This window comes from Lagenorhynchus albirostris, chromosome 16 (genome assembly GCF_949774975.1).
Source record: "Lagenorhynchus albirostris chromosome 16, mLagAlb1.1, whole genome shotgun sequence".
Lineage (NCBI taxonomy): Eukaryota > Metazoa > Chordata > Mammalia > Artiodactyla > Delphinidae > Lagenorhynchus > Lagenorhynchus albirostris.
Genome location: NC_083110.1, coordinates 66,600,240 through 66,671,409, shown reverse-complemented (window position 1 = coordinate 66,671,409; position 71,170 = coordinate 66,600,240). Strand labels below are relative to the sequence as shown.

The window sequence follows — 71,170 nt, the reverse complement described above, 5'->3', positions numbered from 1 at the left end:
CAAAATGGGGGTAATGACACTCCTCTGCGGGTCTCTCACGCTTCTACATGCCTTGCTGGGCATGCCAAGAATGCAAGGTCCTGACCACTGATTCCCAGGCAGGGAACAATGTTGGGGTAAGAAACAATGTGTCCCTCGGGGCAAAGAGCAGGCTTACTTACAGGCTGTTGTAAAGCAGTATGTTCCCCAGGCTCCATGCTCCTCTCCTATAAGATAATCTGCTGTATGTGCAGGCACTCTTCTAGGCAAACATGCATCAGCCTTGTGGGAACTGGGCCTCAGGGAACTGATGCAAGCCTGCTGCAACTTTGGCGGCTGCTTTTGCTGTGACTAATAAAAGCCTTTGGTCTCTGACCTAGGAATCTCATGTCTTCTGTCAGCATCCATGAGACTGTGGCAGGCTCACTTATTGGTGAGCAAGCAGGGGAAAATCTCGATCCTTAACAATTTTTACAAATAGGTACAAAATAGTACCTATCTCACAGGCTTTTGGTGAAAATCAAAATTAAAAAGCAAGTAATATGCTTAACCCAGTGTCTAGTACCCAGGATGCCTTTAACAAGTGTTAGCTAGTTATAACCATTACGAAAAGTATTATGAAGGAATAAAAATTCGAGGTGGACATTTAATGAATCACCTTTACTAAGAAGAATAAAATCCCAAGAAGTGATTAAATTATCTTCCATCTAAAAACTGATGAATTCTGAATCATGAACTGCTAATCAGTAATGTTTCACATTTCTACAATGAATAAAAGAGACTTAGAGGAAGGCATCAGATTAAACGGCTCTGGGTGTGTTTTAAATATGTTACCAAGTCTACACATACCAGTTCTTTCGCTTCTTCGAGCTGTTTCTCCACATTTGCAACCACCTGCTTCTTCTCATCTGAAACAAATAATAACATCAAGGAATTGCTAAGGATACAGATAAATTTAATATTTAAAAACTTCTGTTTTTATGTACCTTTTTTCCTTTCTGGTCAGAGTAGAGAATTACCATTATCAGTCAAACGGCCATATCATTCTTTAGTGGGTTAGGAACTACTATAAGCCACTGATTCTAGGCTATCTGGAAATACATAATCCTATGGAGCACTGAATTAAGAGATGCCATAACATTTTTAAGAGAAACCAAAAATTATTTTGGCCTTTAGAAGAAACTGTGTCAACAATAGCAGATTTAGTGGTGGCATGAGGAGTCCGCAAAGTCATGACTTTAATAAATTGGGAATAGTGGATTTATGAATACAATTTAAAAGTCACATATAACAACAATTCCTAAAACTGGACAAGTTCTTACAATCCTTTAAAAAAAATTATGCTTTCATTAAGAGTTGAGTGTAATGGAAGAAATATTTGAAGGCAGAAGTACTGATTCTAACCCCAAAGCCATTACCTCATGGTTATGGGATCCTGGGTAAGAAAGAGTTTCTACTGAGACTCAGTCTAAACTGTCTAAAATGGAAATTTAAAGCATCTACTGGATTCTTTTTAGCTCAAATAAGCTGATGCAAGAGAATTTACTTTTAATTTGTGAAGTGCTAAGTGTCTGTATGTGATTTTTTTCAAACTCAACCACAATCAAGTTATAACTCAACTATAATTCCTCATTCTGGGAGAGACATGTTCTAGCAGATACTTTCAGAAAAATTTTCCCTACTCCCATTCCAAATCAATCAGCCCATTTATTTAGAAATGGCACCTGAGTTTTGTGCTAACCTAATTTATTGACCATTTATATTTTTGTCTACCTAACATCCTTCTCTTCTCAGGCAATAAGCCTCACTTCTTTCAAGGCTCTCCTCTTCACCAAGTAGGTCAATGGGAGATACTATGTCCTTCTATGACCCTGCCTCTCTGGTCACAGTGACTTGCCAAAGGATGGCCTTCTCTTTCCAGCTGGACTAATACTAGTAGCTCAATCCCTCTGGCTACATTGGTCTGGGGGGTGAGGGTGGGATGCATATAGGATCCAATCAGACTAATCAAAGTCCTGTAGTAACAGGAAAGTCTTTTCCTCTCTCTTGGTAGAGTTATGACAGTGTGAGTCTAGAAGCTGTTGGCATCCATTGCTCTAGCTACAAGGAGCAAGCCAATTTCCAGTGGTTGAGAATGAAAGCCTACATTTACAAAGAAGCAAAGCTGATAGATAGATAGATACATAGAAAGACAGATAAAGATGAAATAGATTTTGTTAGTTAGCTTCTTGTTCCAGATAACTCTGGAACAGGTTTTACTTGACTTTATCATGGTTTGGTTTTTTGAAACAACACATTTCTTTTTCTTTATTTAAGTTGGCTTTCTGTGACTTGAAACCCAATGACTAATACAACAGACGAGAAAAGTCAGGAAGCTTGAATGGGTACAATACGTAGCAGCTGACTAACTTTTCAGAAGGATAGTTAATATACCAAGTGGGGAATCTTTAATAGAAGTTATTATTTTACTAGAATAATAACTAGGTTCTGATAACCTCAACTCCTTCCCTTTGATCACCACCCCCCCCAAACTAGGGGGTAGCTATCACAGAAAGTGTTTTGTGTGTACTCGAAGAATTTCTCCCTAAGAAAAGTGCACATTTAGAATTAAAATTCAGCTTGATTTTCCCTCTTTGAGAAAGTTAAGCCTACATACGGCCAGATTAAAAATTTAGTATACGACCCCAAATTTATATGCTTCTGGTACATGTCAATCCATCTAACATCTCCACAAATTATAGTAGAACCACACTGTATTTTTGCAATAGTGCAGAATATGAAACAAGACAAGCCTATCCTGGACCAAACCTTTACCTCTAACCCTGATATATTTCCAGGACTCCAGATCTTTAATCCCTATAATTCTGCCCATCTCCACTGTGACTACCTGGCAAACTGCTATTCAAAACTCTCTTCAGAAATCACTACCTCTTTGAAGCTTTTTCTAACCCAACAGAAGAATTAACTACTCACTCTTGCAGAAAACCCCTAGAACCCTTACCTAATCCTCATGATTTATCTCTCACACTTACAGGTCTGATTTATCTTCTACCTTGGAGGCCCTGGGAAGACAGGAACCATGTCTTAGTCCTAAAATTTAGCACTGAGCCTGGCACATAATCAGTTCTCGAAAACTGATGGTAAACTGAATAAATAGTGTAGTCAGTGCAAGACTTTATAAAAGAAGCTATGCTACCAACCACCCTGGTTTCCCTTTTTCCCTACCTGACCCCTTCCCCCACTTAATCTTTCTAAAATGTGGCTCTGATTGGATCACTTGAGCCTAACAGTCAAGGCCCTCCACATTCCAGACCCAAGAGACCTTTCCAACTTTATTTCCAACTACTAGCTCTCTTGTATGTGCTCTGCATACTAACCAGACAGACTATCCTTTACTACCCAAGCACATCTACCCCCCTCCCCCCAACTCTAAGCTGTTGTTCAAGCTACCATTTACGTTCTTTGGTTGAACAGAACAGATCTGATTCTGGCTAACCTAAGCCAAAAAGGGAATTTATTAGAGTAATTCAGGGTGGATCACAGAATCAATGGAAAAGATGAGTTCCCAAGCTCAGGGAAGACAGTACCCAGGGTGGCTCAGGAAACCAAGGGAGCAGGAAGTCACCGACAGTCTCTGCAGAAGGAGAGTTAAAATTCCAATTCCTGGCAAAAATTCACTTAATGTCCTCGCTTGGGTAAAGTGTTCACCTCTTGACCTGGACAGGGCATGGCAGCCTGTCAGTTCCACCAAGACTGGGTTTAGGGAGTTCCTCAACGGAAAATTGAGGCGCTGCTCTCATAAGATAGAATGGGGGATTCGGGGCCTTCCGAAACAACAGAAACCCATTGCTTGCAACTCTTACACTCTTTCCCTGTTTTTGTCGGCTAAATCCCGCCATCCTTCCAGGTGACCTCCTGGAACGTGATCTTATCTCCTCTGAATTCCTAGACCTGTGTCCTCTGCCCTAGCATCCCTGATGATTATTAGAAATTGGTTCCTGTAGTTTTCCCTTCAGCCTCATTTCCAGCTCCTTGAAGGCAGGGACCACTCTTGACACATGTTTGTCATAATTTTGTATTTAGCATAGAGAGCTGTACACAGTACGTGCTCACTAAGTGTTTACTGAATGAATCAGTCTTAGCATTCAGCAACACATTTGTTATTCACAGAGAAACAGAAAAAGAAAAAATGTATCAGTGAGGACTGGGGCAAATCTTCCCACTTAGAATGGCAAGTTTCCCTTTATGAATAAAATAATGTTAAAACAAAGCCATTCTAGAATGATCCTTGTGATAAAGGACTAGAGTTGGGGATTCCGTGGAGAAATGACTGGTGATTCTAGGACTGGTATAGGAAAAATACAAGATGATCCTACAGTACCTCATAATATCAGAAAGTATGAAAGTGTTAAAAAGGGGGGAAAAAGCCCCACAATGATGGGAGTATAGCAAAAGGACACAAAAGCCAGCTGGAAGGGCTTCCAATGGTCAAAGCTGGCATAATCTGAGCAACAAAATAAAGTGGTATTAGAATATAACATGAAGTATTTAATAAACGAGTCCATGGATATAAATGACTGAATTAATAAGTGGAGAAGAATAGACAAATCTTTCCTGTATAGAAGAATTCCAAATAATTTACCTAAATACTCAGCCTTCAAGGAGGTGGAGCACGACTCCCTACTCCTTAAGTGTCGGCTGTGCCTATGGTTTCCTTCCAAACAGTATGGAAAGGAGGAAAAGAGTAACTTTATAGTGGAGAAACCTGACAAATAATACCTCAGCCAGGTGATCAAAGTTAACATCAGGAGTGCTAAGTTACCTTACAGTGTGTACTCCTGATGTGATGTGATGTGATGAAAATGGTGCTTAACCTCCGTGGTCCTCCTCTCAAAAACCTATAACCCGAGTCTGATGATGAGAAAAACATCAGGCCAATTCCAACTGAGGAACATTCTATAAAATATCTGATCAGTACTCCTCTAAACTGTAAAGTCATCAAAAATAAGGAAAGGGCTGTGAAACTGTCACAACTAAGAGGAACCTGAGGAGCCATGACTACTAAATGTTCCGTAATACCCTGAATTGGGTCCTAGAATAGTAAAAGGACATTTGGTAAAAAACTAAAGAAATTTGAATAAAGTATGGACTTCAGTTAATAATAAGTATCAATATGGGTTCACTGGCTGCAACAAATGTATCATATTAATGTAAGATGTTAACAATAGAGGAAACTGGGCATGGAGTATATAGGGATTCTCTGTATTATCTTTGTGATTTTCCTGTAAATCTAAACCTGTTCTAAAATTAAAAGTTTTTTTTTTAATCAATGAAGTTATTACTTAGGTTGAGTGTGGGTATGTGTGCGTGTGTGCATATGCCTAACTCAAGTCCTACCCACTCTACTTCAGCTCACTCTGTACCTGAGTTCCTGAATTAGGTCTGGAACCATCTCTTCAACTCTAATTTTATAGAACAATAGAAATGTAATGCATGCGAGTCACATAACGTAATTTAAAATTTTCTACTAGCCACATTTCAAAAAGTAAAAAGGAACAAGAGAAATTCATTTTAATATATACATTTTTTTAGTTTTAATAATATTTAACTCAATATATCCAAAACACTATCATTTCACTATGTGGCAACAGCCGCATTTCAAGCACTCAGTAGCTACACATCAACATTACAGCTCCAGAGCCACATACGTTTTAAGCAAACCACAGTGTTCATAAATAAAAGCAGATTTTTCTGAATCCTCTGACTACAACCACTCTGCAAAGGCAAGAGAGAATCATGGAACAATGCTATGGCTTCTTCCATACATGGCCATGTCTAGATGGTGTCCAAAAGCCTTCAGGGCTTGGCATAACCAATCAGTTAGGCTGAAGCATTTCCTTCCAGAAAGGACACCTGTCTTGCCCCACCACTTCCAGTTCTCTCCCTGACTCTCTCTTTGATATCCTGAATTCAAAGCCCCATTCCACGTGCACATCCCCAAGTCCCTAATCACTCATCTCCCCGCAAATGTAGGTGTTCATCAAGAGAGATTCACCCAACTCTAGTCTAGCACAGAAAGGAAGCAAAATTGAGGTCCAAGGTTCCTTTAAGAGTTCAACTAACATCACAAAGTCTGAGAAGCTGGGTCCTGACTAACCCTACAGCTGTTGTCTTCACCAGCAGCAGTATCACTAGTGGCTAATTTATCATGTACTTTCTCTGGGGAGAAAAAAAGTGTGATAGGGTGTTATATGCTTTGTTTCATTTGATTTTTACAACACTGTAAGGTTGAAACTATTATCCCCTACCCCCGATTTTCCAGGTAGAGGAGACAGGCTTAGAGAGGCTAGGCAACTGGCTCAAGACTGCACATCTAGTAAGCAGCACAGCTGGGATTCTAAACAGATCTGATGCCATGTGTGAACTGTAATCAATTTGCCATAATGCCTTTCTTGGTATTTCTGACTATATCTACAAAATGATAAGCTTCACAACAGACCATTTATCTCTCTGTTCATGGTGAGGTAAGCAACTAATTGCAAAGGAACATTTTGTTTAAGATCCTTCAGGAAGCCTGCCTGAGTAACAGAACCTCTGCCCCTACGAAGTATCCCCCCACTTAGGATTCATCATCAGAGGAAAAGGAGTGTCACAATTAGTATTAGCAATGGTTTCCACTCATCCATTGTCCTGACTTTACCACAGAATACTAATCATTAAAATCAAAGTTTGAATACAGTGCCATAAGAATATTACTTAAGAAGGGACTGATCTATCTCATTAGTCCAATTACTAAAACTACATAAAATTCAAACACTTTAGTCTAACAGGAAAGTTTTTTTTATTGTTTAAAATGTATCACAGAATAATCGAATTTCTTTTCTAAAATAAAGTTTTAAAATTTCAATCTTTTCTATTCTCTTTGGAAGTAACACTTTAATACACTGTACATGCACAGCAGAGGTAGCACATTGTATATTGCACACACTTAGTTGCAATTAATCCTACCTACTCCACTTCCATTTCAGTAAGTTAATATTTGGGGGAACAAACTGCTTTGGCTGAAAATTTTGCTCCAATTTTTAACCTTCTTAACTCAGGTAATTTCTGGGTCAACTACCAAAGATGCCAGGAAGAGATTATAATTACTTTTATTCATACTGGTTTTTGCCAAGGTTGTACATATTAATTTGTTAGTCCACAGATATACATCTGAAATTCATAACTACACAGATATATTTTTCATCTTTCTCTATTTATCAACTAGAAACATTATAAAATGAGCAAGTACGAGTAATTATTAAGAGGGAAACCACAGCATTTTCAAGAATCACTAGCATTTAATTATTCAAGTCAGTAAGCATTTTTCCAGTGCCAGTTATACAGTCTCCTCTCAATTCTCATGTAGCTGCTGTGTTTGGGCATTACATTATACTGTACCTACGGAGAGTCAAGACTTTTATTTTTAAGGTACTTAATTCAAAGGTTTCCTTCTATGTGGTAAGAATGGTTACATTAAAATATAAAGGTAAGAAAAAAAATCGATTGTAACAAATCTGTTTTCTTGGAATTGGCTGTTACAACTTTGCACCCAGGAATGATTTTGTTACTTTATAGAATAGCTTCCCAGTACAAAACCTATTAGCCCAAACAAAAAAATGTTTCCTCAGCTAAAACTATCACAATTAAAAATGAGCAAAAATCCCACGGAAACCACAAATCCTGATATTCTGAGGCTCTGGGACTGACGTCAAAGGAAGTAGTCTCCAACAACGACAACAAAAATCAAGATGATATTGGGCAGTGGAGGAAAGCAGAACTGAAGAGTTGAGGCGAGGTGATGTATCATGAAATGATGAGGCCATCAGCCAATTCGCCACAAAAATCTCCAAGGCAGCAAAGCCTGGTGGTATATGCTACCTTGGTTCTCTCCCCTTGTTCCCTCACTTGGACTCGTACACCTCTATAAGACACCATCCTCCACCTCCTCCAGAACTAACTGGGACTTCAGGAGATGAGTGGGGTGTAAATTCAGAGAACCTGGCTTGAAGCAAATGTCCCTATTAATAGAAAATAGGTGGGGGTAAGAAAAACAAAGAGGGGACTTCCCTGGTGGCGCAGTGGTTAAGAATCTGCCTGCCAATGCAGGGGACACGGGTTCGATCCCTGGTCCGGGAAGATCCCACATGCTGTGGAGCAACTACGCCCGTGCGCCACAGCTACTGAGCCCACGTGCCACAACTACTGAAGCTCACGTGCCTAGAGCCAGTACTCCGCAATGAGAAGCCAGCGTACCGCAATGAAGAGCAGCCCCCGCTCACCGCAACTAGAGAAAGCCCGCGTGCAGCAACGAAGACCCAACGGAGCCATAACTAACTAACTAAATAAATAAATTTATATATTAAAAAAAAGAAAAACAAAGAAAGGAAGAAAATTATTTACAAACACAAAAGTTTGGGGGGAGGTAGGGAAAGGGAAAGAGGAATGACAACTTCAGTCCAGGAGAAATTACTGCTGGCATCAAGCATTGACTAACAAGGTGGAGGAAGGAAGTTGCCCACCAGTTCACAGATCAATGAGCACTCCTTTTCCTATACTTTACACCATAGAGCGAAGGTAGATGGTTCAATTTCACTAACAAAACTGAGCACCAAAGCCACAATCTTTTCTGCAAGTAAATACTCAAATTAAATCTGTATTGAGAGAAGAATAAATCCTAAAACAATGTCCTACAGACAAAAATCACAAGACATCATATTTATGTATCTGTTCATTCACTTAAAACATTTTCCTGAGCCCGTTCTAAGTAAATGCCAAGCAAATCAAACACAGCTCCCACCTTCACATAACTGACAGCCCAGTATCGAAAATGAGTTGTGCTAAAACACAAAAACAAAACTCTTCTGGATGAAAATTGTGGAATTTTAAAAGTGAGAAAAATTATCCTGTACCAAGTTTTACACAACACTGGGTTATGGATCCCCAGGAAAGATGAAAAATAATAAATGGGGATGGGGTATGAAAGATACTAATGATTACAGCAGCTAACACCAAGAAAGGGCTTTACATATGTTAAGTCATTTAATCTTCACAAAAACCCTATGAGAGACGCACAATTCTCTCCATTTTACCAAGAAGGAAAGTTGAGAGAGATTAAGAAACTTGCCTAAATACAACAACTTCTAAGTGGCAGAGCAGGGATTTGAATCCGGGTACTACGGCTCTTAACACTGCTTTGCTGCCTATAATAATAACATCATTACTAACAAGACAACGTTACTGTATGATGCACACTCATGATCTGGCTACGTTCACTGATTCTCTTTGGATACTCTCACATCTCTATATTTCACAAACAAAACCCAGCCAAAACTAAGACTCAGAGAAACGTTCCCAAGGTTATACGAGTCACAAGGCAGCGGAGTCCAGATTAGAGCCCAGATGGCTCAGAAGCCAAAGGCTCTTTACACTGCACCCCACAACCCAGCTTAGATTCTCCCCTTACCCTCAACCAACCTCAAGCATCCCTCTGGGAGGCCCCAACACCACCTGCCTCCAGGCTCGCTCCCCAGAGACACATTTATTCAGGTGTCGTTCCATCGCCCACTGCCCAAGCCTCCTGGCTCTCCGGGCCACCCCCGCCCAGCCTGGGCAGGGCTCTTACCAGGCGGGAGTCGGGGGACCCTCGCAATCTTATTGGTGATCTCTGCAGTGAGCACCGCGAAGTCCTGCTCGTAGCCTTCGAAGTCGGACGACATGGCGGCTCCGGAGTGGCCGACCCGGGCCGGAGCCTAGGTCAGGGCTGGGGCTACGCGGGGCAGGAAAAGACGGTGTAGGAACGCGGGAAGCTCCCTAGAGAGCGGAGCGGAGAAGCCGGGATAGCTCCCAGCCAGGCCGCTTCCTGGTTGTTCTTCGCGATCTTGGTCCTCCGGAAGTTGGGCTGGGTGCGCTTTTTATTTTCCGTTCGGGCTTCAAGATTAAGAAATTCGCTAAGGAAAAGCCCTTCAGTTAGTGCCCCCAAAAGCTTAAAAAATATGCGGGTTCTCAGGAATCACCGAAAGCATTTTTTGCCTCTCCACGTTTTGGAAAGCGGCTCCGGCTCCCCAAGCTACAAGTCAGAGGGGCTTGTTTCCAGGGGGGAAGTTTGATGCGGCGAACCTCCCGGAAGTGGCTGTCACGGAGTCTGCGCACTGAGCCTGAGCGGGAGAGCTGCGGCGAGGCTGATGGCGGAGCAATGCGAGGGTGGAGGCTGGTGCGGAACTCCGGCCTCTAGCACACAGGATTTACTTTCTACTTGCGCTCGGCTGGGGTACCCATGACGGAGTTATCCGAGCCTGAGAAAACCTGCTCCGGGTGAGCCCGAGCCGCCCCGGAAATGCGATGGCCAAAGAGCGGGCACTGAGGACCAGACCGAGGTGGGAGTCAAAGCACGGGACGTAACCATGATTTTGGCGGTCTTCGCTCCACCTGAGTGAGGATTTCTAAGCGCTCTGCTCCATGACACGGGCGGGAAATTGAGGCACAAGGCAGCGGCATCTGTTGCATGGAAGTCTTTGTTACTCTGTTCCTCTGGTCTTCTTCCCTTGACTCACTCCAGTCCAGTCCGAAATACCCTTCTACAGATCTTCCCGGCGCTCGCCGTCCTGACTTCCCCGTCCCTCGCTCCGGGAGACACTTCTTCTTTTTTTTTTCCTCAAATATTCTCATCATGTTCCTTCTCATATACACCTCCGATCCTGAGTTCACACACACTTATCTCTCCCCTCCCTTCCTTGCAGTCTCTTTGCTTTCACCCTCCCGCTTCTTTACTTTGACACAAATAGACCCTTAAGTTAGTGTTTGGGGGGCAACCGCAGGCAAATGGTGTAGACCATGTCTGGATCATACTTTATGTAATTCGAGACTGGGTAAGAGGCAGTTTAGAACTCCATAGAGGGAGTTTGATGACTTGGCTTCTGTTGAGTTACCGCCGTGGTTTACTCACTCAGCCTCTCCGAGCCATTTTCTTTTCTATGACGAAGGAAGCTGGATTAGGCCAACCCTAAGGCCCTCCTTCGCAGCTCTGAAATTCTTCGTCTCCTCAAACCATTTACTAAACGGTTGCATAGACACAGTCCTCTGACAAGTTGGGAACAAAAGAATAAAAACAACCATTTTACAATCACGTGTCCAGTTTAGGTGCTATTCAGACATGAGGAAAGTTTGGATGCGACGAAAATAGTCTTTTTGACGTTTGATGAGGTACTCATTCCATAGTAAAGTACTTGTGAGCTGCTTTTGTTTAGGTGATTATTGGAATTAACAAATACAGTACATAGTAAAATGTCTTACCGAACTTTCTCATTTTGTTTCTTTAGATTGGATTTCAAACCAAGGTACTGGATTCTCCTAGAAAACATAAAGAGTGTGTAACAGTGAACATGGCGTAATCTGCATTAACATCCCACAATGTGAAGGCATGACAATTAAGGAACACACGTGGACTTGTGGCACATGGAAATGTATGCACAGAAAAAGGAAATCTATAGTTCTTTAAAAACAGGAACGAGTTCTTCCTCACCAAAATGGGTACATTCTGCTCAGTTATCAAGTTTGAAAATCTACAAGAAGTAAAGAGACTTTGTCACTGGGGTCCCATTATAGCCCTTGGTGTTATAGCAATATGTTCTACCATGGCCATGATTGACTCTGTGTTGTGGTATTGGCCCTTACATACCACTGGAGGAAGCATGAACTTCATCATGTTGATAAATTGGACTGTCATGATTCTTTATAATTACTTCAATGCCATGTTTGTTGGTCCTGGCTTCGTCCCTCTGGGGTGGAAACCGGTAAGAAAAAGATTCCTTAAGATGGCGAACCCTCATGATAATCATATATTTAGTTTTTGCCTTATCTGCCAACCAATAAAATCAAACACAGCCTGCTCTTTGCTTTGGTAGAGACTAAGTGTATTATTCTAATCACCGATTATTTAGAGCTCAAAGAATTTATTTTATACTGGTTTGAAAGTATGGATCTAAATTAGTATTTCCCAAAGCAATTTCATTAAATACTTCTGCTTTAAAAAAAAAAAAAATGGAAGGGTGGTGATGAGCGCATAAGTTTCTAGGAAACACTGCATATCATTCACCTCATAATTCTACAGTGTGGTTTGGCTCTAGGATCTTTTTTCATGTAACATATTAACATCCCTTATAACTGAGAAAAACTCTTTAGAAACTACTGTTTTAAACCATAAAGTATTCAGAAATAACAGACAGCCTGGTAATAACAAGTCACGCCTTATGAATAAATACTATGGTTTGATTTTCTTTTATGGGAGATGGGGAAAGGATGGAATTTGAATTTTAACTTGCATTTCCAGCCATTATATTTGAGTTAAAATATTTTTAAATAGTGAATTTCTGGTAACAGCAACATCACTTTTCCAATTACCCAGAAGTTTATGTTTTGTTTCTATTTTGCTGCCAAGGAAAATTCTCAGGATAGCATGTACCTCCAATATTGTAAAGTCTGCCAAGCATACAAGGCACCACGGTCACATCATTGCAGAAAGTGTAACAGGTACTGTCTTTGCTATTCATTGGGGATTGATCAACTTGATTACTGGTCTTTTGTTGTTATTCTTTATACCACATCAATCCTAGTTTTATTTTCTGCAAGGTGGCTACTTTATAAAGTCGAAATAATTAAGTGTCATAATCTTCATTTTACTTTTAAATTGTCAATTCTGATAAGTATTACTCTTTTTTATTATAAGTGAAAAGATTTTTCTAGAAAAGTACAGGTTTACTTTGCTTCTTGCCTTGCCAAGAGCAGGGTAAAAAGTTACACCGTTAGGTTGTTTTCATAAATCAGGATTAATTCTCGACTAGTCATCTTGACTAGCCTTAGAATTGTTCTGAGTCTAAATTATAAATGAGACCTGCTTTTTCCATTATTTAGTTGATTAACATTTACACTTTATACAGATCTAATAAATGAATCCAGGTGCCTATTATCACAGGTGTTTTATATACAAAACTTAATTGGAAGAAAACAGAATCACTATGAAAAATGTGAATTAAGCTAGAACCTTTTTTAATGAACACCTATGTCCAGTGATAAATAAGAAATTTATGATGAGAATGCTGAGGTTTAGGGGGACCATTGGAGGGGCAAATAAAGTTTAGTTTGAGGCAAGAAAATTTTCTTCTAGCAGCCTCAAGGAAGGGAAACAGAGTAAGACTTTGCTTATTAAACCACATCTTATATTCCGGAGTTAGCTTGCTTAGCTTAGAGACTCCACATCTAAAGAATACGAGCAGGAAGGAAGGAAGTTACAAGCGCCTGCTAGGTCCCATCAACCCCAGTGGAGATTTATAAGTAATTTTGTTCAGTCTCTGTTGTTTTCCACTTCAGTCACTGCATTTCAGAGCTAGAGGAAAACCAGGAACTATGCTCATTTCTTTATAATGAACCTCTCAGCGGGCCTCCAGACTTCTTCAAACAAAGTCACTTGTAGCAGACATCTTTTCCTCAGATGCTGTTACAAAGCCTGCCCTTTCTTGTGTTGTTTAAAATTTAAAAGAAGTCACTGTTTAAAAACTCATAAAGATTTTTCTTTGTGTTCCATGAAGTATAATTTCTCTGTGACCATGCATGGACATGCTAGATTCCGATGTGCTTGATCTTTTGAAGACCAAAGTTATTTAAAGTAGACAGGATTTTCTGCCTCACGTTTTATGTAAATTTTTCTTGTTAGGTGTGTGATGAAGATGGACCATCACTGTCCTTGGATCAACAACTGCTGTGGTTATCAAAATCATGCTTCGTTCACACTGTTTCTCCTTTTAGCACCACTGGGTTGTATTCATGCTGCCTTTATTTTTGTTATGACAATGTATACACAGCTTTATAATCGGGTAAGAAAATGTTATAAAATCATGCCAGCTTAAATAGTAGTTATTAAGATTATTTAAGAAGTTCCTTTTGGAAATATGCTTTCTACAATTTAGGTGGGGAAATAGAACTTTGTAACTTTATAATCCTCAATAAGGACTCCTTTTAAAAAAGCAGTAAAACAGTTTTTAAGATGAGGAAAGATCATTTTGTTCTGGAAACTCACCTTATATGCTCTAGTTGAAGTTGACAATTATTTTAGTACTATGTATAACTTACTGGACTTCAAACTTGGTAGCTGTGGTAAAGAATAGTTAGAGGAAAAGGCAGAAGAGGGAGAAAAAAGGCAATACTAGTGCTTTCTGTTTCCATTCGATCCTGTGGCCAGTTGTAGTTCTTTTGTTCATTTCTAAATCCAGTGTCCTGGAACGTGGCTCACAGAGCAGGTGCACGTTCTAAGATACGGTGCAACTGATTGAGTTGATTTATGGGCAAGTAGTCATGAGATAAAGTTCAGTCGTCACAAATTGAGGCCCCTAAAGAGGCCTGGAGGGTCAGTGAGGGAAACAGGCCTGGTGGGATGTGGTAAGCTGGAAAACACAGGTCCTTCACACAGGGAACAGCCCATGTTTGACTTCAGCCAGTTCTTGATGTTTGGAAATCCAGCCTGGTGATGTCAGATCATCCAGTTTTTCAAGAAAAATCTGAAAATCTGGACTTTTTATGTGAAATCTGATTTCTAAATCACTAAATTTCTAAATGTTGGTACCTAACTGAATATTTTAAAACATTTTGTAGGCCAGGCAGTACACATCGGCAGGCCATATTTGGCCTACATTTTGCTAGTTTTTAAACCTCTCGTTGTGGAACATGAGGGAAGAAACCACTGAATGCTAGGCTATGTTTGTCGCTGTGGAAATCACTGTAAATAGAGGAAAACAAGGAGAGGATGGGAGACGCAGTTACAGCTTAGATTGGTGGTGTTCATGCGTAGTAATGTTTGTGTGGTCTACCTAACACTTTCTGAGGGAACAATAACAAACAAACAAAAAACGTTTTAGAATACTGAAGAATGATATCGTGCATATCAGTATGAGTTCAAACCACAGTATTGATTAGAAACAGCTCTGTTTGCTTTGGCCACAGTGTCAAGTTGTCATTTGTTGATCTTTTTGACCAAGTTCTTTTAAATGGTAGAGTATGACTGTGTGTTGTTGTTATTGTTTATAGCTCTCCTTTGGGTGGAACACGGTAAAGATTGATATGAGTGCAGCCCGGAGAGATCCTCTTCCGATTATTCCGTTCGGATTAGCTGCATTTGCTGCCACCTTGTTTGCCTTGGGATTAGCTTTAGGAACAACCATAGCTGTTGGGATGTTGTTTTTTATCCAGGTAGGTTCCTCTATTACCTCTAGCTAAAGTTGTCAAGTTATTGGGGCCACTTGTAAAGAGAAAGAGATAAAGCTTCCATTTAAGTATGCAGTGTGAAATGGAGATTATTGTTATGTATTCCATCTAGGTGATTAATTTAATCTTCTACTAGTCAGATAATTTTGAAGTGACTTTGCCAGAATTTCTAGGTTATTGATTTAATTTTAAAAATACTAACTTAGAGTTATATAGCATTTTATACTTGAGAAAGCTCTTCTCACCGTCTCTCTTGATCTTCACATCAACCCCAAAAGAGGTTGAAGAGGAGTATTATTTTCCCTTCCTTACAGATTAGTAATTAAGTCACAGGAAGGTTAAGTGACATAGCCAAGATCATCCATTCATGTATTCAGTAAACATATATTCAATGAACATAATTGTTATTATTTTATAGTAGCATATATTAAATCAAAATCATAACATAGCTAACATTTATTGAGTGCTGTTTTAGGCTTTTTACATGTGTCAGCTCATTTAATCTCCATAACAACCCTGTAATATAGGTGCTATTTAATGTCTACTCTGTGATGAATCACTTTGCTAATTACTGAGGCTACAAGAATGAAAATGAAGGGTTCCTGCCATTAGGGAACTCACAATGAGTGGTGAAGAGTTAACTAATACAGGGTCATGTGTATAGCATAGATTTATGTACAGAGTGCAGTGAGAACACAGAGAAGGAGGATGTGGCCCTGAACGGATCAAAAAATAGTTCTTATGACTCATTTCATTTGCTTAATTAGTTTATTCATTCATTGAAGGCCCATTGTGGACCAGGTATTGTGCTAGGCCCTTGGAATATGATAAGGACTCCCAGTCCAGGTTTGTTCTTACTGTGTCACACTGTCTCCATGAAGGCACATCGAGACTTCAAAGAATTGCAGGACATATAGAATTAGAAACGCTGGGCTTGAGGGCCCTGATGCATCACCCAACCCTTTTTGAACTCTTGGTTTTAAAATAACCTGGTTTTGGTTATAGTTCACATTTTCTACTAGCCTGGGATCAAATTCTTTGAAAAATTTTCCCCGATCCCTAGAATTAAGAATCATATTAGAAATAAACTAAAATCCTGTGGTGTAAAAACCTACATAAATGGAATTGCCATAGCTAGGAAGATCAAAAAATAGAATCGGGACTGAAAATATTCAGTTTTTACAGCAAGCAAAATATCTAGGTTGACTGAAATGAGTCACTGTTACTTGTAATAAATAGATTAATCATGTATTTAAGATTAAAAATAGTGGTAAAAGATTTCAATAGCATAATCTATGTAATACTGATTGAATGGATTATATCAATATTTTATTAATACTCTGAAAAACCTATTCAGAAGATAGTACATAAAACATGATTTTTTATTTAAACAGTAGATTCAGATTTGACTGTGGATCGATGTAGTCATTCATGTGAAGATGTACAGTGGTTAAGAGTCAGATGGACCACACTCTGTTACTTAATCTCTGTTATCCTGATATCTTCATCTATGGAGTGGAACAATAAAAACTACCTCGTAGGGTTAGTGTAAAGATTATAATCTTAAATGAACCAGTCACATTATGAAATTTTACTATTTATCATTTAATTTCCAGATGAAAATAATTCTCAGAAACAAAACTTCTATTGAATCATGGATTGAAGAGAAGGTAAATTTTATAATTGTTCCTCAATATCGATAAAGTACTAATAGACCAGATTAACTAATAAATGCCCCAAAATGAAAACTTGGCTACCAAATGGCTTCCTTACGTCATTTGCATGCCATGTAAAAGGCGATCATGGGAACCGTTTGATTTATTCCTGGTTTAATATGACTCCCACAGAGCTCTCTCACACACTGAGTTGTTGAAGAGGCCTAAGCCACACATGAAACCATTTTGGCTCCTCTCAGACTAGAGGAGAAGGGAACCCATTGGGAAAGGAACTTCTGTCCTACCAAGGTGCCATCACATAGGCTTTAGACATCAGATGGGCTTATAACATTTAGCTTGTTACAAACCTCACAACCTCCAGTACATACTTCACGCTGTCCATTGTGATTCTGATATAAAAAGTACATCTGACTACCCCACTCCCTATTTAAAACTTCTCAGAGCCTCACTATCACTGTAGCAGGGGTTGTAAACCCAAATGCACTAGGGCCCAGGCAGATAACCTAGATGCGGGGAGCCAGTCTGTGGGCCAGAGCTGCCCGGCAGACGAAGCTGATTGGTGCCACAGGGAAATCCTCACCCAGTATTGTGAGATCGTATATATTTTTTTTTTCCAAGAAAAGTCAGAGATCTGGATTTCTGTGTTACCTCCTTTCTATTTTTAAGCATTGGCAAGCAATTCAGATTAAAAACAAACAAAAAGCCTTTGTGGGACAAATAAAACACCTATAGGACATATTTAGCCTCCCGGCAGCCAGCTGGTGAGCTTTCATTTACAGCAGCAGTTCTCAAACTTTTTGGTCTCAGGACCTTTTACATTCTCAAAAATTGTTAAGGACACTAAAGAGCTTTTGTTAATGTGTATTATATCTATTGACATTTGCCATATTTTCTAACTGAGAAAATCTTTGAATATTTATTATTTCACTTTAAAATAACAATAAATCCATTATATGTTAATAAAAATAACATGTTTTTGGGAAAAATAATTAAATTTTCCAAAATAAAATAGGAAGTGGTATTTTTTTTTTATAAATCTCTAATATCTGACTTAACAGAAGACAGTTGGATTCTCACATCTACTTCTGCATTCAATCTGTTGAGATATGTTGCTTTGATTGAAGTATATGAAGAAAATTCAGCCTCAGATAAGTAGGTAGAAAAGGGTGGAGTATTTTAACATGTCTTTTAGATAATAGTGGATATTCCTTGATAATACATTAAAGCTTGACAAGTGCTAGTTCTTGAGAGGTTAGCTGCATGTGAGATCTGAAACTACATCAGTAAACTCTTTGTATTCTTTTGTATTTAAATCCATCAATCTATCTTGCTCTTTGAATGGACCTGGTACCCACATAGGGCATCAGGCATCGGTCATTTGGAAAATAGTAGTTTACAGCATTACACAGATTTTTTAAATGTTGACACATTTCATTATACAGTATCTAAAAGCCGCATTCATTTATATCACTACCAATTTTATGGGGAAAATCTTTAAATATTGGAAAGCTGTCAAGCTCATAGTTGTGGCTATAAATTTTCCAAATTCCAATTTTCACTTGAAAGCCTTATTTTTTCCACTGGCAACAAATACTCAGTTGTTTATATGAAGTAACAGCCTGACTTTGTTCATTTTCGAGAAGACATCCACTAAATACCAAGGTCTGAATAACCTTGGTTTTTCTGTTACATTACTCATTCTTTCATGTAAAAATACCATTATATGAAAAAAGCTGGCTACACAGCTTTTGTTAGCTCACAACTCAAACAAGTGTTTTTCTTGAGATAAGCACTTTGGCAAGCTTTATGTGTACTTCCCATTTTGTCACACAGAATATTAAAAAGACATCTACTTTAAAAAAAAAGACATCTACTTGAGGGCTGAGATTTAATAAAAATAATTTTTATTTCTTCATCAAGAAATTTTTATGTACAACTGGGCTTTTTGTTGGTTTGGTTTTGTTTGAATTATGAGTGTGTAGCAGTGAAGAGTATAGCACCTATTAATACAGTTTGGTGCCACTGTCTTGATTCCTGCCTAAGGTGCCAGCAGTTTTACCCACCGTTGCAAATGTCAACACCATGAAGAAGGCAAATAACATCTTCGTATTATTATGAAAGTTGTCTGACTTTGTTGAACTCCAAGAAAAGGTCTTGGGGACTCAAGGAGGTATGCAGAGCATACTTTGGGAACCACTGATGTACGGGTTTAAGTCCAAGCTCCCTAGCTTAAGTGTAATATCAATAAAACCTTTTATATCTTGCTCTTACCTGCTTCTCCAGCTTCATTTCCACCCCTCCCACCCCATTCACACTCAATACCAGCTAATACCAAATAGTTTGCACATCTTATGCTTCTGTATCTTTCCACATGTTGTTCCCTCTGCCTAGAATATTCTTTCCCCCTATTTTTTGCCTAATTTCTTGTCCCTCAACACTTAATTTAGCTGTCACTTCCTCCAAGGAACCTTCCTTGACTTTCCCTAGACTAGGTTAAGTACTTCTGTACCGTTTTCCTGTAGCACTTACTGCACATCTCTGTCACCTTTTAACACACAGTATTGCTGGAATCCCCCATCTTCACTGAGTGCTTCTCTTAAAGACCATGCCTTGGTTATTTTTGTAAGCTACTCTCATCCTTAGCACTTTTTCTTTCTTAATATTCTAGATCTCTATTCTCGGAGTCTCTTAATTCATTTTGAAGACTCTGAAGCTTTTGCTTTTAAAAAGGGAAAAGAAATTACCCTTTACTGTCTGGGTGGGGATGGACTTACATGTTGTCATGTTACAGCTTGACAATTTTAATTGAATCAACATCACTTTATAAGTAACTGCAAAACCTTTTCCCTAAAATACTATCCCCTGATAATATTTCAAGGTATCATCTCTAGTTAGCATAATGTGTTGACATTAGATTAACAGTGTTTTTTTGCTAATGACCAAAGCTCTTTATAAAGTGCCATGCTAAATCTAGAAGTTATTTTAAAACTGGCGCTCTGTTGCTCAGTAGAAATCAAATAAATGATTGTATTGATATTAAAATGTATCAGAATTACAGATTTTATTACACTGTAAGTATCAACTGGATTTGTACACTTATTGTAGGAATAAATGGTGTATCTTTATACCACTAGGTGTCAGTGGAAATTCAGAAATTCTAAGAAATTTCTTAGAAATTTCTATCAGAAATTCTAAGCCAGTTTATCCCTTTAAGTAAAAGCTAACAATTTAAATGCCTAGAATATAATTTATGAAACCTGAATATTTATATATATATGCATAAGATGTACATATAAATGCCTCCATAAATAAGTATATAGACATTATGTAATAAAACTGAAAGATGTCTTACACATACTTGCTAGCTTTAAAAAATAATAATTTTCATAGAATGATGACTCCCCCGTCACACCTTTCCTGGCCACTCACACAGGTGTTGCTGCCACCCAGGATGCAGCCATTGCATTCTAGTGCACCCCACCTAACGGTTCCTTCCATCCTGAATAAACCCTTGTTTTCTCTTAAACCTCCTTATCAGTATGTCTTCTTTACACCTGGATTCCTTTGTTCTGCTGAACAAGCAAGAACATTGAGGACTTTTTCTACATGGAATAAAGTTACTGACTCCTTTAATAAATGTTTTTGAATGCTTAAATTTGGTCTTATTTAGGCGTATTCCTGAGTAACTCCTGTCAGACATTTTCTGGATGGTCTCATACAAGGTTGGTATTGTGTGTCAAGTTCTTCCTATATTGTGATAAGTGTGTTTATTTCTCCTGTGTACTCTAACGTTACAACAAGGAGGAAGCATTTTTAGGTATGATACAAATTTGAGGAATAAATGTTCTCTATAGTATATTACTAAAAGCCACTTAAGACAGATGTATCTGCCATCTTACATCTTTGTTACCCACAGGCTAAAGATCGAATTCAATATTATCAACTAGATGAAGTCTTTGTTTTTCCTTATGATTTGGGAAGTAGATGGAAGAACTTTAAACAGGTTTTTACGTGGTCAGGGGTCCCCAAAGGAGATGGACTGGATTGGCCAATAAGAGAAGGCTGTCACCCGTACAGCTTAACAGTGAGTATTTTTGTTCAGATAGTCTTGCCTTTTTGCCTCACCTTCTTCCCCTTAACTTCTCCTTAACTCCAATGGCATTTTATAGTAAAATAAGTAATAAGAATTTTTTCAGTATGTCAAATGAATCTAAATTAATTCTAAAGCGCTCCTTGTATCATGTCCCTCCTTCTATTTAAATCATTCCTTATCTCTCCATACCTGTGAGATTCCTTAACTTAGTTTTATAAAATCTGGCCAAAAGCTACCTTTCACCTACATCCTAGCAGGAATCATCCTTTCCAATCAGCCTAGTCTACTCAGCGAATTCCTGGTACATTCCTGACACCTAACTCCTCCCCAACACTGTTTTTTCTATGTCATATGAGCTCCTGTTTATCGGAAATTATTCAGACCAGTTCCAGTGCCCTCTCTTCCATAAAGACTTACCTCCCCACTCTAGACTCAGCTGGATTTGGCACTTAATCGTATACTAATGCATATTAGCACATGAGGTCTCATCTTTATTTAATTCTTGTATCTTATGTCTTTAACTTAACTTGGCAAGATTCTAGGCAGAGGTTATTTCCCCTGCTATATCTAGTGTAGTAACATTTAATAAACTTGCTGAATAAGTGGAGAAAAGGAGTTGAAATGGTGAATTTTAATCAAGACTCATTGTTGGTGAATTTTGCAGTCTGTTTGCCCTCTCTCTAAAGAATCAGTGAGTCTCTGTATCCTCTTCACCTCAGGGACGAGCCCAGAAGCCCCCTGAGGGCAGAGAGCACATCTCCCTGATTCCTGGGCCACAGGGAGTGCTCTGTGAATAAAGACATTGGAGAGGGAACACTGAGGAGGCCCCACTTCAGTACCAGTTTTTAGTCACAGAGCCTTCTTTCCATGCTAAAAAAAAAAAAAAAAAAAAGGCGGCCTTTAAATTGTCAGCAATTTGAAATGTTGGAAAATTGGGAGTTTGTCCTGTCACTGTGCTATAGTAAATGAGGAAAGCCTGTTTTTAAACATTGAGATAAGAGACTTCATTGTTTTTTTTTTTATATCTTCCAAACAGATAGAACAGTTGAAACAAAAAGCAGATAAAAGAGTCAGAAGTGTAAGTAATTCTTTTGCAATGATACTAATTTCTTTTTCTTTTGTCAGGCTCTGTACTTCTGTGTAGTTTTAAAATTGCCTTTGAGTAAAAACCAACTGTTAGCTTTTATTAACTAATATTTCTTAATACATTTGTTGAAATTTAATGCATATTAGTTTTGTTTTCATTTAAATAGTTTGTGCTGGAGGTTTGGAGGGAATGTAGTCAATTTATGTTGTCAGAAGATAATTATCCTCAATATAGTTCCCTAGTGTGAAACTCGTCCTTACAGTGATGCTGAATAATTCAACGGCCACTAGCTACATGTGGCTATTTAAATTTAAATTAATTTAAATAAAATTAAAATTTAAGTCCCTTGGTTGCACCAGCCACATTAAAAGTGTTCAGTAGCTACATGTGTCTAGCGGCTATCACACTGGATACCACAAGTATAAAACATTTCTATCACTGCAGAAAGTTCTACTGGACAGCACTGCTTCTAAAATTTCATTCTTAGCCATGTGCTTGAAATGAAGGGTAAGGAAAAGCCTGAGAATTAGAAGCATCAATTAATTACCTTCTATAAAGGGTAGGTAGGGAACCAGGAGGGAAAGACTTGCCTCATATTTTGGATCTACCTTTAACAGTTTACATTCAAACTTCAAAAACCTCAGGTATGAGTTAATATTAAATTGTTCTTCTGCTCACTGATGACAGGTTCAGTATAAAGTAATAGAAGATTATAGTGGTACCTGCTGTCCTTTGAATAGAGGAATCAAAACCTTCTTCACGAGCCCCTGCACTGAAGAGCCTCGGATAAGGCTACAGAAAGGGGAGTTCATTTTAGCCACAAGAGGCTTACGGTAAGTGACAGAAAGTAGTGAATTTCTTCTTGAATGACGAAATTGGCATCTAGCCAAAAAAAAATTAATTTTAATCTTTTAAATATTTCAGATACTGGTTGTATGGAGATAAAATTCTTGATGATTCCATTAAAGAAGGTATGAAAGTGGAAGGGGGTGTTTAAAGAACAAGACTGCCAGCAATAGCTGCAAATTTTACAAGAATAACTTTTATAAACAGTCATGTCACGTGCATTAGGGGAACTAAATAGGAAGGCACATCATTAAACAACAAAAAGAAGCTCTTTGTATTATTTCTCCATACACTTGTATTTATCGGGTCTTTGCAATGATTAGCAAACATCACACCCCATACTTAACTATGCAATAGGCACTTGTGGAAATGCTTCACTTGTGGTATTCAGGTCCCCAACAGCCCTCCGAGGTATTGGTGAGGGAACTGAAACGTGGAGAGGCTAAGCAACGTGCCCAAGCCCACGCTAAATGCAGATGGAGCCAAGACTCCAGCCCACGCAGTCTGGCTCCAGAGCCTATGACTAAGCTGCCATGCTATACGCGCCCCCATTGAATGACTCGTCCTATTAAGTTATTATAAAAACTAATGAACTGAAACTGTGTCCTTGATTTTTTATTTACTTTTAAGAATTGTTCCTTTTTAAAGTAAAGATTAACCCAGGATGCTCTTTTGAAAACACTGGGTTAATCATAAATTAACCCATGTGACAGCTTAGGCAAGCTTGATATAGAAGTGCACAAGTTAGAGAAAGTCTAAAAGGAAAATTCACAAAGGCTACAGGGAGATAGTCCCCCAGAACAGATGAAGTATGACAGAGCCATCCTCCTTCATGGTCACACACATGTACGTGAACACCAAGTTGCCCCCACTCCACTGGGGCTCTCCTGAGCCACATCAGCTCCTTCCCAGATGATGCAATTTGGGAAATATCTGTTTCCTAGCTTGTTAGGAACATTTTTTTTTTAATTTTATTTATTTATTTAACTTTAACCACATATTGTGCTTATAAAAGATGCTGGGGGGTGGTAAAGTCTAACTAAAAGCTTATTAATTGGAAGTAATAGAACTAATGGGTCTCACAAATGTCATTGCGGTATATCTGACTTTTTCATATCAGTTTCATTTTCTCCCTCAGATGTTTCAAGAATAAGAGGATGGTTCCCTAGAAACTGTGTAGAAAAGTGTCCCTGCGATGCTGAAACAGATCAAGCCCCAGAGGGCGAGAAGAAAAATAGATAGCCACTTTTGAAGTAAAATTACTCTAAGTCTGCTCCATTACTTGAAAATTGTACATATTACTAAAGAATTATGCAATGAGCCTACTCTGGTTAAGGTGTTCTTTTCCTCAAAGGTGCCCTAATGCCATGATCTAAATATTTTTATTATCATTTTGAAATGGAGAAGCCATTCTGCACATACCTTTGAATTCCTGCACCTCGATGCCACCGCTCCCTCTCCCCAAAAGGAAAAACACTTCACCCAAGTAAGTCGATTGCATTTTCTCTAGGATTTTTTTATGCACTGCACACGATGGACCTCACCTGCAGATATAGTTCCCCCTTTGCCAGGAGCATCTGCATGTGATGCTTTTATCCTCTCTCCCCCTCTGCTGAAATTTCTTATGTAATATTCTAGATACTATAGAACTTAATTTGCAGATTCAATGTAAGCTCAGATTTTATTACCCGTCTTTTAATAATGAAGATTTTGTCAAATCAAATAAAGATCAATGGATGTTCTGTATAAATCATAGTTTTTACTCAAAGTATCTTTTTGCTGACGAAAAAGGATTGTCTTAGTTCCTTATGGAAAAACTGCTTTACTGCCTTGTGAAAAATCGACATCTTTAATCATGAGTCTTTAGACATACATATTTGCCTCAAATTACCCAATTAATGGCATATTGAGATCACAGGATTCTAGGAGACGTTTGTTTGTTTTTTTTTTTTGCGGTACGCGGGCCTCTCACTATTGTGGCCTCTCCCGTTGCGGAGCACAGGCTCCGGACGCACAGGCTCAGCGGCCATGGCTCACGGGCCCAGCCGCTCCGCGGCATGTGGGATCTTCCCGGACCGGGGCACGAACCTGCGTACCCTGCATCGGCAGGCGGACTCTCAACCACTGCGCCACCAGGGAAGCCCTAGGAGATGTTTTTTAAATTGAAGTATAATTGGTTGACAGTGTTACAGGTGTACAGCAGTGATTCAGTTATATCTATATATTTATATATATGTGTGTGTATAGATATTCAGTTATATAATATATGTATATATATACACATATATTCTTTTTAGATTCTTTTCCATTATAGGTTATTACAACATATTGAATATAGTTCCCTGTGGTATACAGTAGGTTCTTGTTTATCTATTTTATATATAGTAGTGTGTATCTATTAATCCCAGATTCCTAATTTATCCTTCCTTGCTTCTTTCCCCTTTGGTAACCATGTTTGTTTTCTATGTCTGTGAGTCTATTTCTGTTTTTTAAATAAGTTCATTTGTATCATTTTTTTAGATTCCACATATTAGTGATACCATATGATACTTATCTTTCTCTGTCTGACTTCACTTAGTATGATAATCTCTAGGTCCATCCATGTTGCTGCAAATGGCATTATTTCATTCTTTTTTATGGCTGGGTGATATTCCACTGCATTTATACACCACATCTTTATCCATTCATCTGTCCATGGACACTTAGGTTGCTGCCATGTCTTGGCTATTGTAAATAGTGGTTCCATGAACATTGGGGTGCGTGTATCTTTCTGAATTAGTTTTTTCAGCTTTTCTGGATATATACCCAGGAGTGGGATTGCTGGATCATATGGTAACTTAGTTTTAGTTTTTGAAGGAACTTCCATACTGTTCTCCATAGTGGCTGCACCAATTCCCACCAACAGTGCAGGAGGGTTCTCTTTTCTTCACACCCTCTCCTGCATTTATTTGTAGACTTTTTGATGATGGCCATTCTGACCTGTGTGAGGAAATCTCATTGTAGTTTTGATTTTCATTTCTCGAATAATTAGCAATGTTGAGCATCTGTTCATGTGCCTATTGGCCATCTGTATGGAGAAATGTCTGTTTACGTCTTCTGCCCCTTTTTTGATTGGGTTGTTTATTTTTTTGATATTGAGCTGTATAAGCTGTTTCTGTATTTTGGAAATGAATCCCTTGTAGGTTGTATCCTTTGCAAATATTTTCTCCTATTTTGTAGGTTGCCTTTTTGTTTATGGTTTCCTTTGCTATGCAAAAGCTTCTAAGTGTAATTACGTCCCACTTGTTTATTTTTGCTTTTCTTTCCATTACTCTAGGAGATGGATCCAAAAAGATATTGCTGTGATTTATGTCAGAGTGTTCTGCCTATGTTTTCCTCCAGGAGTTTTATAGTATCCAGTCCCACATTTAGGTCTTTAATCATTTTGAGTTTAATTTTATATATGGTGTTTGAGAATGTTCTAATTTCATTCTTTTACATGTAGCTGTTCAGTTTTCCCAGCTCCAGTTATTGAAGAGACTGTCTTTTCTCCATTGTATATTCTTTCCTCCTTTGTCATAGATTAATTGACCATAAGCACCTGAGTTTATTTCCAGGCTTTCTATCCTGTTCCATTGATCTATGTGTCTGTTTTTGTGGCAGTACCATGCTGTTTTGATTACTGTAGCTTTGTAGTATACAAAGCTATTTTTTGGGCTCTTCTAAACACATGAGTAGAATTATAGTAGTCACCTATTCCAGTAGTAATTCTTTCCAAGGCAGGGAACTTGAGCTTTGGGGGTCTGGCTTATAACAGTTAACAATAAGGGAAGGGCACTTGGGGATTCATCAATGAATGAAGCATAACTCTGCCTCATTCCAGTGAGGGGTAGGGAGGTGGACAGACAGTAAAATATATGTCAGATGGAGTCATATATTATGAAGAAAGCAGGTGGGACAGTCTGATGGAGGTGACATCTGAAGTGGATGAGAGGACAGATCACATGTCTCTGGGAGTATCTGCATTTTAGGCAGAACAACAGGCTGGAATGTGGCTGGCATGTTTGAGGACAGGAAGGCAGCCAGTGTGGTGCAGTTGGAATGAGTGAAGGGGGCATGTGAGAGGAGGTCAGGGAGACAGTGGGAGTTAGATAGACATGGAGGGAAGTTAATTCCTGCCTGCCCTTCTGTTTCAAATATCCAAGAATAGATGTTTCCTCAGCTCTTCTGGGCTCAGGGTCTAGAAAGACCATCCAGGAACATTCTCCTTAATTCCGGTGAGAGACCAGAAAGGAACACTGTTCAAGACTACTTGGATGATAAAGGAGAAAGAACATGAATTGTGCTCAGTTGGAGTTAGGGTTCGACTGGTATTTATTTTATTGTTCACAGCTGTGGGATAAGACGGCCTGGTCTTCAACGTAGCTATCAAACCTGGTGGCATTCTAGAATCACCTGGGGACCTTTTAAAAATCCTGATGCCCAGCCTGTACCCCTGACCATGTTAATCAGAATCCCTTAAGTGTCACGCAGGCCTCAATATCTTTTTAAACTCCCAGGTAATTCTAGTGTGTAGCCAAGTGTGAGAGCCACTAGCTTACATGATTGTTAAGGGGTCCTGTCTGAGGCTGGTTCTCGTCACAGTCTGTGGGGAAACACACGCCACAGCTTAAGCTATCTGCAGTGGTTTATTCTGAATGCTGAACATTCCCAAGTGGGAGCAGCACGTGTTGAAGGGGTGTAAGGTACAGCAGGGACTGAGTCGGGAGGAAAGATCAGTCACTTCCTTCCTGGAAGGTAAGCCTGCTGTGCAGGCTTCATGCTTGCCCATAGGTCTTCATTCCCAGTTCAGGAGGTTGTTACTCAGTGCTTGCTTCATTTACTGGAAAAATGCACTTGACGTGAGTTTCAGCTCCTTCCCCCACAGCTTCCAGCTCAGCAGCAAACTGTCGGGAAGAGGTTCAGTTACCAGGTATACTGCAGAAAACACTTGCAGAACATACTTTTTGGACAAAATGTCATAGGCCCAGTTTTAAATTCTCCCAAGTCAGAGAAACTACAGGGTTTAGGAAATGCTGAGTGATCAAACTTTTCCCTTCTGGACACAAACTTCAGTGGACACAGAAGTACAAAGAAGAAATTTGTCTCACAGATATGATTAATTAATATTGTGATAGCTTAAAACTCAACTTAATTTTAGTGGTTTTGTGGAATGGTTAGAAAACATGAATTATAAACAGCTTTTCAGAACTTAAAGTTCTCTTAATTTGAACACTGGAAGGCCTAAACGTTGAGACTGCCAACAATTTAGGTTTACTAGAAAACATGGAAGAATTCCCAAAGGGTCACTTTGGCCCTTGAACTAGTTACATTTATAAAGGTTGAAGATCACAAGGAAGGAACAAAGATACAAATGGACCTTGAAGAAAGGTATCTTGATAGAAGTAGCCCTAAATGTCAGCAACATTTAAGATGGGAAGGACAAGAGTTATTTAGTTCAAGGCTAAGCTTCCACATGGTAAGTTCTCTCACTTAATCTTTTTAAAAAGCCCTGAAACTATGGTTTTATAATTTAGTAAGTAGCTACAACAACAGACAGGAGGAAAGACAAAAAAATGAACATAAGATTAGTTTTTAATCCATATTCCCATATGGCCCCTCGCAGCCATAAGTACCTTAACCTACTCCTGGGTTTTCTCGTACAGACTGTTGATTTGAGTCCGAAAGTATTTGGCAAGCTCTCCCCTCTTTGCTTTCAAGGTTGGTGTCAAGAGCCCGTTTTCAATGGAAAATGGCTCTGGATGAAGATAGATGTGTTTGACCTGGGAGGGAAGATGCACGCATACGTGTTTAATAGTGATGTGGACGGTTCCGCAGAGCCCTGTAAATGCTATGGGAAGAACCTTAAAGAATATTTCCCCTCATAAAAGTGGCGCTGATGAAGTGGGAGGGTAACGAGAAAGGTAACACATGCCCATTCTCACACACTAATAACTTGGGGAAGACATGAGTGGAGAAGGAGGAGGAATAATGAACAGCATGAAGGGGCTGGACAGGTAAATGCAAAGGTTACTGTCATTAATGGACTAATAGTACCTCTAAAGTCAGTTCCTTGGAAACTACTTTAAAATTTTAAACCCCATTATAAATGCGAACTTTAAAACTTTATGACATGAGAGACCAGGTATAACATGAGTAGTACATACCTGTTCAAAGGATTTAAGGCCCCCTTCTGTCCCAGTTTTCTGCAAGTCTTGTAAAATGCTTTCCTTTATAACCTAGGAATATAAAACAGCTCAGAGCATGGCTGTTGGAAAAGAGCCTACAGGAAAGGCTGAGCATGAACCACTTCAGAGTGCCCGCTGAGCGCATCAGGATAAAAGCGGGGTGTGCGGGTGTGTTCCAGCACGCGTGGCACCAGGATGGTGCCCAAAGGAAAGCGACGCGGGGAGACACATTAACTGGCGCCCAAAGGAAAGCGTCGCGGGGAGACAAATTAACTGGCGCTCAAAGGAAAGCGTCGCGGGGAGACAGATCTAACTGGCAGCAGCGGTTTTCTCTGGATGGCATTATTTAATTCCTCATTTTCCAGCTATTTTTTCCACAGTGCACATGCTACTATAAAAAGAATAGGGATTTTGGTGGTTGTTTTTAAACTCCCCATCCTCTCTTCCAGTCTAATAAAAGCAGTCAGTCCACGCCCAGCAAGGGGCTGTTCTTCCAGAGAGGAGGCTCTAGGCAGCTGTGGGTGCCCAAGCTGGGGAGGCCTCCCCTTCCCACGACGGGCCGATGGGTGGGCATAGGCTTTTCTGAGTGAGACTTACTTGGTTTCGGCACAGTTCTTCAAACGAGCCCTTCACCCCAAGTTTGGCTGCAAATGAGGGGAGCACATCTGGGTCAGGAACCACCACTCCCACCAGGAATGACTGGAAAGGAAACAGGCACGTGAACTAGCGCAGCACTGCCCCCCAGTGGGGAAAGAAAGCGTTACCTCAGAATGCATGATCGTACCCAAGCCCTGAAATTCAGTGCTGGCGTCCTACAGTTTTCTCACCATATATTTCAAACCCTCATGGAACTCTGATCCCATTTTCCCACACCACATTTCTACAAAAATGTTCTATTCAAACATGAATAGAAGTGGAGCTCAACATTAAGCTTAAAGCATCTCTGGCCTGTCCATGTCAGTCCTCCCCCACTCCCAAGAAGCTAGTTTAAGTGCAGTATATACAAGACCGTTTGCGCCAGAAGAACCCCCATTGTAGTGGAAACGAAGTGCACCGGGGGCTCTTCTAATGAATGGCTACCCTTTAGTATAACTGTTTTAACAGTTCTACTGACTTGTTTGCAGAGTCTGTCATAGTTTCAAAGAATTTGTTTTTTCATTTATAGTGCCTTATTTGAGGTTTGGAGTGTGGCTTCATTTCTTTAGTTTTATAAGCTCAGATCTTCTCATCCTAAATGTACCTATACAGATTTCCTTTAGCTATGGAAGTTGGCATGGTCTGTGCCTGAAACTGGCTGTTGTTAAGACAATATATATTACCCATAAGCTTTCCCCATGTACAAAAATTTGCAACACCAGGCTACTCCTGATGTAGATATCTTCTATCTTCTCTGGAGCAATGTATTCTCCTTGGGCCAGCTTGAAAATGTTCTTTTTTCGGTCGATGACCTTCAGAGTTCCATTCTACAGGAGACAGAGATAACACACACCATCAGTGTTTCTGAGCCCTACTGAGTGATGTCAGTGAAGAGAGAGGTGAAGTCAGAGGTAATCTTCCTTCTTTAAACTTGACCTCTCCATTGACCTTTGGGCAATCTTTCCTTTCTCTTTCTTGGCTTTGGGGAAAGGGGAGGAAGGCAGCTTTCTTCAAAACCTGTCTATACTGCGTGTGTCTTTGAAGAGTCAGTGGGCAGTCTTGGAAAAAGTCCCTTGGGCCCACTGGCATTGTTTAAATGGTTGCCTCATCCAATGAAGAAATTTTGCAGCTCTGAATTTCCAACAACTTAATTTCCAATTACTCCTTTTCCAGAACTCTCAGGAATAGGGAAGGTGTTATCTTTTATTAAGACTTTTGAATTAGCTCTCCCCCTCCTTGACTCCCTTTCCTGTATCCCTCCTGTTAGATCCGGGAGCAGGCTATACAGCTCTACTGTGCCACTGCTAATCAAGCAAGTCAGTAATTGCACTTGTTAGGACAGAAGCAGGGCTGGGGAGGGCTCTCTGACCAGCCACCAGAGGTCATTTGCAGCTTCATTTCTCTGGGCTAATTGGTCTGAGGCGCTTACGTTTGTAGGGATTTGAATTATAGAATTGAGACAAGTGGCAAATACAGTCCACGTGATCACACCCTGAACAGCGCAGCAGACTGAACCAACCTTGGAACCATTAACAAGGCCGACTCAAGAAATTAGCCATCAATTCAGCCTAACAGACATTATCTGAAAGTGATTAATAAGGCTCAGCCCTTTACAACTCCAGTGGGAGGACACATCTGTTGCCTACATTGTAGGCTTATTAGAACTGAGAACTCTTCGTTATGCAGAAACAGATCTGTTAGCAAAATACCACTAGACCCAAATCTATGAAATACATCATTAGGACCAGGGTTCTTAGAGATCTGTTGTCAAATATTCCTTGAATATCACTTAAATCTTGAGAATATTGAGCAAGAAGGGAGTTTTAAATCTGGTTACATTCCTGCTCCCCCAGCACATAGTAGACAAAAACCTTCCAGAGAGGAAAGCTCTTGGAATATCCTCCACAGGGGTTTAAGGCTCCATGATTACCGTGCCTTAATTTCCTCTCAGGAAAACAGAGGGGGTTGACAGAGACTACTTACTGCCTATTGTTAGCAAGCTATGCTTTTAAAAAGTCTCAGTGTCTTCCACCAAGAGAGGCTGTGAAGGTCACCGAGGGGCAAAAACTAGCCTCTGCATACACCTTGTTTAGAAATCCTGCGTCCTTGTTTTGATATGTCTCCATATATAAGTGGAAAGAAGCTTATCCCTTTGAAACTCATAAAAGGCAAACACTATAGGCCCATGGAGTTACCACAATTTCTTCCTCAATAAAAGTAAAAATCACAACAACAACAACGAAATAGACTACTACACTTCTTCTTTGGAAAAGTCACCTAATTTTCCTCTGTAGGGACTCCCAGAAGTTTTGAAGCAACACCCACCGGGAGCCAGCGGCCAATGTCTCCTGTGTGAAGCCAACCATCCTTGTCCAAGGCTTCCTCTGTCTTCTCAGGGTCCTTCAGGTATCCCTTGAACACATTGGTGCCCTTGATGCAGATCTGCACATAAGATGGTACAAGGTGGTGACAATAGCAAAGGCTGCTGCAAAACACCTACTTTCCTACCACCTTGAATCATTTGATGCTTTCCACTAATGTATGAAGAGCACCAGATTTTAATCCCCATTGTGGGGACTGGAAAGTTAGGCTCAGAGACACTGAATTCCTTGCTAAAATTCTGAATAGAATCAAACAGAAACCTGTTCACAATTGTGTGCTTTTTCTGATGCAAACGTCCCCCACTATGATTGTCTGAAAATGACTGCCCGGCACAGCCTACCCACCTGTCCTTCGTTGTTCACTGCAAAGTAGTTCATATCAGGCACATCTTCCAGCTTCACATGATTGCAAGCGATGGGGACTCCAACGTGGCCTAAAACACACCGTACTGAATCAGCCAGGGTACCGCGAAACGGTGATAATCCCAGCCATATTTCAGAGAGATTTGTGGATTGACTCTAAGGGAACAAAACTGAAAAGTCATCTGGCACCAGTGCTGGAGAGCCAAGATGGGAAGCCGGACCAAAGCTTAGGTTTGGCATCTGCCACATTCATCCACAGCACTGAGGTTATCTAAACGCCTGCGTCCTAGTTCATCTAGAACTCCTCCCAACCACTGAACCTCCTGCCCAGTTGACAAAGAACCTACCTGATTTCCAGTCCCCAGGTGATGTAATTGTACAGCCAGCAGTGCATTCTGTTTGACCGTAAGCTTCATATACCTGTGCAAACCAAAGAAGGGCTTTGAGACTTACTCAAGATAAAGCAGGAGCCGGCCGTGCCCTATGGCAAGACATGAGGAAAGCAAGGTCTCTGAGAGTTGGAGGACACTTAGTGTCCTAATACCTTGAATTTATGCCTGAGCTGCTAAATCTTTACAACTGTGGATTCACTCAAAAACCAAAAGGGTCCAGAAATAGATCAAAGTATGGAAACATACTATACTTTGGGAAATGTGGCATTTCAGGCTGATGGAAAAAAGCAAGTTATTCATTGAGTGATGGGCAACCCAATGGCAATCAGACTTGAACCAAGGCAATGGAGTGCTACTGAAGGAGCTGAAGAAAGTGAGTAGCATTTTTTAAGGGAAATAGCTATGGTTTGGAACAGGGGTTGGCAAACTTTTTGTATATAGAACCAGATAGTGAATATTTTTGACTTTGTGAGCCACTTGGTCTGTATTTCAACGACTTAACTCTGCCAGTGTAGCACCAAAGCAGCAGTAGATGATATGTAAATAAATGGGTATGGATGTGTTCCACTGAAATTTTACTTATAAATACAGGCAACGGGCCAGATTTGGCCTGTGCTGCAGTTTGCCCGCTCCTGGTATAAAGGATAATCTTGACTGGAGAGGGGATGTGGGGACGTAAGTGCATGGGCTGCAGTGGGGCTATGGCCTGTCATAGGCAGAGCTGGTGGAGAAGGAGAGGAAGGCATTTCTGGGAGGGGTGTGGCAATAGGACCTTCTGACCTATTGGTTTTAGGGAAAGGAAGGTATTAAGACCGGCCAGGAGGATGCTAGTTTGAAAGACCAGAGGAACTCTGACCTTGGCATCAATTCAGAACCTTTTTTCTTTTAACATCTTTATTGGAGTATAATTGCTTTCCAATGGTGTGTTAGTTTCTCTGTATAACAAAGTGAATAAGCTATATGTATACATATATCCCCATATCCTCTCCCTCTTGCATCTCCCTCCCACCCTTCCTATCCCACCCCTCTAGGTGGTCACAGAGCACCGAGCTGATCTCCCTGTGCAATGCAGCTGCTTCCCACTAGCTATCTGTTTTACATTTGGTAGTGTATATATGTCCATGCCACTCTCTCACTTCATCCCAGCTTACCCTTCCCCCTCCCCGTGTCCTCAAGTCCCTTCTCTAGGTCTGCGTCTTTCTTCCTGTCCTTCCCCCCTAGGTTCATCAGAACCCTTTTTTTTTTAGATTCCATATACATGTGTTAGCATACAGTATTTGTTTTTCTCTTTTAGGCCGTTGCTTCATTCATGTTGTGCATGTTGGCCGAATGAATGAACTACTTAGCCGTTTGTGGAAAAACAAATATGAGAGTGTATCTGTACTCAAGCCCATTTACTAAATTCCAGGTGGAGCAGAGACTTACTTGGAAAAAAGTAAAACCGTAAGGCTACCAGAAAATCTGGACAAAAACAGATTTATGCAATATTGAGGGTTAGGAGGCCTGTCTAAACAATTATAGAGCCACATAGAAAAGGTGACTGACTACATACACATTTGAAACTTTTATATAGCAATACATAGTACAAAAAGGTGAGACTAGGAAAAATATTTCTAACACAACAAAGCTTGATTTTATGACCATACGAAGAACTCCTAGGAAGCAAGGTGAAAGAGAACCAAATTATCCTTTGCTCATTTTTCTATAAGTAAGTAATCGAGTAATTCATGAAAGAAATACAAGTGCCCGTAAGCAGTAGAAAAGATGTTTAGTGTTAATAAAAGAAACAAAGTTGCAATAAGATTTTTCATGTATCTCGTCGGCTAAGATTTAAGTGACTGAAAAAGCACTAGCAAGAATATGGGGATATCAGGACTTGCGCATTATTTGCATTAATGCATAAAAAAGACAAGACCTTTCTGGAGGGAAGTGTGATAATCTGCATTAACATGTAAAAAACCCATATACTTTGACCCAATAATCCCCGCTCGTAAGTATTTATCCTAAATTGATAACTGCATAAATATACACAAGTATCCTTATCACTTGATTATAATAACAAAAAAAAAGTGGTAAACAACTCTAGTGTCCATCAATAGGAGACTACTGATTTGGGTGCGTTCAATAAACTATTACAAAACCATTAAAATGATGTTTATTTGACAAGGAGCAATGTTAATGGGCACTGTTTAATAAGTATTTTAGAAAACTGATGCTGTTTTTTAAAGGTTATACTCCATTTATAGTTATAAAATATTGGATATATTCCCCGTGTTGTACAATATATCCTTGTAGCTTACCTTATACCTAATAGTTTGTACCTCTTACTCCCCTACCCCTATCTTGCCCCTCCCCCTCTCCCCACTGGTAACCACTAGTTTGTTCTCTATATCTGTGAGTCTGCTTCTTTTTTTGTTATATTGACTAGTTTGTTGTATTTTTTCAGATTCCACGTGTAAGTGATATCACACAGTATTTGTGTTTCTCTGTCTGATTTATTTCACTTAGCATAATGCCCTCCAAGTCCATTCATGTTGCTGCAAATGGCAAAATTTTGTTAGTACTGATGCCATTTGTGTAAAGGCTTCTGTACACAGGTGCATTAAGAAGTGACTGGAAGGGTATTTTCTCTTGATTTTGAGATTTTGGCTGACTTTCTCTGTGGTACTTTTCGTCTGTGTTTTCATTTTTATTTAAATAGTGAGCTTTATTTGTGCAAAAGTGAAATAAGCTATCATCAAAAAAAAGGTGCTTGGCTTACCGGACATCCCATTGCTGCCCGGAGGAACGTCAAGACAGGAGAGGAGATGGGGGCAGCTCCGGTGACCATGAAGCGAACCTTCCCGCCCAGGCTTTCCTGTTTAATAGACACAAAAGACCTGCTGAAGACTATTCCCTTTGCTTCAGTTTCCTGTGTTGCAAAATGGGTAGAACAGCCTACCTACCTGGTGTTGTCATGAGAATTAAACTCATTAATTTACACAGCACTTAGAATAGGGTCCAGCATTGTAGAAAAGAACTTAAAATGTTAGCTATTACTGTCACCACCATCCATAGCTGGGACCAGACCTGCAATTTTTTTTTTTTTGATTTCCTCAGATAATTTGTATTCTTGGGCCCTTCAAATTACCTACAACCTCAACAGACCACCTAAGAGAATGAACGTGCTAGAACAAGAAAAATCCACTTTCTGCTTTTTGACCAAATCCCTTTAGTGACAAAGTTGTCCAAGAGAGATCTCAAAAGGTGAGTGAACACAGAAAGTGCAAAAGCCTCTCCAGTTAAAGAGATGCTTGACCATCAAAGGAAAAGCAAAGTGTGCTGAGTCAGTGGGCAGCCCAGATACTTACCTGGCTCCATCCATAATCTACCCAACGTACCTGGATCTTTGCAAAGACGAGCTTGTCCCAGACACTGTTGCGTCTGATGATACCCTTTTTCACTTCACTGAATTTACAGGTGACAGCCAAGTTCAACAAGAACTTCTTCAAGGGTGTCTTGGCTTCATTTTGTACCTGCAGAGTGACAGCTCCTCTTAGTTGGAAACCTATTGGAGATACTCACCAAGGCCATTCATCAGTGAGCAAGAGATAGTGCCTCCTAGCTTCATAAGGAAGAGGCTCTTACTCATGCACTGGTGTGCTGAATAATGATGAGCCCACACTAAGAAAGAAGTGAACTTAGTACATACACACAGAGCTCCAGCTCCTCCAAATTCCTTGTCCTTAGCAAACAACCTTGACAACTCAGATAGCATGTCCTCAAAAGGTAGTCAGCATCTATCTACACTAAAGTTACCTGGGAGTACTGATTAAACAGCTGATTGGGTACCACTGTTAGGACTTTTGATTCAGTATCATATGTATGTATGTAATGTCATAACATTACAAAGAAAACATCCCACTGGCCATTTTTGAAGATCACTGGGGTACCAGTTCATTATTTTGAAGACTGATAAAGGAAAAAAATCAAATAATTTTCATGCCTTTATGAAAGAATCTCAGCTAATGAAGGCAAGAGACATGCTTGGATTAGAAAAATCACCATTTTGCCAAGCTTAATGAAAAACAGAGCAGTGATCAATGACAGCTAAAACTGTTATGTGGCAGTGGGATTCTGGCCCGACTCCTTAGTAGATCTGACCCTGGACAAGTTATTTAACCTCCAAGGTTCAGTCTCCTCATCTGTAAGTTAGGGATTATAAGTGTTGGCATGATTTCCTGGGCTTTGTAGAAATTAAATGATGGAACGCATATGAAATATTTACTGTGGGGCCCGGCACCTCAGCAAGAAGCACACTAAACCAGTAAGTGTTATGAAACCAGAGTAACAATTTACCAGTAAGTCAGCTGAATTTTGAGGGGCTCCCCAACTCTCTGAATTAATCTCTTTCTCCAGATCACATCCAAGTAATCTCATCCAGAGGAAAGGGAGTTTCATCTGTTATGGTCTTTCATGGCTGCACTTGTATGTGTGGCTATAAGTGGATGCTGGTAGGGGTTGGGGGTAGAAGTGGAGCACGTTTCTTAGTAACATAGAGTTCCTAAGAGCTTTAGTCAGGCCTAAGCCCCAGGCAGCTCCGGCAGCTCAGGGCCAGCCCAACAGAAACAAGGTTAGCACCTTATCATAGACCCTGTTAAGGAGTCGGGGAACCGCGGGAAAGACTGTGGGCTTCAGGGTCTTCATGTCATCAGGCAGCAGCCGAATATCTCCTTGGAAGAATCCAACTCTGGCTCCACAAGAGTACACAACAGCCTAAAAACAAAACCAAAGAGCAGAGCTCAGAGCCAAAGGACCACTTTGGGTGGGGTCTGTATGGGACAGAATTGAGGAGGTCCATGGGCACTTTTCTCTGGACAGGACACCTGACCCCTGAAGTTTCATGTACCCAGAACTCTGAGACCCTACCCCCTAGGCAAGATGGAAACTCACTTCTGCTGAGGTGGCGGGACAGGTAAGACAGATTCTGAGACTGAAGGCCCAGCCCTACTCTGCCCACAGCTCTGGGTGAGGGTCTAAGGCATCATCCTTTGTAAGAGACCATTCATTATGTAGCACTAAGAAAAAACACTGCCACTCAAACTAGAACACGCCTACAATTGTAAGACCATCTCAGTTTCAGAAATGGTAAAATGTGAAAAAATATGCTTATTAGAATTGATATTTTATTAATCAGATATCAACACTTTAGCCCAAGGAACTGAATCTTCCATTTTGGCATTTCATGCATCAACAGATAAGCTGGTTGAAGAGGTATTTAAGCAGGGATCAGAGAGAGGATTTTCCACCCCTAATAACACCTGTGTTTTTGCTTTCGGTTCTCAAATCAGCCTCAGAGTAGCCTAAAAGCTTGGCGTCCACTCACAGAAGGCCAGCTCTCCCCCCAGTTGCTGCACAGTCCTCAACAGCTCCACTCTGGACACCTTACCTGGATCAAAGGCTCCTTCTCCACCCCTCTGTGGGGAACTCCTTTTCTCTAACCCTAGGTCTTTTCAAAAATTCTAACCCAAATAAAAGAAAAAAGAAAAAGCAATGCCTCGTATCCCTGCTCAGAATTGAGGGTAGATAGTGAGTAAGCTCCCGGCTATGAGCTCCCTGGACTTGCAGGCACCCTGTGTGAAGGCAGGAGGAAGCATTTGCTCCGTGGGACACACACAGATTCAACAGAGGAAGGCTCTGCAGCAGGTTAGGGGTGATGCCAAGATTAGGACTCAGCCATGCCAACTCCCTGCCCATGTCCTTCACATTAGAGAAAAGATAGTAAATGTTGCAGAGCTGCCTTTGGAATAAACGTGGGACTAGCAAGTCAGGACCCTCTTTTCACATACCTGCTAGGAATATAGGATCCTTACCTGTACAACCCTCTCAAACATATGAGCCAAGGGGAGGTAGGATATGGTCACGTCCTCAGAACTGGGCTCAAAAGTATGCTATAGATCAAGAAATGGAAAGGAGACAACAGTGGATTAATGCCAACTTTCTCTTCCAAAGAAGATTTAAACACTTCTTCTTTCTAGGACTGCTGCATACAGTTGTACAGGTGTGCACTGTGCCCTAAGGGGTGCCCTAACTGCACTGAGTGCAGAGATCTGCAGTGACCCTAAAAGAGCAAAACTCTAGACAAAGATGCACCAGTATTTGTCCACACTCAGGCCTTCAACCTGTTTCTTCCCCCTCTGCCTCCTCTAACTTTAAAATCTTATGACAGATTCCCATTTTAACGAGGGCCTCCTTTTCAATTGACCACTGACCTCCACACATTTGAGAAAAGCAGCAGCATTTGAAACGATATTTTCATGGGTTAACATGGCTCCTTTGGGGTCACCTGTAGGAAACAGGAGGTGGAAAGATCTGTTAAATGGCTAATAGGTAGCCTTTGGCATTGAAATGAGGAGCTACATTCGATTGGTTCTGTTCCAGGGAGCCGAGAGCTTCTCCTGTCACTGTGTTTTTCTTATGAACAGTGTATGACTCTGCTTATGACTCTGCTTATGAATGATTGATGCCTCCACAGATTCTACTTCTGACAGCAGCCTTAGCCTTGTGCTACCACACAGGGCATAGCCACAGTCACAGACAGCAACACAGTCAAAAAGAAAATCCCAAGTAACCCGCCCACCTCCCCGTGCTGTTTTCATGTTGAAGACTTCAGATCTAACAATATTACCTAGCCATCACTTTATAAACTGGGCACAGTGGAATGGATATAACTTCTAGATCATCATGGATCACGTTAAAATTTACTGAGCTCTAATAGCTAGGTAACTACATACAGGGGAGAAAGAGGACGTGGAGTGATCTGTGTAGAACTACCACTGGGCTATCTTGATTGAGTGAAACCACTCCAGTGATGTCAACTTGAGAGAGTCGGGGCTGGGGGAGAAAGTTGACTTTCTGATGCCACCTTTAAGAGCCCTGGATTCCATAGCATGTAAACACCTCCCACCGTGTTCAGTGAAATTTATTTGCTTATGCATAGGTTTTTCTATGCAGGCATCTGTACTCAGAAATCTTAGATTATAAGCCCCTATGGATAGGGCTTATTGTAGGGTATTTTTATCAGCCCACTAGTGGTCAGTGGCTCAAGCCATGTGTTTGGCTGACCAGGGGCCTCTGGGGCAACTTCCTGGGCACTGACCTGTGGTCCCACTGGTAAAGCAAATGATGCTCAGATCTTCTGGTGCAGGAGGCTGGAGGGGAAAGCACCAGGGCTTAGTCTACCGTGAGCTTTGAAAGTTGAATATGGAAAGACTCAAATTTGGGCAGAAGAAAACTTACCACGGGTTTTTTGAAGTTCTCTTTGCCTAAATTCTGCATGAACAGGAAACCAAGAAAGAAAGACATTAGTTGAGTTGGGAAGACTTAGGACAAATACAGCCCTCCTTTTCCCTTTTGCTTGAGAACACCGCTGTGGGAATACAACCAAAATTCCAACCTGGATCAGGCCCAGAGGCAACATTCAGGTACAATGGAAGCCTTGGGGTAGAGTATAAGTTTCCTCTAGAGTATCAACTCAAGAGGGCCGATCCCAAATGTCCAAACTTCCCATCAGACTCCTATAGTTCAGTCTTCTAGGACCACTGCTAAATCGTTTTGAATAAAATGAACAGTTAACATTTCAAGGCTTACTACACTTTATATTACTGTCCTGACCACTTTATTTTCTCTCATATAACTCTTTACAACTCCTCTGTGAGGTAAGAACTATTTCATCCTCATTTTACAGAGGGGGAAAGGAAGATGTGGAGCAACTGGCCCAAGGTCACCTAACTAATGGGGGTGGAGCTGGAACGTGAACCTAGGAAGCCTGGCTCCAGGATCATATCTTTAACTGCCACCTAGCCTCTGCATTTATAAATCCTCTACTTGGAAGTCTGTGCACACTGACCACAGACCTTCCTCACCCACTGAGCTGTCTTGGGGAAATGATTCCCAACGCTTCACAGCATGAGTGTAATTTACTCTTCTCCTTCCACCCCGGAGAACAACAGCTTGCTCCCTTGTGTAGAAGTCCTGCAAGCTGCCCACAGCATCAGCCCAGCCTTCCAGCTGTGAGCTGACTTTCAGACCCATACCTCAGCATCAAGCAGTGATAAGATCTCAACTCCGCATTTCTCCCCTCTCTTCTTCAGGTCGTCCTCAAAGGGATCCATGAGGATGATCAATTTCAGGCCCGGGGTGAGGCCTTTTTCCACATTCTTAATCAGGGCCAATGCCTTTTGGGGCGTGTCACAGATCACCGTGGCGATCTCAGCTGAAAGCAGAAATAGGGCCGGGGGTTACCCTCCTGCTTTGCTGTGTACCCGATTGTCTTGCAAAGAGGAAGAGATTCTTGAAAATTTCAAAGCCACTGGGTCCCCAAAGGAGATTATGTCTGTAAATCAGATTTGTAATGTTTAAAATCTGAAACATTCCACTGATAATAAATAAGCTTAATTGAAACAGAAGCACTTAATTTCCTTGCATGCACTTAACAGTTTATAGTTTCTAGAGGAGCCCCCAAATTCCTTCTGCTTAAGAACACAGACAACGTGTGTGAATCATGTAGATGTGGTCCTGCCGATGTGTTTTACCTGGGGGAGAGGGGAGGAGGGATTAGAAGGTAAAGGAGGAGGCAAGGGGGATTTTAGCAGACAAGCATTTATGATTTTTAATGTTAGCATTTGCTTTGATACTTGTTTACACAAACAGAAACCTTCTGATTATGTCTATAGTTCAAATGGATCTACTCAATCTACTAGTTCTGGGACAGAAAGTAACATCTAGTATATGTCTTATTTGCCCATTGAACTTGAACTTGTTTCTCTAACAGTGGTAATTTGGTCCACAGACTCAGCATGGACATTGGTACATGCCGGTGAGCTATACTGACTTTGATTTATAAGAATAGGAAATTAAACTAGTAGTTTCACAGTGATACAGTCAATTAAAAAGTTATTCACTATCTGTGGCCTTTCATCCAGGGTTGCCAGCAAAACTGCTAAACTATATTGTCATACTAAACTACCTTTGCTAAACATACTAAACATGTCATACTAAACATACTTTGCTAAACTATATTGTCATACTACACTACCTTGAAGCATTTCATTGAAACTTCTATCTGATTATATACCTGCCTCATGGGCTTTTTGTAACTTCCCTCTAAATTATATTATAGGTACTACAGGACAAGAGAGACTTGAGCATTTTTCTGGCCACAGCATTCTAAGTCTGCTAACAAAAACAGATAATGAGGAATTACTCAGCATCAAGAAAGAATCAAGTTAAAATGTAATAGCGACAGGAATAAAGACGCAGATGTAGAGAATGGACTTGAGGACATGGGGAGGGGGAAGGATAAGCTGGGACGAAGTGAGAGAGTAGCACTGACATATATACACTACCAAATGTAAAATAGCTAGCTAGTGGGAAGCAGCTGCATAGCACAGGGAGGTCAGCTCGGTGCTTTGTGACCACCTAGAGGGGTGGGATAGGGAGGGTGGGAGGCAGACACAAGAGGGAGGAGATATGGGGATATATGTATACATATAGCTGATTCACTTTGTTATATAGCAGAAACTAACACACCATTGTAAAGCAATTACACTCCAATAAAGATGTTAAAAAAAATGTAATAGCAAAGTTTTACCCTTGTTGACAATGTATATGACGGCGTCTTCTCCCAAGGTGTCATACAGGGGGACAGCTACCATGGAGTACGTGTAACAAGCAAACTCAGAGATGACCCACTGTATGGAGAGAAGTTCAAATAAGGAATAGCTTATGCTTTGAAAAGGAAATGTGCTAATTCAGTCATTTAGTCAACAAATGCTTATTTGGTGGCTCTGTGTTAAAAAAAAAAAATCACCTTTTTTGTGATGCCCTAGGGACTGCCACTGCTGATGCTATAAAATATAATTAAATAAAGAAGATAAGATAGGTACAGAGACAACTATAAAACAAAGGGAGAGTGTAATAAGTTCTAGCCATAAGTGTTATGGAAAGCATTAGGGAGTCTTGAGTCACTCAGGGGTGGGGTAGGCTATCTGGGACTGCTTTGGGAAAAGTGATGGAAATTGGGCAGGGCTTTGAAGGACAGGTAGGATTTGGTCATGGAGATGGAAGCAGAGAAGGTATTCAAGGAAGAAGGAAGTGAATGAACAAAGATAGGACCGCATGACATCACTAAGTATACATCAGAAAGCATAAAAAGTGACAGGAAATGAATTGGAAAGGTGGGCTGGAATCTGCTAATGGCGAACCTTGAATGTCAGTGTAGGCATTATGAACTGAATTGTGTTCCCCCTAAAATTTATGTTGAAGCCCTAACCCCGTTGCAATTGTTTTTGTAGATAGCTCCTTTAAGGAGGTAACTAAGGTTAAATGAGGTCATAAGGATGGTGCCCTGATCCAATATAACTGTTGTCCTTATAAGAAGAGAAAGAAACACAGGGGATGGCAGAGAAATGGTCATGGGAGGACACAGCAAGAAGGCAGCCATCTATAAGCCAAGAAGAGAGGCCTCAGGAGAAAACAAACCTGCTGACACCTTGATCTTGAACTTCCAAGCTCCAGGACTGTGAGAAAATTAATTTCTGTTGTTTAAGTCACCAGTCTGTGGTATATTGTTATGGAAGCCCTAGTAGATTAAGATACTAGGTTTGGTGTTAAGTTCCTGAACTAGAGTCAAGGATATCTCTTCTTACTGAGGCTGGGTGTAATGAAGATGAAGTATGTAGATGCACCTAAAAGTGCAGCCAGGGCCCTCTTGGATTTTTAGTTAAGCAACTGGCTTAGGTGAGCACATGTCATCCAACTCTTCTGAAACATAAAAAGGCTTTCTCTGAGGATATTGGGTCTAATGACTTAACTTGAACTTGAAGATAAGCTTAATTCCAATCATCTTAATGTCTAAAGTCTGTTTTCAACTCACTGTGGAAAGATGGCTACAGCTGGTCTCAGTAGCAATGGATGCCTTGGTTGCTAGTTCACGTACAATGTGCAAATTCCAATTCTAGTACAAACTCATCCCTTTCCACATCATCCTCAAGCTCTTACTTGCCAGTCCTTCATAGCTTCCTTATTTTCTTCATACAACAGACTGACTTAAAATGACACATAATGGGAGACATGTAAGAGAAGTCCAGTCACCTAGCAAATAGCACTAGACATTCAACCAGGATTAAAGAAGTCCTGCACTGTAACTTTTAAGTGGAACAATATTTAAAGAATCTGAGGTCTTTAAACAGTTTTGATAAGTCATCAGCAAGTGTCAGAGTGCTGGATTTGGGGTCGGGTTTAAAGTCTTTAGACTTAGCCCTGACTCATTTCCTTGAGTTAATTTCAGCATGGTTACCTCTGGCCTATTCTGAGCAAAGATGCCAACAAAGTGTTCTTGTGATTGCTTATATCCTTTCTGCAGGAGACAGGAGCCCAGGTACTCTGCTCGATCAGACACCTACAAGTGAGAGAGGTAAAGAGAGAGAAAAAAAAGCAGTCAAGACCCAAAAGAGATCATATTAGCCCAAGATAACCACATAAGCAAAAGAATTTATCCAAAATCATGGGCCTGACTTACCTGTTTGTAGGACAGCCATCTGTAGGGCTGGTTTCGTTTTCTATATCCCAAGCAAGGCCCATTGTCTAAAAACATAACATTAAATGAAAATCAGCTCCAGTTGCAAATTCTTTGGACCAGAGAAAGTTAAAGGAGGTTAGGAAGAGACAAGACACAAAGGACAAATCCAGTAAAGATGCGAGCTTCTCTTATGTGCCAAGGAAATTCAAACGCAATAAGTACTCAGTTCTCAAAGGCAGAGGGAGCCTTGTAAACTACATTTGAAACACTTGGGAAATGCTACAAAACAAGGGTGGTTCCATGTTGGAATGTGTGACCTCCATGGTAACTAACAGGCATTTGGGGAAAGCCATGAGTATGGACTAGCCCACATGAGGTGAACAAACAAAAGCTCACAAGTAAACACTAATAGACTATATCGGATAATCTCGGATTGAGCTTCCCTACAATGAAAGAAATATATGTTCATAAAAATTTAGAAAAAAATCAAAATACAAGTCATCAATAATCTCATCACATAAACACCATTGTTAAGGATGATATTTTCTTTCATACCTCCTTTGATAGTTCTACAGGGTTATACTCATTCCACATGTATATTTTGGTATCCTGCTTCCTTCCCCTGTTTGATATAAATATTCCCCTGTTATTATTTCTTCTCTTTAGAGATTTCAATGGCCTTATTATGGCCAAGTTATGAAGGGTTCTACTGTATAGCTGAATTTATCTCATTATGGGCATTGAGATTGTTTCCAAGATTGACACCTCAATCTTGGTAATGGTAATGGTATGATGCATATTTTCCAACTGATCATTTCAAAGTTAGAAAATTTTCTTAGAATAGAGTATTTTAAATGAAATAACTGTGTTGGGAAGGGTGGCAGCGGCTGGGAGTGAGGATGGTTGGTCACACGGCTCAGGTTTTTAATACCTGGCCCCACATTGCTTGGTGAATCAATTTGCTTCAATTGCTTGTGACAATTTGCTTTTCTCCAACCAGCAGTATATCAAGTCATAGACACTAAATAGTCTCTTTTTAATATGTCTTCTGGTTAAATAGGTTTTAAAAGTTATTGCTTTAGGGACTTCCCTGGAGGTGCAGTGGTAAAGAATCTGTCCTGCAATGCAGCGGATGTGGGTTCGATCCCTGGTCAGAGAACTAAGATCCCACATGCTGTGGGGCAACTAAGCCCATGTGCCACAACTAGAGAGCCCACGCGCCCTGGAGCCCATGCACCACAACCAGAGAAGAGAAAACCCTCACAACTAGAGAGACGCCCACGTGCCACAACGAAAAGAGCCCGTGGGCCACAACTAAGACCCGAAGCAGCCAAAAATAAATAAATAAATGAATAAAATAAAAATTTTTTTAGAAAGTTATTGCTTTAGTCTAGGTTTCTTTAACAGCTATTAAAGTGGGGCCTTTTCCCTCATTTGTTAAGTTTTATCTGGTAATATACTTTGCCCGTTTGTATGAGCGTGTCTTCTGAGATACTGAGACTCATAAAGAACTGCAAGAACACATACACATACGAGTACATACAGGAGCACACATGTACACGCACACATGTACACACACACTGGCCATCAAGATTTTTACAACTTACATTTATTGTCCTACATTTGACAATAGAAGAATTACACTTCTGAACATTGAAACTACTCAGCCTTATTTAAAATTACAATAAGTCTGGGAACATCCACTTACTAGAGTAAATAGTCATTGCAGCCACAGAAGCCACGAAAGTCATGATATTTGTTAGGCTAAGGAACAACTCTAACCGGCCGAGAAGACCCCACATCTAAGCCAGAATGAGACTGAGTTTTTTTTTTTTTTATTATTATTATTTTGCGGTACGCAGGCCTCTCACTGTTGTGGCCTCTCCTGTTGCGGAGCACAGGCTCCGGACACGCAGTCTCAGCGGCCATGGCTCACAGGCCCAGCCGCTCTGCGGCATGTGGGATCTTCCTGGACCGGGGCACGAACCCGTGTGCCCTGCATCGGCAGGTGGACTCTCAACCACTGCGCCACCAGGGAAGCCTGAGACTGAGTAATAAATAGAAAAGCAGAAGAGAAGGAAATTTTACATAGAGGATTTAGCCAAATTGCCAAGAGGAATTCAGGTCTAGCCCAAAGGAAGTATTCAAAGAGAAGGTTACTAGGAATTCAGAGGTAAATAAGTGAACTTCCAGACTAAGTGACAGAGGAAAAAGGAAAGAAAGCAGGAAAGAGATAGCCACTCTGATTAAAGAGATATTTAAAAAAAAATGAATGTGGAGACTGTCCACAGGAAACGTTAGTTCTTTTTCTTTCTGCTGAAACAGTTGCATGAACGCTCAAGAAGTCAAGTCTCAGACTAAGACTTTCCCTGAAGCCACAGGCAAGTCCTGCTTTAGAGTTCACAGCCACCGCTCCAGCCTAGAGTGTGTGCCATTGGTGCTCTACCAATGGGATTGTCTGTACTGACATTAATCACCAGTGATAAGCACCATTTATGGTACCTAGCTTACTCTGTGCTAGGCATTTTAACTCATTGGGTCTTCCCAATAACTACTGTTATCCCCATGGTACCAAGAATCATGAAGGGCTAGACAGCTTCAAGCTCACTCAGTAAGTGGCAGAGCTGATGAAGGTGGGAAAAACTATACTGCATCTCCTTATCACTTCCCTGTTGATGAAAATACTAGCAGAGGCCCATGACCAAGGAACAAGTCAAATAACTGGCCCAAAGGGGAACCAACTGGGGTTTCATTCAACTCTGTGCCCTAATCAGCTTCAGTCTGATTAGCCAGAATCCTGACCAGGCAACAGCCTAGCCTTTGATTAACTTAAGCAACTTAGATCTTCTGTTCTAAGACGTGGCCATCTAAAAAGAATCCACCCATTAACAACTTCTCAGCAAAACTGGGTCCCAAAGCTGGATAGAGTTGAAACTCCGGCATGCAGAATCCCTGGAAAGCTTTGTTAAAAACTCATATTCTTAGGTCAAACTATCTGGAATTCTAATTCAGTAAAACACAGTGGAGGGCTTCTCTGGTGGCACAGTGGTTGTGAATCCGCCTGCCAATGCCGGGGACATGGGTCCGATCCCTGGTCCAGGAAGATCTCACATGCCGCGGAGCAACTAAGCCCGTGAGCCACAACTACTGAGCCTGCGTGCCACAACTACTGAAGCCTGCATGCCTAGAGCCCATGCTCCACAACAAGAGAAGCCACCGTAATGAGAAGTCTGTGTACTGCAATGAAGAGTAGCCCCTGCTCGCCCCAACTAGAGAAAGCCCACGCTCAGCAACGAAGACCCAACACAGCCAAAAATAAATGAATAAAATTAAATTTAAAGAAACAACAAGGTGGAGCCAGAGGATCTATATTTTAAACATTATCTGCAGGTGATTCTCAACATGGATCATCTACTGGGTAGGGCTTAAAGATAGAGGTTAGGGCTGATGTATTCAATCCCAGTTGTAAACAGACATGTCATTTTTCTATGGAAATAGCCAGGATGGATTTTTCAAGCCTACTTACATGAGAAGCCATTTTAACTTTATCTGTTTAGTTTAAATTGAGTATTGAAATAAAATTTCTAAATGAAGCAGTGTTATGTGCCACATATTACACGCTCAATGACTTGTTTCTAGTTACAATAACAACACATGCTCAGTGAAGAAAACTTCAAAAAATGGAAAATCCCAAAGGAAAGTCTATTGTATTAGCTATATACTATCTTAAGTTGTCAAATAAATAAAACTAATGGTTGCATTGGTTTGTGTTTGTTATTTGCCTGGAAGTCTAAATCAGTACTAATTTGGAGCCAGAAATAGTAAGTACAGTCCCCTTTAGAGACTTCAGATATAAGTTTTCTTTACAAAAACCTTTCATTGTCTGGAGGTGCAACAACTTTTATAAAACACTTAAGAGCTGACGTAAAATAGAATAATCTAGCCAGATAGACAGATTTAAATTTCAGTATCAGTGTCAACATTTTCTAGCTCTGTCTCCTTTGAAATGTTCCTGAATCTCAGAGTCTCTGTTTCCTTGCTTTAAAAAATGGGGGTGAGGGACTTCCCTGGTGGCTAATTCTAATGGCTAATTACTGAATTCTAATTCAGTAAAACACAGTGGAGGGCTTCTCTGGTGGCACAGTGGTTGTGAATCCACCTGCCAATGCAGGGGACACGGATTCCATCCCTGGTCCAGGAAGATCCCACATGCCACGGAGCAACTACGCCCGTGCGCCACAACTACTTAGTCCGTGCGCCACAACTACTGAGCCCATGTGCCACAACTACTGAAGCCTGCACGCCTACAGCACAGGCTCCTACAGCCTGTGCTCCGCAACAAGAGAAGCCACTACAATGAGAAGCCCGTGCACCACAACAAAGAGTAGCCCCCACTCGCCGCAACTAGAGAAAGCCCGCGCGCAGCAGCAAAGACCCAACGCAGCCAAAAGAAACCAAACAAACAACAATGTCGCAACTAAGATGAGACGCAGCCAAAACAAACAAACAAATAAATATTTAAAAAATAAAAATAAATAAAAATGGGGTGATAGCAACTAACCCCTGTAGGGGAAGATAAAGTAGATGATATCCGTGCAATACGATAGGCTGGTTAGCACTCGACTATTAAATATTGTCATAGTCATAATTAAAAGGCAGAAGGGAAGGGATGAGAAGAAGTCACAGAGGTAAACCTCCGCCTGGACTGAATATCACCCAAAAGAAAAAAGTTATAGGGAGAGTTATAAGCCAGTTGATTTTGAAAGGAAACCAGTGTACCTAGCATCATGTTCAATGATACAAGACAGAATTACTGAGCCTTGATATTTTCCAAATGACCCTACCAAAGGTCACGTGGTGATGTTTCTAAGAAAGTCCAAAAGATAATTACCTTCTGTGATACTATGGGCAGCAGCATGGGCCAGCAGTATGGCACTGGGGGCAAGGGCGAGGTAAGAAGTCAGGAGGTCTGCATACTAATAATTCTGGCTCAGATTCTATAATGCAGGGAATTGCATTTATGAAAAGCATGTTCCTAAACAAATATAATGTACTAGTGAATTAATCAAAATACTTTCCTACTGTTAACTCTTTAACAACAACTTGGCCAGGAAGTTCTCCTTGTGTTAAGTGAGAAATAGGTTCAGAGAGGCAAAGTGGTTTATGTAAAGTCGCACAGCTGGAAATAGAAGAACTGGGTTTCAAACCCAAGTCTGTCCTACTACACAGTTTACAGCACCCATCCTGATTCTGTGCTCACGTCCCCTCCACGCTGTATTTGTGATTCTTCTTGGACCACCACATTTAAACAGCTAGAGTTTTAGAAGTGAGACTGGGAAGGAGAGGTATGGAACAGGACCCCACCTTGGTCTTACAGGCAAGGTGAGACATCCAGGCTTACCAGACACAGCAACTCCTCTTTGGAAAACTTCATACATCGTCTTGGCATCTGAGAAGTAGTAACGTATTAGGTCATTGTCCTGGCAAGGACCTCTCCGTGCTCCTCCCTAAGACAAAAGACCAAGTTTAGGTTAAGACTGAGTCTTTCCCCACCCTTTCCAAACCCTTATGGATTGAACTGAAAAGAACATAAACACTGACTGTTGAGGTCACAGCGATGACCCTTTTAGTACTCAGTCAATCAATTTTTTAAATCTCAAAATTGTGGTGTCTTCATATCAGAGAAATCCAGAGGTTGTCACAGTTATGTTTTTGGCAATCTCCCCCCACCTCCCTAGGCATACACGCACGTGCACGCACACACACACACACACACACACACACACACAAAAGAGATAATATTATAGTTATATCGTTTTAAAAAAATCATGTGAAGTTTAAACATCTATCAAATGCATACTGTGTTCCAGTCACTGGGCAACTACTGTAGATGCAAAGTGAGTTAAGACAAAATTACTGCCCATGAGCACCCCATAAATGAGAGTTTTTGGAGCTGGGATAGGGTGAGAAGGGAAAAACATGCAAATATAATATTGTGATGTACATGCTATAATAATTGTTTTGGGAAATGAATGAAGTGAACAATTCTGTATCAAGTAGAAAGGCTACAGAGAAGAAATAATATTTCAATAGAGACTTTGAAGATAAGTAAGCATTTACCAAAATGATGTGGTTTCGTAGAGCAGAGGGAAAGGAGGATAATTCAAAGTGAAGGAATAGCCTGAACAAAGGCACAGAGGAAGCAACAAGGATTTACTGTATAGCACAGGGAGTTATACAGTGTCTTATAATAACCTATAATGGAACATCATCTGCAAAAAAAACCCAAAAAACAAAAAACACTATGCGTGGCTTCCCTGGTGGCGCAGTGGTTGAGAGTCCACCTGCCGATGCAGGGGACGCGGGTTCGTGCCCTGGTCCGAGAGGACCCCACGTGCCACGGAGCGGCTGGGCCCATGAGCCATGGCCGCTGAGCCTGCGCATCTGGAGCCTGTGCTCCGCAACGGGAGAGGCCACAACAGTGAGAGGCCCGTGTACCGCAAAACAAACAAACAAACAAAAAACACTATGCTGTACACCTGAAACTAACACAGTATTATAAATCAACTATACTTCAACTAAAATTAAAAAAAGAAGGTACAGAGGCAAGAAAGCACGCTGAAGATTCTGGTGGCCAGCTCGAGAACAGGGTATTTGAGAAAGAGGGAGTAGCTAGGGATTTGTCCAGAAATGTCAGCGGAACTACAGGGTCAGGCCCTGATTTAGATCCTGGAGCTGCAGTAAGAGCTATAGGCATGGTTCAACCTTCATGAAAGTTAGTTTAGAGAAGCATAGGCATCAATTAAATAAGCATTCAAAGCTGTACATTACTACCAAGATAAGGGCTCTAAAAGTACAAGGTAATCCATGAGGCTATAACAAGAGATCTGACTTAACCTGGAGCACCAGGAGATTTCCATCAGATGTCACATTAAGTCAAGACATCAGAAATAAAGTTCTTTTGGGACTTCCCTGGTGATGCAGTGGTTAAGAATCTGCCTGCCAATGCAGGGCCCACGAGTTCGAGCCCTGATCCGGGAAGATCCCACATGCCACGTAGCAACTAAGCCCATGCGCCACAACTACTGACCCTGTGCCCTAGAGCCCGCATGCCACAGCTACTGAGCCCACGCACCTAGAGCCTGTGCTCCGCAACGAGATGCCACTGCAATGAGAAGCCCGTGCACCACAACAAAGAGTAGCCCCCGCTTGCTGCAACTAGAGAAAGCCTGCGCACACCAACGAAGACCCAACACAGCCCAAAAAAACCATTAAAAAAAATAAATTAAAAAAAAAAAGAAATGAAGTTCTTTTTCTAGAAAAGAAAGATGGGGTCTTGTTGTCTACTTACATAGATGGACTGAGGAAGAAGGAAGAACGAAAGATGATTCAACTCAACTTTAGGCAATTGGGTAAGAAGAGATGCATTTAACTGAGATAGAGCAGGAAGGGAAGCGAGAAAGGGTGCATGCGTGTGTGTGCGTGTGCGTGTGCATGTGCGTGTGCGTGTGCGTGTGTGTGTGTAAAGGAGAAGATATGCAGTACAAAGATGTGTGGAGCCTGAGGTACCTGAGTGTCACTGAGATGGACTGGAACTCACAGGCGAGGTCAGAAGTAGAAAGTCAGATTTGGGCGTCATAGACTTTTAGGTACATATTCATGTCATAGAAGAGGAGGGGTTTTCTCAAAAGAAGTGAGGATTGAAAGCAGGGACTGGCAGACTATAATCTGGGGCCAAACATAGCTTGTCACTGTTAAAATAAAATTTTATTGGAGCACAGTCATGCGCATTCATTTACATATTTTCTGTGCTTTCACGCTATAACGGCAGAGTGGAGTCGTTGCGACACAACCCACGTGATCTGCAAAGCCTAAACTCTTCACTGTCTGGCCTTCACAGAACATGTTTGCCAACCCCTGCTTTAGAGGAATCAAGAGATGGTGAGACCGACACGGTAAGATGAGGAGAGGAAAGAACTTAAGTGACAAAGAAAGAAATCTTTCTTTCTTAGGAAGAAATCTCATTGAAGGATACGATGAAAGGCAAAAGTAGAAGTTTCAGGAAAGAAGAAGTGTCAAGTCAATTGAAAGCAAGAGGCTGAAGAATCACTGAATTAAGGAGTTAGATTATGAGCGATGCAGAGAAGTCTGGGGAGATGGTAGTGATAAAGGTCAGATCTCAGGGAGTTGAAGTTCAGAAGAGGGAATCAACAAATGGACTGCTCTTAAAGACTCTGGGGAAAAGGGAGGATTGAAAAGAGATGGTGGCCTGAAGCAGCAGGACCAGCAGGACAGGAAGATGCTGCTAAAAATCTTCCAAATAAAAGGGAGGCAGGCGGAGAGTGGAGGCAACTTGGCGTAAGATTCCCGAGTAGAAGAACAGAGTTTGTAAAAAGATCAGAAGGGGTTAGCTTTACAAAGGAACAGGAATGCTTTTTTTCTCTGAAAAGGGTTGAAGATGAAAAATCGTGAGAGAAAATTCTTGGAGCTTTCCCTTAGCTCAGAGATATAGGAGGCGGTGTGATTTGCTGAAAAGTCAGGGAATTGAGGGGGAAAGCCCAGCTCCATGTCTGTCGTTTTAAGAGGGAACATTACCTCAAAGCTGGTATTTAACTCAATAACTTCTTTACTATTCTCAGACACTGGGTGTCTTGATGAAAATGTTCTCCTGTCCCCAAAGTACTGACTCCCTCATCTAGATCGTGGGTCAGCAAACTTTTTCTGTAAAGGACTTTGTAAATGCTTTAGGCTTCGTGGAACACGTATGATCTATCACTCTTTTTTTTTTTTACATATCCCTTGAAAAATATAAAAAACATTCTTAGCTTGCTACTCACACAGAAAAGGGTGGATTTTGCCTGCAGGCTGTAGTTTGCCAACCCCAGATCTAGATTACTGGCATCATAAAACCAGTAAAAGCTGTGATTTCATTTTTATTACGAAGGAAAATATGCGATGACTAGAAAGTTTAACTTACAGATTTTGGGTTGTTTTGCTAACCAAAAAGGCTTACTTTCCCATACTACCCCCCGCCCCACCCAAGTCTCCTTCACCAGTGATCCTCAGGTCTTGAATTCGTTTGTGCTTGATCAAGTTTGACAAGCTGAAAAGGTGCTGGGTAAGTTACCTCGAGTCCCACCGATTGCTTGTTCAGATCAACAACAGGCAACATGGGCCGGGGTCTGTTAATCAGCCACAGGAATATGGCGGCTCCAAAGGTCAGGACGCAGATCAGTGCCGGAGTCGGAAGTGGGGAAAACAAGAAGTTAAAGATAAAAAGCATCTTTGTGAATAGCAGCAGGAAATTCAGGCCTAAAAAAAAAGAAGGAACGAAAAAGTTAGAGGAAATGGTCGTACATTTTTACTCAATAGCTCTGTGTTTACAGAAAGAACACACACACACACACACACACACACACACACACACACACACACACACACACACACACACACAGCTTCTAGCCCTCCAAATAGCCAGGATTGGACCACTTTAGCAGCTGAATTTCTCCCACTGTTTACCTTAACATTGTCAAGAATAGTAGAATGCATTCTCTACCCTTGCTGCTTGACTGTCCTCCCACAAGGCAGAAAGGATCAAAGGAAACAGGTTAATCATTTTCCAGACAATTTTGAGAAAGGACTACCCTTTAATTTTTTGACTGACAAAGCCTAGAAGAAGCCCTCTGGACCCAAAATAAGCTGGTAGTCAGAGGAGGGGGCTCCAGAGAGCTCCCCCTGCCCAAGCAGAACGAGGGTCACAAAGGACTCTTGCAACTGCCTCTCCCTAGTATAAACCAGACAGAAGAGGGAACCTCAGGAGAGGTGACATCACCCATCTTAGAAATTAAGCATTCTCGGGCTTCCCTGGTGGCGCAGTGGTTGAGAGTCCACCTGCCGATGCAGGGGACACGGGTTCGTGCCCCGGTCCGGGAAGATCCCACATGCCACGGAGCGGCTGGGCCCGTGAGCCATGACCGCTAAGCCTGTGCGTCCGGAGCCTGTGCTCCGCAACGGGAGAGGCCACAACAGTGAGAGGCCCGCATACCGCAAAAAAAAAAAAAAAAAGAAAGAAAGAAATTAAGCATTCTCCTGTGAAAGACATTTCCTGCTGGCCAGATATGCCTTGCTCATTGCTTTCTTTTCTGAGTCATCAGGAGGGTCTCAGAAATCAACAGAACCACAACTTGCCAGGTCCAAAGTCCTCTCCTCCAGGGAGCCTGGAGGAACCATTTTTATTGGAGGCAACTTTAGCCAGGTCTGCAGGAAGGATGCAGGAGAATGGGCCTGACACATGGTAGCAGGTGAGCATTGAAGATTCAGGCCAGGAAGTGATCTCAGCGAACCAAAAGCAACAGTCTTCCCCCACAACTCAGCTTTTCTTGTAGTTTCCAGCTTCAAACTACTCTAACAGGAGGCATTAACATTTGAGTGGGTCCTAGGAACTCATTCTCACTGAAGCCATCTCTCTCAGCTCTTGCCTCACAACTTTCAGACTTGACTAGGACAATAACAGCATCAAACAAATGAGCACCAACTCTATGCCAGGCACTGAGCTGGGTTGTTTGCATGGATTATCTAATTGAAATCGCATTTTACAGACAAAGAAAATAGAAACTCCCAGAAGTAGTGACTTGTCCAAGGTCACTCATCATTTGCCACTGCTGCTTCCCTGTTAAAATCTACAAAATCACAACCCATTTTTTCCTTATAGAGTCTAGCCACAAGGTTCAAGGAGACTGAGTTCATCTGGCCCCTTACAGGTCACAGCAAAGGCATTTCAGATTTTGTATTCTTTAAAGTTTACTGCAACGCCCTATATCTCAGAGATGAAACTAAATGTTCCTACTCAAAATCAAGAGAGCAAAGCAAGTCCAATAAAAAGTCATAGCCACCCTCAGAGCTTTGGGACAGCTGCCATTAGCTGGAACTTTTGCCACTAAGGGAAACAGTTCATTCCACTTTAACAAAGGCTTTAAAGCCTAGAAATTTTGTGTGGGAACCGTAACAGTCACAAGAAACCCTGAGTCACTTTTCATCATTTTCTACCCCTTGATTGGTTATTCCTGAGTTTGGAGTAGTCCCTTTCCATTTTATGGAGCAAAATTGAACTTCCAGAGACTGGGATGACTGTCTCAATTCTTTGGTTTCTTCCACATTGTGTTTAGGTAAAGAAAAAGAAGATTAAAAAAAAAGCCAGATCCCAAAGGTGCTAGTTTACCTAACAACAGGTGCTACTATGACCACCTGCCAGGATTCTGAGAGCTGGGATTCTTGGAATCCAGCCTTAGCCAAAATTGTGTGGTAAGGCAGTCCAGGAGGCAAAGCATATTAGAGAGCCAGCCATGCGGGACACCATTCCAAGGCCGGCCACCCACCCCAGGCTGAGAAGTGCGGCTGCCCCAGGGGAAGCTGCAAAATTCACAGGACAGGTAGCAATGCCAAAGGGAGAGGGAACCTGCTTTGTGCTCAGCCATCTCTGCCTCCTGCCAACCCCTGTCCTCAGCCTGGGGTACTGCCACCAGTCTGGTGCTACCTTAGAATCTGGGGTTCTGCCCTTTGCCTTCGTCCCTCCCCAAGTGAAATATTCTTACCTGCACCTCCCTGCTTGGATACAAGAACAGATTGTTGCACTGAGGACTTTTGCCCTCTTCTTACACATGGCAGCTTTATATTTCAGTTGGAGACATAATGGGAGACTTTGCAAACAACGTCTTCAAAAGAGGGTCTAAAGGTGAAATCTGGCAGTGTGGGAAGGGGGAAGAGGGAGGGTGAATTGCCTGGCAGGTAACACAAAGGGAGGAGAGAGAGAAAGAACCCATGACCCGTCTAAAGGTGGTACCTGCTGTCCACCCCGGCTGATTCTTACCATGTAGTAGTGTGAGCCCAAGGTCACCAGATGGTCAGATTCTTTACTCCCTAGAAAACCTGGAACACTGGATTTTTATGAAACCTCAATTTTAACTTCTGGCTCTATTAGTAAGGGTCTGGTATGGGATAAACGAAAACACATCTGGTGTAATCCGGACCACGGTCTGCCAATTCTTGAGCACTCCTTTTCGGTGAACTCCTGTCCTATTGCCCACAGATGGGATGAGCCTGGCCGCTTCACTACCTTGCCTACACTGGCAAGGGACTTTATTTGCAGAAAACACTGAAAGACGTATTTGTCCACTGAAATAGCTTACTCACTTTGTTTGCTACTGCTGACCAGGTATCCAAATAGGATATACACAGAATTTCAGATGCTTCCTCCCTGCCTCCCCACATTTTAAAAAATGGAGGTAAAATTCATATAACATAGAATCAACCAGTTTTAAAATGTACAACTTAGCAGCATTTAACACAGTCACAGTATTACATTCACAGTGTTGTGCAACCGCCATCTCTAGTTATTTCCAGAACATTTCGGGGCCCCAAAAGCTGAAACCACGCACCCATTAAACTGTAACTCCCACTCTCTCCTCCCCCTCACCCCGGGCAACCACTAACTTACTTTCTGTTTCCATGTATTTACCCATTCTGAATATTTCGTATAAATGGAATTATGTAATATGCGACCCTTTGTGTCTAACTTCTTTCACTCAGCATAATTTTTTTCTTTCTTTTTTTTTTTTTTTGCTGTACGCGGGTCTCTCACTGTTGTGGCCTCTCCCGTTGCGGAGCACAGGCTCCGGACGCGCAGGCTCAGCGGCCATGGCTCACGGGCCCAGCCGCTCCGCGGCATGTGGGATCCTCCTGGACAGGGGCATGAACCCGCGTCCCCTGCATCGGCAGGAGGACTCTCAACCACTGCGCCACCAGGGAAGCCCTCAGCATAATATTTTTAAGGTTTATCCATGTCTAAGGTTTAGCATGTATCAGTACTTCATTCCTTCTAATGGCTGAAGAATGTTCCATTGTATGGAAAGACCACATTTTGCTGATCTAGTCATCAGTTGGTAGATATTTGGGTTATTTCCACATTTTGGCTGTGGTGAATAGTGCTGTGAACATTTGTATACAAGTTTTGTTTGAATACCTATTTTCAGTTCTTTGGGGTAAATAGTAGTGGAAATGCTGGGTCACATGGTAATTTTATGTTTAATTTTTTGAAGAACCACCAAACTGTTCTCCACAGTAGCTCTATCATTTTACATTCCAACCAGCAATGTAGAGGATTCCAATTTCTTTACATCCTTACCAACATTTGCTGTTTTTTTCTTTAAAAAAAAAATAATAGCCATTCTAATGGGTGTGAAATGACATCTCATTTTGATTTTGATTTGCATTTCCCTAATGACTAATGATGCTTAGCAACTTTTCATGTGCTTTTTGGCCATTTGTATTTCTTCTGTGAAGAAATGTCTATTGCAGTCCTTTGTCTATTTTTAAATTGGGCTGTTTGTCTTTTTGTTGTTGACTTGTAAGCCTTCTTTATATATTCTGATACTAGAACCTTCTCAGAAATATGATTTGCAAATATTTTCTGCCAATGTGTAGGTTGTCTTTTCACTATCTTGATAGTCTCCTTTTTTTCTTTTTTTTTTCCGTACGCGGGCCTTTCACTGTTGTGGCCTCTCCCGTTGCGGAGCACAGTCTCCGGACGCGCAGGCTCAGCGGCCACGGCTCACGGGCCCAGCTGCTCTGCGGCATGTGGGATCTTCCCGGACCGGGGCATGAACCCGTGTCCCTTGCATCGGCAGGCGGACTCTCAACCACTGCGCCCCTGGGGAAGCCCGATAGTCTCCTTTTTAATGCACAGCACACACACACATTTTGAACCTAGGATGCTAGCACTAGAGAGGATTTGCAACCGTATCATATAACTCTCTCACTGTTTAAATGGGAGAAACCGAGGGTCTGAGAGAAGGCAAGACCTTCAGGTTACACCAGTACTGGACTGGTTGCCATTCTAAACTTTAGAAACTATGAACACTTCCAGATATGTTCAAGTAAACAAGGGGAGAAGCCACCATCTCTCTCGTCATGTGTCCTGTGTCACTCAAATTACAATTCTGATCGGTCACTCCACGGAACCCCTGCAAGCTTTTCCTCTTCCCTTAACGTCACTCCCAGTTGGGAAAGAATGGAGTAAGGACAAGTGCAATAGCAGTAAAGAAAAGAGGAAGGAGAGCTGTGTTACACTGTATCTGGGAGTTCTCGTTTGAGGTTATCTACAGATGTTTGAACAAGCCACAGGGTTGCCCCAATTGGAAAGCTTCCTCCGCTTTCTGATGTGGTAATAGTGACACGCCTTAGTCCCATACCCCAGGATGCCCATCTGTCCTCAGCCCTTCCCCTTGACTCTCTCTCCAGGCCCCTCACTTCCTCTGTGGTTTGAATGGCCACAGCCAACATTACTCATCTGGCTCCTGACGTGTTGAATTCCCAAGCTTGCTGAAGGACACCTCCTGCCTTCATACCTGCTTGCAAGCTCCCAGGACCAGCCTTGGTACCTAGGTTATGACCACCCCATAATCAGCTTTGGGTTTTGCTCCTTTGAAGATTTGGGGCAGCATGTCTTCATTGTCCCATTTTCCTTGGATAAAGTCCTTAAATGACCCCCTTCTACTCTAATATTCATGTTTTTGGTCAACTACGTTTATTGCTATGAATCTTTCAGAATCTCCCTATAATCTATAAATAATTTGTCTTCTGATAGTCCCTTTCACTTAAAAGATTTTATTTTTCTGCTGTGTATTCTGCTCTTCAAGCATAAGTCCACTCCCATCTTAGGGTCTCTGTATCTGCTCTTCTTTTTGCCTGAAACACTCTTCCCCAGATCTGAAATGGTTGTGTATTGCTTGTAGCTCAGATCTCAACTCCAATGTCATTTCCTCAGAGGCTCTCTCTGATCACCCTATTTAATATTGCCCTTTCCACCTCAGTCATTGTCATGGACCCTGATTTCTCTTCTCCATGTCACTGTTTGCTATCTGAAATAGTTCTAGTCCCTTATGGTCCATTGCCCCTACTGAACTGATGCTTTAATCGGAACAAGGATTTTTGTTATGTTCACAGCTGTGCTTCCAATGCCTGCACCATGCCTGGCACAGAGTAAACTTTCAATGAGTGGTTGCTGAATAAATGACCAGTTTTCTAGTTCAGAATTGTCTGTTCTAAATACTCTCAGTTGACCCACTTCTCCCTTAATAAAACTCTCCCACCCCCAAACTCTCCAATCTTAAATTATCGAAAGTCACTCCGGACAATCTTGAGATAGGTACTCCTGATCAATATTTTGGCAGGGTATTAGGTTCGGGATGATGGATGGTGAAAGGATGTATTTCTAACATATATAAAAAACCAGTCAGGATCAGTCTGCTCCTCCAGGCTTGGAAGAATCTGCAGGATGGATCTTATCAAATGAAGTCATCTACAGTGTTAAGTGGGTAAATGGTCCAGCCTAGAAATACATGATTCTGTGGCCCTGGGTTTTTGGAATTCAAAGGACAATAAGACTAATTATCTTTGCTTTTACTCTTGAAGAACGAATTATTTTCTATTCAATAATGAGATATAGATTGCAATTACAAGCTTTAAAAAAATCTGCCTTCTAGAAAGTGGCACACTCATTTGGACTTAATTGGTTTTCTGTTCTCTTGCATGTATGGGCTCATTCTGTGGTGATAGAAAGTTCATTAAAAGGGAGACCAGAGTCCCCAAGTTCTTACACGCAGTTAATTAACACGTTCTTCCATACTGAATTACTTACTCTCTCCTAGAGACTATGTCACAAATCTTCTCAACTCATAATGACTCCAAAGGGGCCTGTGTGTTATTAAGGAGGCTGTATATGAAAGTTCTGCTTTCCCGGTTGGGCTTTAAGTTCTAATCCAGCCTCCATTGTTATTTCCCTAGATTTCTGCCGCCCCCAATTTAGGAGCCCTTCATATCATTCCTTAACTGCGTAGTTAATATATATAGACAAAGCCCAAAGTAATGGCAACAGGTCAATAGGACATTACAAACCAATAGCCTCATGAGCATACCTGGGAGGATCTGGTAACCTTTTCCTTTATATGCAATGAATGTGAACCAGATAAGAGTTCTATTGCAAGATCCTTCACCCAGCTTTCTCAGAGCTCTGGAGCTAAGGAGTTTTCACCTTTCCTTACTCCAGTTTACTCTTCTGTAGCACATGGAGTTTTCTTCTAATAAGAAATAAAACACAACATGATTTGAGACAACAATCCTCTTTCGCAAAACATGGTCAGAGAAAAGGCTGATATGAGGACCTACTGTATAGCACAAGGAACTATACTCAGTATCTTGTAATAACCTATAATGGAAGAGAATGTAAAAAAGGAATATATATATTTATATATCTGTGTAACTGAATCACTTTGCTGTACACCTGAAACTAACACAACATTGTAAATCAACTATATTTCAATACAAAATTTAAAAAATGGAAAAGCATTGGTTCCTAAGGAGGGTAAACCTCAGCTACCCATGTTACCTTAAATGAGTCAGAAAGGGCCAACATTCAGTTATATCTAAGATAAAATTTATTGTCATATTTCCCAATTAAAAAAAATTGCTGAGAAGGGAATCCTAAAATCTCTCTAAAGAAATAAGAGGCAATTATAAACCATGAGATATTTCAGTTAGGCAGCCAGTTACCAAATCAGTAGCCAGAAAGTCGATAGCTTTCCTATATTTTGTGTAAATAACTAATTCGAAAATAATGGAAAAGGTGCCATTCCCAATAGTGTGTAAGAATAAATGTGTAAAACCTACATTTAAAAAGTTCACATCCGCAGGACATAAAAAGGCTTGAATAATGGAAAGACATACTTGAAACAGTTAAGGGGTCCAATCTCCCTAAATAAATTTATACATTTAATGCAACCCTAATAAAGACCAATAGGATTTTCTTGGGAAATTAAAAAGTTAAAGTTCACCCAGGAAAATAAAACTTACAAAAATAGTCAGAAAGTTTTTGAAAAGTAACAGGAATTGGGTGGGTAGCAGAGAGGTTACCCAAACATTACCCAATTTGCTTACTGTGGAGCTATAGAAGTTTTCTATTGGTCATAAATAGACAAATCTATGTGATGAGATAATCCGGAAATACTCCCAGTGGATGCTATTATCATATACTAAACTGCAGTCCAAATCAAGATAGATTTTTTTCACTTACAATCAATGTGTTGAGACAAGTGACTAGCCATTCAGAGAGAATACCGAAAGTTGATTACTGTCTTACCCCTAAAACAAAAATACATTGGAGATGGATCAAAGACTAAATATAAAACATTGAAAACCATGAGAGTATTTGAGGATAAAAAGTATGAGAGAATTGTTTTTTATAATCTTGGCATGGGGAAGACTCAAGACAGACACAAAACCTAGAACCTATAAAAGGAAAATGTTGGCAACTTTGACTACACAAAACTTTATATTTGTCCTGCAGAACAGATACCAGAGACAAAGTCAAAGATAAACTGGGAAAAATATCAAATATTCCAGATAGGCAAAGAGCTCATTTCCTCAGTAGAAATGAGTAGAAGTCAGTGAAAAACAAAATACAACCCAGTAAAACCAAGGGCAGAGGGCATGACCAGACAGTTCACGGCAAAACAAACAGGTTACTTAAAACCAGGGAGAGGCATTCAACTTCACTTATAGTTTTTTAAAATGCAAATTTAAATGAAATGCCTTTTCCCCATCATTTAGATTAGCGATGATGAAACAGTACAAAATGCACTATCAATCACGAAGACGTAAACTTGGGGCAGCCTCCGTAGGGATGTGCCCATTGCCCGCTACCACAATTTAAAATGTGTTCCCTTTGACCTAATGACTCTACTAGTAATTTATTCCATAGAAAGACATCAGTTCAATAAAAAGTGCATCACTTTAAATGGCTGTTTGAGGCACCCGTTAGGAATATGGACTCTGAGTCACACTGCGCTCAATCCTTGTCTGTGGTCAGCTTTGTGACCTAGGGTAGATAACTTCTGTGTGTTTCCTCATCTGTAAAATGGCAATACTAGTATCTCCCTCATAAGGCTGTCACCATGATTAAAGGAGTTCATGTACCTGTGTGGTGCTTAGAACAATGCCTGACACATGGGCTCAGGTATGAGCTATTCTGTTCATCATCATTAATCTATAGGATTGCTGATAATGTCAGAAACCAGGAAAGCCTTCCTTGATAGGAGAGTAACCAGATAAATTATAGCACTTACACACAATGGAATTCTTGGCAGGTAGTAAGGAGAATAAAGCAGGTCTGATAAGGAAAGAACTATGTGAAATACTACCAAGTAGAAAGGAAAAAACCGCTTGGACAGTGTAGTGTATGCTTTTGTGTTTCTGAAAGAATAATCCTCATAGGAAAAGACAGACTGAAGAGGAGAAATTATGAATGGATTGTCCAGAAGTTTTGAGTATTCAGTCATTCAGCCAAAGATATTTAAGGGCTTGACTGTATACCATCAGTATCATTCCAGGTGCTGGGATATAGCAGTGAAACCCTGCTCTTGTGGGGTTGGATTTCATTGGGAGTTTGGCGACAAGCCTGAACAAGAACTAGATTATAGAATACTGTGGAATAAAAACTATATTAGGGAAAGAGGATTGAGTGTGCAGCAGGGGGTGAATTTTAATTAGGGAGGTTACAGTAGGTATCATTGGGACAGTAACACTTGAGAGGATGTATCACTTAATCTGTAATATGTATGCTTTTTAAAAAAAAAAAAGGTAAGATGAACAACTCTGAATTATCCCACTTCTGACTAAGGCAGCTGACTTAGAAAATTCTACCTTGGTTGGTGGCATTTCATGTGACTACACCTGAGAATACAGCCTCATCCTCATTTCTAGAAGTGCAGCTCTCCCACCACTAAAGCTACATTCCATCAGTAGCCTTTTCCCTGCACCCACGTTACCGGCCAGTCTGGATGGCAGCTCTGAGGGTGGAAACATTTTTCATTCATTCCCCTTAGTGGATAAGAAACCAAAGGTGAAGGTTGGGTCATGGGGCCAAAGGGGACCCGAAAGTGCATCTTTCAACATTCTCAGCAGTTGCTGAGAACAGAGGCTGGTGTAACATCCCAACCTACGAGCCTACAGATAACTTCTCAGCCACTCACCAGCGCCTGGGTGCTCAGGCCACCGCCTGGCACTAGCCTTCTCCACCAAGCAGGCCCGGGTTCCCAGGCCTGAGTGGCTCTCCTCCCCTGGAGGCCTGGTACCCAGCATGCTCTGAAGCACACACCCCATGGGATGTCCCCAGGCAGATGGGAAAGGGCCTCCTTGTCACCTCCATGGGGTCATTCACGTGTGGCCAAGCAGGAAGACAGCATTATCAAAGGGGATCCCTGTTAAAACCCCAAGGGTGGCGAAGCAGTCATTTCCACACCCCGGAAAGATTGTGTGAGTGCTTAAATAACTAAAACAGGAAACAGAGGGACTTCCCTGGCGGTCTAGTGGTTAAGACTTCACCTTCCAATGCAGGGGGTGCAGGTTCAATTCCTGGTCAGGGAGCTAAGGTCTCACAGGCCTCAGGGCCAAGAAAACAAAACATAAAACAGAAGCAATGTGGTAACAAATTCAAAAAAGTCTTTAGAAATGGTCCACATCAAAAAATCTTTAAAAATAAAAGCCAAAAAAACAGGGAAGTGATACTAATCTCCCACATTTTGTTTTTCCTAGCCCAATTCCTAGGCCACACCCAACAGTTCCAGTTTGTCAGGCGGCTGGCAGAGAGGTGAGGGCGAGGCTTGGGAATGTTCCCTGACCCACCAGCAAACATAACCATAAATAAATCCTCAGGGTTTCGATGCTTATCCACTGGTGATATCTTTGCTACCGAATAGCACAGGAAAAGCTGTAGGAGTCGGATCAGCTCTTTCCTTGGGTTTGGGTCTCGGGGGTTCCTGGGGCTCAGCTGACAGCTTGAGTTGTGTGCACTCCCAGGCAGAGGCTATCTTAATGCAGCACTGTGCCCGAGATACGGTGGGGACCCACCGAGTGCCAACAAGTCACCCTCCCCTTTCGCTCACCATTAGCACAAGATCAGAGAAAGGCACCTAGGGAGGGGAGTCTACTGAGGAAACAGGTTGCAGAACTCAATCCCGCGATGACACGATGTGCGCCTACACACAGTGGGGGGGTCAGGGGGTGGGGAGAGCCGCTGAGCCCTCCTCAGAAATGCCACAGCTGGACTTCCTGCTATAGCAAGGGCAGCACTAAGCAACCCGACCCGAGTGAGGTCAAGGTTCACTCATCCTACCAGCATTCGAATATACATACGAGCACCTACTATGTGCCGGGCAGTGTGTCCAGCATGGGGAAACTACACTCAGAGTTCATAGTCCAGTAGGGGATAAAGCCAATTCCCCAGGCAGGAAACAAATGCTCTGTGGAATGTTCCCCAGCTTTGGGAGCATCTGCTCCATACATACTGGAGAAAGTATGTATGTGGCAAGAGATACATTCACCCTCTGCACTTTAAGTTTACGTATAATTTCCTTTGAATAAGGCAAACCAAGATCTTAGACTCAGCGTATGCCCAGCACCGTGCTGTGTGCAAAGGACCAAACACTTAGAAGGCACAGCTCCTGCCCTCTGGGGACTTATGGGTCCATCGAACACTAAAATCACCTATACAAGGATTCAGCGTGCAAGATGAGCTAATGCATATGAAGAAGGGAGAGGCCAGTGTAGACTGGAGGAGGTGGAGGTGGTCTAAGGAGCACTAGACCCTCAAGGACGTGTGGTCCTTGATCCCCTGGCTGTATCGACAATAGTCTTATGTCCAGGGTCAATCAAGGATGACCACCCCACCAAGCCAATGGCTGGTAAGACCCCAACTATGATTCCAGCCAGGGTCACTGTCACCAAACTACCTTTCTCCATTGTTGTCTGTGTCTCTCTATCTACTTTTCCATGGAGAGAGCAGTCACAATATTAGGTTGGATAAACCTAAGTAGCAGAGAGGACGAGGAATACCCGGCTGTGGGGTGAGAGGTGCAGCACGGTTAGAGGCACCAAAGTGGGACAAGCGTGAAGGGAAATGGTGAAGAGACATGTCTGATGGAGATAGAGGACCAATTTTAGTTGAAAGGGAAAAAAAAGCTTCCAAAGGGCTGAGTAAGACAGTGTCTGGGGCCTGGTATAGACACTACACCACTGGAGTCATTTGGTTCACAAACACCAGAGAGCCTTGGGGTGCCAGGCCTTGGTGGGGTGGGATTTATCAGGAAAGCCTTCATTAAGTCAAATGCCAAAATCCTCTTAACTCAGTCCATGAAGATCACACAGGATAGTTGCTGAGCCACTCATAGGCTGGTGACAGGCAGTGACAAGTCCCACTGGATCTTAGATCGACTTAGTCAACCTTGATGTACTACTGTGCTTCCAACAAGTCAGAGTCCAGCAGCTCTACCCTGAGGAAGTCCTTGTCTCAGTAAACATTCCCAAAGGCCTTCCAAGCCTATTGCTGACCAAGTGAATCATGAGAGTGCTGAGGTCAGGAGAACCAGTACAATCCGCTGGAGTTGATAAGAGCCTGTATAAAGATAGGCTGGACAAAGTGCTAGTGCCCCATCACCGAGGCCAGGATAAAGACAGGCTGACGCAGGAGGCTGTGAAAGAGGTCTCTGCAGAATCAACCCACTCACTACCTGGTCGGGCAAGTCAGGGGTCACCAGATTCAGTGTGTAAACAAGAAACTTTATTCCCAATAGTCTCATTTCCAGTGGCAAACGTTTAAGGCCATTGCCTTTCCAGGTACCAGAGCAACAGAACTACCACTTACCAGATATGTGGCCCTGGGACAGTTACTTAATGTCACTGAGCATCAGCTTCCCTCCACTGCACACCAGAAGGGGTAGGTAATTATCTCTACTTAAAAGGGATACTATGGGTAGACTTTCCAGTATGCTGTCCAGCACATAGGAAGCCCTCAGTGAGGATGAGCTCTCTTTTTCCCTCTTCCACTCAAGTCAGTTTCTAACTCCTTGTCAATATCAGATGTTCTGTTTCGAGATGTCCCCAAAGAGAAGAGATGGTCATGATCTTTGTAGTATAACTGCCCTTCGACTTACATACAAAGGTCTTAACAACTCCTCATTTCTATTTAAACAGAGGATTTCTAGCTGGGGATCACATGGTCCACCTCTAAGCTCTGACCCTGCCATCTCCCTCAGCCCTACCTCACCCCTGCATCCTCCCACAAGCCACTCACAACCTCACAACTCTTAGAGTAGAGGGACCCATGGAGACCCAGAGATCTACAACAAGCTTCCCCACAGAGGGTTGGTACCATGGCCTCACCACAGCAGTACAAGGGCTGCCTGACCTTCCAAACTCCAAAACTCGTATTTATTCTAATGACATGAATTAAGAGCCTGAAAATACCAGGCTCTGTGCCAGGGGAAGAACGAGAGAGTACATTTCTGATCTCATGGTGCGTGGTCACATGGGGGAGAAAGAGACCGGGATGTGTTTATAGCAGAGTGCGGCGAGAGCAGCGACGGCTGACCTCAGGGCTGCTGGGGACATGTCACCCCCGTAGGGTGCCTCCGGACACGAGTCACCTGAGGTCACACTCCAAATGAGGGTCAGTTCATCTGCTGGCCAGGCATATGAGACAGACAGAAACAGAAACCTCCTTCCTGATTTCTAAAAATATCTCCAAGTCCTGGTTTAGGAATTCACCTGCCTAGAGGTGGGAGGGTTTGTTTTTTTTTCTGAGGTGCAATTCACGTAACATAAAATGAACCACTTTAAAGTGAACAATCCAGCGGCATTTGGTACATTCACAATGTTGTGCAACCACCACCTCTATCTAGTTTCAAAACACTTTCATCATCCCCAAAGGAAATCCTGTACCCATTAAGCAGTTACTCCCCATTCCTCTTTCCTCCCAATCCCTGGCAACCAAGGCTGCATCTGCTTTCCATTTCTATGGATTTGAAAGTGGGAGGATTTGCAAGAAAAAGGTTTCTCCCAGTTTCTAATTCTCTGGTCCATGCACTAAACTAGACTCATCAGAAATGGAGGCAGAGTTTGCCGTCAGAACTAAATGAGCCAGAGTTCAAATGCCAGCTGCAATCTCTTCATACTGTGTCCAGTTTATTTCTAAGTCTTGGTTCCCCTGTCTACAAAAAAAATACCTACCTCATAGGACTGCTTTGAAGATCAAAAGATAAAAGCCCCATAAATGAGTAAGCACAGGGGCTTCGCTGGAGGTGCAGTGGTTAAGAATCCACCTGCCAATGCAGGGGACATGGGTTGGGGCCCTGGCCCGGGAAAGTCCCACATGCCACGGAGCAACTAAGCCCGTGCGCCACAACTACTGAGCCTGGGCTCTAGAGCCCACGAGCCACAACTACTGAGCCCACGTGCCACAACTACTGAAGCCCACGCTCCGCAATAAGAGAAGCCATTGCAATGAGAAGCCTGCGCACCACGACAAAGAGTAGCCCCTGCTCGCTGCAACTAGAGAAAGCCCACACACAACGAGGGCCCAATGCAGCCAAAAATAAATTAATTAAATAAATAAATTAAAACAAAACAAACAGTAAGCACAGCACTGCCCCACAGTAAATATTCAAAGAATGGTAGCTGTAATATTTACATTCTAGAAAAATGTCAACCTGAAAAGTCTCTAATAAATATGTGAAGTCAATATCTGCCCGGGTCACCATACATAAGGATCTTTTTAAAAATGAAAATTTCTAGGAAATCCAGAGAGAAGTTAATTCTACACAGGAGTGGATGGAACACGGTTTTTAACATCACACCAACTGCAGCTTCTCTTCCAGTTGACAGCTGGCTGCTTTGCGATCTTGGGAAGGTGGCTTCACCTCTCTTAACCACCCATCTCCTCATACTGTCTTAATGAAACGGCAGAGTACCCACTTTGAGCTGGTGCGTAACTGGCTTCCTCTTCCCCCTCCCCCATAGTTTCCTTCCTTTCTCCTTTCTGGACCCACAGCCTCCCTCTAGCATCTGTGGGTTTAGGGCCTAGGCACTCAATGATACACTGTTATTATTTTAGGTGTCATTGCCCCCAGAGAGTTAGACTAAAAGTTGGGAGAAAAGACTATTTCAGGTCAGGACCTCAACAAATGCTCGGCTGAAGCATCCTGTTTGGTCTGGATAATGTTTGAAAAAAACCGTCAAGTTGGAGTATGTTTATCTGGGAGCACCTGCCTTGCATTTTGCCTCTCACCTGCATCTTGTTATATATCACCTACTTTACTTAGCTCTATTGTCTGCCTCTTCTATAGGTATTTGTGACTCTTGTTTCAGTTTTTGTCCCTTTTATTGTGCCAAGCGTACAAGTGATGCCTACAAGATTTTATACCAAGTCTCTTCCAAGATTATTCTATGTTCACCTCAAATACTTGTCCATTGGAGGGGACAACCATAAAGTAACTCTCACGCTGGAATACAGAGGGAGGGATCACCAAAACCAATTATTCCTTTTTTTTTAACTGAAACAATCTTTTATTTTTAAATTAAATTAAATTTAGTTTAATTTAATTCTATTATTTTTAAGACTGCCTCTGTTAGAGAATACTAATTACCTACAAACTGGAGCTATAGATCCAATCCTACTTTTCAAATCACCAACAAGATGGATACCCACAGAAGGTAGTAAGCCCCAACTATGGAGTCCCTTTCCAACACTCACTCCTTGAAGGTCAAGTTCATCTTAGATTCAACTTGTGGCCCTACTCCTTAAAACAGATCCAACTTCATCCAGAAACCATTCCATTAGTCATGCATCGGGCAGCTCTTCCCCTCAGAAGGACTAAAAATCCATCAGGAAAATTGAGGACAACACCCAGTGCAGCACAGGCGAGCTATAGGCAGAGGCTCAGGCCCACAAAATGGGGTCCGGGTTGTGGTTCCCCTTCCCCAAGAGAGGCAGGAGAAAGGACTCCTCCACAATCTGCCTTCTCCTCCACCCTCCTGATGGGGAGGGTTTTTTTTTTTTTTTTTTTTTTGCGGTACGCGGGCCTTTCACTGTTGTGGCCTCTCCCGTTGCGGAGCACAGGCTCTGGACGCGCAGGCTCAGTGGCCATGGCTCACGGGCCCAGCCGCTCCGCGGCATGTGGGATCTTCCCGGACCAGGGCACGACCCCGCGTCCCCTGCATCGGCAGGCGGACTCTCAACCACTGTGCCACCAGGGAAGCCCGAGGAGGGTTTAAAGAAGTCCCTTAGAGACCAGGGAGAAAGTGAGCACTGACACGTGCCTGTGACACAGCAAGCGGCAGATTCGCCAGAGCTGGGGGTCAGGATGCCACCGGGGCTTCTGCCCCATGCCCACGAGACCCCTCACTAAATGCCCCCTCCAGCTGCCCCCTTACCCTGCGAGGGGGCCGCATCTCTTGGTGCTTCCAGTGAATGGGGCCTCCTGGCTCTGAGTTCCTCGTGGCACGAGTCCCTGGCCTCTCCCCTCACCCCCGGTTCCTCCAGGGTCACAGGGGCTTCAGAGCATCTCTGCAGGCTGAGGGTCCCCGGTTCTGAGCCGTCTGAGCCGTCAGGCCCCTGTCCGAGCTGCCCCGTGTCGGGAGTCAGGCCATGGCCGGCTTCTAACGTGCTCGGGGACTTCACTTCCTGGTTTTTCTTTCACAACTGAAAGTGGAAGCGTTCTGACCAGAAGGAGAAAAGCCGCTAAAGCTCTCCTGGCTCGGTTTCAAAGCCTTTACCATCAGTCCCTAAGGGCTGACACAGAAGACAGCCTGCATCCACGCAGCTCATGCTCTCCCTGTCTGTCTGACTACCGCTAAACCAAGACCAAAAACCAGACGGAGATGACTGAGGTGCCCCTTGCAGACCGCCACTGTCAGAGAGGTGAGACGCCCTCCCTGGGTTCCCAGGACAGGGAGGTCCAGCCACAGGGCACCGTGGCCCTCGCAGCCTTCCCAAGACTGTGGGGACACCTGGAGGCCAGCCTGGCCTGGCCAGCATTGCCGGCCAGCCGTGCACTGTGTCACCCACTCTCCAGTCCCCAGTGAGCCTGCCTCAGTCCCCGAAGCAGTGCTGATAAAGCCAAGAAAACGAGCACGTCAGGAACGACAGGGACAGCCACGGAGGATCTGTTCCTTTCCTCTGACACATCATTTTCGTACCTCAAATTTGCTGCCTCCCTCACCTCCCAGATTACAACTGGGAAATTTTAAAATCAGGAATCCACAAGCACACACGCCGTTAGCTGTTAGATTGATCCTGCATCTCGGAGCCTCTGGAAAACTCCACTGTATATTCGTGAGACAACGACAGTGGCAAAGACAAATTACTTCTTGGTATTATTATAAAAATTGCTTTGAATGTGCAGACGCCCTGAAAGAGTCTTGGGGATTTGTCTACAGGGCCTCAGGACCTGCAGTAGTCTCATTGGATTCGCCTACGGCTGCGGCCACAGAAGGGCATGGGAGCGTCCATTCTCAGATTTGAAGGCAGAAAGAACAAGTTCTCCTGCCCCTTCCTGCCCCCACCCCTCCCCACCACCTCTCAGACATCCCAGAATTAAGCAGCACTTTCCCCAGCCTTGGTTCCTTTAAGAAGGATCGAGGTAATTCCAGCACAAGCTCAGTTCTTTACTAGAGTTAGATTGGGATTCCTTCTCTACACAGAGGAGGGCCTAAAAGCCTCCAACCATAAAAACCAAAGTGAGCTGTGTCCCAATCTCAGGGAACATAAGCGCTGG

At 41.9% G+C, this 71,170-nt stretch overlaps 3 protein-coding genes across 20 annotated transcripts in view; 1 reads left to right on the top strand and 2 right to left on the bottom strand.

Annotated features, from left to right (window-relative positions):
- VTI1A (vesicle transport through interaction with t-SNAREs 1A) overlaps positions 1–9,943 on the bottom strand; it is a 368,132-nt gene extending 358,189 nt beyond the window's left edge. For 13 of the 15 annotated variants that reach the window (XR_009536001.1, XR_009535998.1, XR_009536000.1 and 10 more), the window contains exons 1-2: positions 9,644–9,943; positions 829–887 (exon numbers count right to left, since the gene is read on the bottom strand). Coding sequence is in view for 11 of the 15 variants with exons in the window: in XM_060125936.1 (XP_059981919.1) it covers positions 829–887; positions 9,644–9,737 (153 nt within the window). In the remaining 4 variants the exon portion in view is untranslated. The remainder of the gene's footprint in view (positions 1–828; positions 888–9,643) is intronic. The other 2 variants (XM_060125938.1, XM_060125930.1) reach the window with 1 other exon arrangement.
- Positions 9,944–10,183: 240 nt separating this feature from the next.
- Positions 10,184–24,722, top strand: ZDHHC6 (zinc finger DHHC-type palmitoyltransferase 6). Of its 4 annotated transcripts, none has more exons than XM_060126210.1 (11): positions 10,184–10,332; positions 11,337–11,810; positions 12,455–12,546; positions 13,727–13,886; positions 15,094–15,255; positions 16,887–16,940; positions 20,863–21,030; positions 22,076–22,117; positions 22,814–22,959; positions 23,051–23,097; positions 24,093–24,722. In XM_060126210.1, the coding sequence occupies exons 2-11, from the start codon at positions 11,544–11,546 to the stop codon at positions 24,212–24,214; spliced, it is 1,260 nt and encodes a 419-aa protein (XP_059982193.1). In that variant the 5' UTR covers positions 10,184–10,332; positions 11,337–11,543; the 3' UTR covers positions 24,215–24,722. The 4 variants fall into 4 exon arrangements, with proteins under 4 accessions (XP_059982193.1, XP_059982194.1, XP_059982192.1 ...); XM_060126211.1 differs by having other exon boundaries at positions 10,184–10,394; positions 24,111–24,722; XM_060126209.1 differs by having other exon boundaries at positions 10,184–10,394.
- A 2,585-nt stretch (positions 24,723–27,307) lies between these two features.
- ACSL5 (acyl-CoA synthetase long chain family member 5) lies at positions 27,308–70,081 on the bottom strand. Its single transcript, XM_060125495.1, has 22 exons — positions 69,828–70,081; positions 53,638–53,822; positions 49,912–50,017; positions 44,511–44,575; positions 44,289–44,390; positions 42,582–42,681; positions 41,026–41,204; positions 40,229–40,261; positions 40,089–40,140; positions 39,202–39,275; positions 38,803–38,880; positions 37,571–37,705; positions 36,331–36,465; positions 35,712–35,807; positions 32,906–32,978; positions 32,541–32,629; positions 32,140–32,256; positions 30,498–30,641; positions 29,776–29,877; positions 29,158–29,229; positions 28,627–28,773; positions 27,308–27,897 (listed from the first exon to the last, which is right to left on the bottom strand). The coding sequence occupies exons 2-21, from the start codon at positions 53,791–53,793 to the stop codon at positions 28,633–28,635; spliced, it is 2,049 nt and encodes a 682-aa protein (XP_059981478.1). The 5' UTR covers positions 53,794–53,822; positions 69,828–70,081; the 3' UTR covers positions 27,308–27,897; positions 28,627–28,632.
- Positions 70,082–71,170: the final 1,089 nt, after the last annotated feature.

What these genes read in the sequence shown, in the direction of transcription:
- ZDHHC6 (XM_060126210.1), top strand. Translation starts at nt 11,544, where the DNA reads ATGGGTACATTCTGCTCAGTTATCAAGTTTGAAAATCTACAAGAAGTA. An exon ending in ATACACAGCTTTATAATCGG is followed by an intron (nt 13,887 to 15,093) that starts GTAAGAAAATGT and finishes TATTGTTTATAG; the next exon opens with CTCTCCTTTGGGTGGAACAC. An exon ending in GTCACCCGTACAGCTTAACA is followed by an intron (nt 21,031 to 22,075) that starts GTGAGTATTTTT and finishes TCTTCCAAACAG; the next exon opens with ATAGAACAGTTGAAACAAAA.
- ACSL5 (XM_060125495.1), bottom strand. Translation starts at nt 53,793, where the DNA reads ATGCTTTTTATCTTTAACTTCTTGTTTTCCCCACTTCCGACTCCGGCA. An exon ending in TTGCTCAGAATAGGCCAGAG is followed by an intron (nt 42,682 to 44,288) that starts GTAACCATGCTG and finishes CTCTCCATACAG; the next exon opens with TGGGTCATCTCTGAGTTTGC. An exon ending in TGTTTGAGAGGGTTGTACAG is followed by an intron (nt 37,706 to 38,802) that starts GTAAGGATCCTA and finishes TTTTGTTTTTAG; the next exon opens with GCTGTTGTGTACTCTTGTGG.